General features: G+C 35.3%; 6 protein-coding genes across 6 annotated transcripts; 3 read left to right on the forward strand and 3 right to left on the reverse strand.

Moving 5' to 3' along the window:
* Positions 1–20810: 20810 nt before the first annotated feature.
* On the reverse strand, positions 20811–22354 carry LOC110859152 (putative uncharacterized protein YKR104W). Its single transcript, XM_022108022.2, has 5 exons — positions 22088–22354; positions 21625–22013; positions 21391–21548; positions 21196–21325; positions 20811–21128 (listed from the first exon to the last, which is right to left on the reverse strand). The coding sequence occupies exons 1-5, from the start codon at positions 22209–22211 to the stop codon at positions 21006–21008; spliced, it is 924 nt and encodes a 307-aa protein (XP_021963714.2). The 5' UTR covers positions 22212–22354; the 3' UTR covers positions 20811–21005.
* A 35-nt stretch (positions 22355–22389) lies between these two features.
* LOC110859068 (multidrug resistance-associated protein 4-like) lies at positions 22390–26531 on the reverse strand. The gene is made up of 15 exons (XM_022107930.2): positions 26362–26531; positions 26045–26293; positions 25801–25972; positions 25648–25694; positions 25361–25581; positions 25148–25304; positions 24818–25049; positions 24648–24757; positions 24491–24581; positions 23947–24420; positions 23491–23825; positions 23271–23422; positions 22725–23207; positions 22525–22628; positions 22390–22422 (listed from the first exon to the last, which is right to left on the reverse strand). The coding sequence occupies exons 1-15, from the start codon at positions 26529–26531 to the stop codon at positions 22390–22392; spliced, it is 3030 nt and encodes a 1009-aa protein (XP_021963622.2).
* Positions 26532–28063: 1532 nt separating this feature from the next.
* LOC110859098 (tryptophan--tRNA ligase, cytoplasmic-like) lies at positions 28064–30014 on the forward strand. The gene is given in 9 exon segments (XM_022107967.1): positions 28064–28233; positions 28308–28536; positions 28625–28724; positions 28810–28895; positions 28977–29068; positions 29145–29266; positions 29351–29524; positions 29620–29760; positions 29844–30014. Coding segments are annotated over 9 exon segments (1215 nt in total). The 5' UTR covers positions 28064–28121; the 3' UTR covers positions 30003–30014.
* Positions 30015–32974: 2960 nt separating this feature from the next.
* Positions 32975–34192, forward strand: LOC110859069 (uncharacterized protein F54H12.2-like). Its single transcript, XM_022107932.1, has one exon. It carries the CDS (start codon positions 32975–32977, stop codon positions 34190–34192), a length of 1218 nt encoding a protein of 405 aa, XP_021963624.1.
* Positions 34193–52487: 18295 nt separating this feature from the next.
* Positions 52488–54294, reverse strand: LOC110859070. The gene is made up of 2 exons (XM_035859272.1): positions 54048–54294; positions 52488–53960 (listed from the first exon to the last, which is right to left on the reverse strand). Exons 1-2 carry the CDS (start codon positions 54117–54119, stop codon positions 52680–52682), a joined length of 1353 nt encoding a protein of 450 aa, XP_035715165.1. The 5' UTR covers positions 54120–54294; the 3' UTR covers positions 52488–52679.
* A 1578-nt stretch (positions 54295–55872) lies between these two features.
* LOC118438647 lies at positions 55873–59589 on the forward strand. The gene is made up of 3 exons (XM_035859190.1): positions 55873–56160; positions 56232–56423; positions 56734–59589. Exons 1-3 carry the CDS (start codon positions 55951–55953, stop codon positions 59545–59547), a joined length of 3216 nt encoding a protein of 1071 aa, XP_035715083.1. The 5' UTR covers positions 55873–55950; the 3' UTR covers positions 59548–59589.
* The last annotated feature ends 12500 nt before the right edge of the window (positions 59590–72089 follow it).

Below are 72089 nucleotides of genomic sequence, written 5' to 3' on the forward strand. Positions count from 1 at the left end.
AACCACTACCAAAACCAAACTTTTTAAAACCATAAAAACAAAAATTCTAATCACCGCAAAATCCCAAAATTTTAAAATAGTATTTGTCAAAATATTTCAATATTTAACACTACTTCTATCCTTGTGGAAACCAAATTTATTTAGAAATCAAATACGTAAATCCCGAATAATGCCAAAAATTGTTACCCAGCCGGGAATCGAACCACGGCTCCCTTGAATTCATGTCAAGTGCTCTGACCTCTGAGCTACTAGGGCAATTAGTAACATTATAGGGACTTTTTACTGATATTTGTCTGTGGCCTTTTTTCTGTGAATTTCTACTTTCTTTTACAATAATATTTCAATATTCCATCATAAGAAGTTCTTATAATAGGCCAATCTTATAATAATTAGTAGCAGAATTTGTGCGGTTTCAATAGCGAGGCATTAACATATTTTCATTCCGGTAAAAAATGCTTGATTTGTAAGCCAATAACAAAATGTGATCTTTTGTTTGAAGCATTTAACATATTTTAAGATGAAGCGAAGTATATTTGATCTTCGGATAATATGTCAAAGTCATCCATTTTCGCATTTATGGCATGCCCTTTTTGCCCACTATATAAGAATATGCCATCATAAGGCAAATTTTGTAATAAATAGTCACAGAATTTATGCTATACTCGAAATGCGTCAATTATTTTCATGCGGATTGAAAATGCTTGATTTGTAAGCCATTTACAAAATGGGAGCTTTACATTTTATTCATTTTTGTTTAAAGCATTTAAAATATTTAAGGCTACGCAGGCACGGATTTGCGGATCTTTGCCCCCCTTAAAAGCTACCCATGAAATGCTACCCATTATATGCTACCCGAAATGATCTGCTACCCATGAAATGCTACCCATTATATGCTACCCGTGATGATCTGCTACCCATGAAATGCTACCCATTATATGCTACCCGTGATGATCTGCTACCCATGAAATGCTACCCATTATATGCTACCCGAGATGATCTGCCCCCCATTATATCCTACCCGACCCATTTTCACTTTCTTCTTGCAAATTAAACCAAAATGGATACCCCGTTTTGCGTCGTAGTGCAACATAAGAGTTACTGTTTATTTACGCAAAATTAGTCAAATAATAAATTCTCAAAAAATGAATCAATACATAAAATCTCGTAAAATCAGCCGAACAATAAATTCTCAAAAAACTAATCAATATATAAAATCTCTTAAAATCAGTGGAGCAACGAATTTATTATTTGACTGATTTTACGAGATTTTACATAGTCTCAACTTAAAAAGTGATAGTAGAGCAGACGACTATATTAGGTTAGTTTTTAGGAATAGGTCCGAAATTAATTGACAAACTGTATCATTCCCGAATCAGAAATTTATAAGATGACATTTTGAACAGGTTCTAATTGAGCTGAAATTTGGTACAGAGGTTGTTAATGGGTCCTAATGGAAGAATATGAATTGAAATTCAACACATTTTCACCTGAACAGACACTATGGGGTGACCCATACCATTTATGTATTGATTCATTTTTTGAGAATTTATTATTTGACTAATTTTGCGTAAATAAACAGTAACTCTTATGTTGCACTACGACGCAAAACGGGGTATCCATTTTGGTTTAATTTGCAAGAAGACAGTGAAAATGGGTCGGGTAGGATATAATGGGGGGCAGATCATCTCGGGTAGCATATAATGGGTAGCATTTCATGGGTAGCTTTTAATGGGGGGCAAAGATCCGCACACCCAGGCACGAACGAAAACTGCAAGTAATCAAAATGGGCATTTTCGCATTTATGCCATGTTTTGTTTGTCCATTATTTAAAAATATGCCACGCCACGTTAAGGACAATTTTATTATAAATACTCACAGATTGTTACAGAATTTATGTCATACTTGTCTCAAAATGAGACATTTGCATATTTTCATGCGAGATAAAAACTGTAAGATTTGTAATCCATTTACAAAATGTGGCGTTTGATTAAATTATTTTAAGTGGGTTAAGATTTGTGTCAGCCTCTTGGTATACGTCAGTGTGTGCAAAAAGGCAGCCTTTTTGCTTTTTCTACATGCCTTTTTGCCGTTTTGCCTTTTTCAATGCCCTTTTGCCTTTTTGCGTGCCTTTTTGCCTTTTTGATGCCTTTTTGCCTGTTTGATGCCATTTTGCTCGATTTTTGAAGATTGAACACGATTTCTTGTCGTTTATAACGTATTAAAGAAATTGCAGAATCTGCAATATGTTTTAAAATTGTATTGGATGGTTCTGACTTTCATCGATATTACAAATTAGTTGAATACTTTTCACTAGATATCTTCAGCGCTGTTTCTACATCGCCATCAGCTTAATTAATCACATTTTGACTCTAAATGTTATATTTGCGAAAAGTATAAAAAACGTAATTAATAACATTTACTTTAATTTTATCGTGGGGTTTTCGTCTCATTTCGCCCCAAATTAGCAAAAGGGCAAAAAGGCAAAAGGGCACAGATTTTTGAGGGGCAAAAAGGCAAAGAGGCAGGCAGTACCTTTTTGCTCTGCACACACTGGTATACGTCCAATGTATCAAGTTAATTAACTTTAGGGTGTAATTTATTTATGACACGCCCTGTTTACCCAGTAGATAATTGTGCCCTTATTTCCAGGGAAGTTGGACATTTATGTTTAGAAAATATGGTCTTGATTAAAGTGATATTAAATATTTTTTAGATAACTGGGTGAAAAAGGAACTGTTTAATTTATGCAAGTGAATGTAATACATTATTGCACGAATTAATTAACTTGCTATAAGAGTCCTAATTGATCCGCGATTACATTAGCCGAGTAAGCAGAATTCTTATTTTACTTAACATTACTTAAGTATTTGGGCCCAAAAATCATTCAGTTTCTCCAATTCTAGAATAACGTCAAAATGAAATAGACGGAAAATATTAGTATAAATTCGGTTTATTCTGCTAATGTAATCGTGTATTTTCGTGTAGCAAAGGGATCAGTATGACATTTGTCCAGTATTTAAAAATATGCTATCCTATAAGGTCAATGTTATAATAAGTAGTCCAAGAATTTATGACATGCTCATCTCAAACAAAAATGAAGCATTTACACATTTTCATGTTCTTAGAAATATATGATTTGTAATTCATTTACATAATGGATAGAGTTTTGTAAAAGGATTTTTGTTTAAAGTGTTAAAAGTATTTTAAGATCGCAACAAGTGGCATTGGGATTTTGGGATTTTAGCATTTATGACATGTTCTGTTTATCCAGTATTTAAAAACAATATGCCACGCCAGCCTAATAAATGTCCAATTTTAGGCTAAATAGTTTAAGAATTTATGTCATCCTGGAAATGAAGCATTTACATATTTTCATGCCAGGAGAAAATCATAAAAAAACGTAATACGCATGCCATATCTGCCCAGGGAATTTGGGCAGATATGGCATGCCCTCTTTATCCAGTATTTAAAAATATGCTACGCCACCATAATAAATGGCCAATCTTACATATTTTCTTGCCGATAAAAGTATATGATTTGTACGCCATTTACAAAATGTGGTATTTGTTTAAAGAGTTTAAAACATTTTAAGATTATTATACCAAGCTGTATTTTTATGAAATCGGTATACAGATATTTTTCGCATTAATTTTGCGATTCCCCACCACAATAAATGACTAATGATAGAATAAATACTTACAGAATTTATGTACACCATACTCAAAATGAGGCAGCTACAAATTTTGTAAAATTAGTCAAAAATGCATGATTAGTAACTCATTTACAAAATGTGATCCTTTTTAAAATAGCTATAATATTTTTAATGTAGACCCTGCTTGAAAATGGTACTTGTTCGCAGGAAGTTTAAACATTAATGACATGATCTATTTGTCCGTCCGGTATTAAAAAATATTCCACAAGGCCAATTTTGTCATAAATAGTCACAGAATTTGTGTCATGCACACAAAATGAGACATTAACGTACATATTTTCATGTCGGTAAAAATGTAGAATTCGCAAACTACTGACAAAATGTGTAATCTTTATTGAAAGCATTTAAAATATTTTAAAATGAGTTCGGGCCCCGTCTTGCTGTTGTAATTCTGCAGGAAATTTATACATTTTTGTCCAGTATTTAAAAATATTCCACAGCACGATAAGCCCAATGTTATCATAAATACTCACTGAATTTATGTCATATTCAAAATAAATGAGGCATTTACATATTTTTATGCAGGTAGAAGTGCACGAGTTGTAAGCCTTTAACAAAATGTGGGATTTGTATTTAATTCATTGCAGATATTTAAAGATGGCAGTTTGAGTAGTTGCATTTATTTATTTCGTGCTAAGGAAATTTTGAAATTTATGACTCAGCCGGTATCATCAGACAAATTTTTTAATAAATACAAACACAAAATTTATGCCATACTCGAAATAACGCGTTTATTTTCGTACCGGTAAGAAATGCATGATTTGTAACCGAGTTACAAAATGCGGGCTGTGTGGTTAATGAAAAGGTTTTCACTTGTCTATTTGTGCCCGGGGAATTAAGGCATTTATGCTATGCCCTATATATCCAGGGTTTAAAAATTTTTATTATGCATTTATTATGCTACACAAGCATAATAAATGGCCAATCTTGCGTATTTTCATGCCAGCAGAAATGCAAGATTTGTAACCCATTTAGAAAATGTGGACTTTCTGCTAACTTTTGCTAACTTTTGAAGGCATATTTTTTGAACATATAGGTTTTAGCCAATTTTCTTCGCATGGTAAGGTTCATAATTGCTCGAATTTCCAGGGAATTTGGATATTTTTTATGACACGCCTTTTTTGTCTTCCTGTATTCAAAGATATGCCACGCCATGATAATTATTGATCACGTTGAAAGTGTATTATTTATAAGCCATTTACAAAATGTTATCTTTGTTTACAAGAGTGATTAAAGTAATTTAAGATTAATCCGGAATAAGCTATGCGAAGATTAGTCCATGTTATATGCGTATGTAATACTTTACAATGTTGAAATGTATTATTTTCATATTTATTGCATGTATGCCTTTTTTGTCCGGTATAAAGCCAATTTTGTAATAAATAGTCTCCGAATTTATGCCATATTCAAAATGAGGCATTTACTTATTTTCATAAACACACAAAATGATTTGTAAGCCATTTACAAAATGTGGTATATGTGTTTAAGTACGTAAAATATTTTAAGATTTATCCATGGCTTTTAATACGTTACAGTGTAAAAGTATGCGATTTTCGCATTATCCTTTTGTCCTATATTAACAAATATTCCATCCTCAGGCCAATTTTGTAATAAAGAATCTCCGAATTTATGTCTTAGTCAAAACGAGGCATTTATGTACAAATTTTCAGGCCGGGACAAAAGGTATGATTTGTAAGCCATTTACAAAATGTAGCCTTTGACTAAATTATTAGCTCGCCCTGCGTAGCATGAGAGCTATTGAATTCCTCTTGTCCGTCTGTCCGTCTGTCTGTGTGTTAACGAGTTTTTTGCATCAATTGATGCTATTTAAAAATCCCCTTGACCATTATTGCACAAGTTAGGCGCACCATTGGTATTGAACAAACCGAATCGAATTTTTTAATAAATTAATAGCACCGTTGATATCTAACAATCGGTAACACAAAATGATGCGAAATAATTGGGAGAAGGGATGCAAAACGCACCAATAGTGCAAAATATCCGGGAGAAATGGTCATACAATTTTGGCAAAGTTTTCAAAATTATGTATCCCAGTTGGTCGCTAATGCTGCAGTAATGGTGCAACGGCTAGCCGTTTCTGTTGCACCATGGGTGCAAGAATATATACGAGTTATGATCTATTTTGCCGGCTTATTCCGCACGTTCGGTGCAAAGTTCTGTCTAATCATCATGACAGGGTGAGCTACTTCTAACGTTACTACGGTTTATTTAGAGTATTTTAAGATACAAGATCAAGATCTTCTTTGATATGTGACACGTAAAATAAAATTCCCGTCACCACAAAATTCCAAAATTTCTAAATATTTCAAAATAATTTCAATCTTGCGTAACAAAAGGACGAATTTTGGCGTTCTTCTCTTTCCAAGTTGTTGTAATCCCCCCGCTTCCCATCAATTCTACCACCACCAATACATCCCGATTATTCGGGGCGGGACGCCCCAACCCTAAATTATACTACTTTGTTCAAATATTACGTCATCATTTTAGTGGGTGGGTCTTCCTATCTTTCCCATGTTAAAATACCCTATCCCTTAATGTTTACGTTTGGTGGGTGGGTAATAAATCGAGAATTTTTGATGACGTAATGTATGGATAAGCCCTTGCTCTCATTTCAGAGAGTTATGGCATCACCTTTTCATCGAGTTACTCAATTTATTTACATAATGATAAAATTAATTCAAGACGATCTGAAATCTACTCGTAAAATGCAGTTTTTATTATTTTTTATTTAGTTTGACCACAACACAACCAATTTTCTTAAGTTAAATAAACTTCTCATCACCGAAAAATTCCAAAATGTCAAAATTGTATAAAAATAGTGATAATATATTGCCTTTATTAACACGTAAAAAATGTAAGATTTGAATGCCATTTACACACTATGGAATTTGTTTTTAATGAAAAAAGTAATTTAGATGATTAGGGGTTCAGAGGTTCATGTGTAAAATGTATTTTTTATTATTTTGAAACACAACCATCGCAAAGGTTTATTCACAAGTAAAATAAAATTCCTTTCACTATAAAATCCCAAAATTTCAAAATATTTCAAAATAATTTCAATCTTCCATAACAGAAGGACGAATCTTGACGCTCTTATCTTTACCCATAGTGGGACTTTACCCCCGCTTCCCCTCAGTTCCACTCCACCAACACTACCACCCCGATTATTCGGGGCTGGACCCCACAATCCCAAATGAACCCGGGGATGTGTCGGCACATCCACCGAAAACGGAGATGAGCTCGTCTGAACCACGCGGCGATGATTGTTTCCGTCATAATTGAACTTTTTATTCGTCGTCGTCGTCGTGTGGTAATCCACGTCGAAATTTGCATCCTTCTTCGCGGCCGCCGGTTTATCCCGCTCTTCGCCTCTCGCAATGTCCAAAACCGTGGAAACGACACGTGGCGCTCAAAATCACGTGGTGCTTATTGTTTCGTTGAATGGACCCTTTGAAGAAAAATATTGGCTGCAAAGTTCAAATTTTATCTTCACGAGGTGAAAACCATGGCGCTCGTCGGTACTTTACCTCAAATATTTTTAAAGATGCGGAACAATAAGCGCCATGTGCTTCTTAGTTTTTGGCTCTATTATTTTAAATATAACTCTCTACAAAATCCTTGTGTAGCTATTTATTTAACTAAAACAAATAAAATTCTCGACATAACTGAGCTAGCTAAACTTTTTTTGGAAGCTGCGCACCTATGGTTTTAAGATGCCAGACACCCCCCAAGTAAGATCGATAAGGTTGTAAATACTAGAGATACCAGTATTTACAATGAGTACAATTATATAATGAGTTGTTTTACAATCAGTTATTTTACAATGAGTTGTAAATGAGTTGAAGATGAGTTGGCCATAAATGCACTATAAATACCGGTAATAAAAGTTTTGGTTCGGTTAGAACCGAGAACCGTTGAGACCACTATTGAGAATGAAATGAATACGGCACGGTATCATTAATTGTGCCAAGACATTTATGGCATACCTTTTTTGTCTAGTATTTAAAAACATGCAACGCCAAGATGAGGCCATTTTTATCATAAATACTCACAGAATTTATGCCATACTCGTCTCAAAATGAGACATTTGCATATTTTCATTCGCGATGCGATAAAAAATGTAGGAGTTGAAACTCATTTACAAAATGTGGTATCTGATTAAATTAAATTATTTTGAGCGTTTTAAGTTTTTGGGCGTGTGTGCAAAAAGGCAGCTTTTTGCATTGACAAAATGTGATATTTCTTTGAAACATTTAAAATATTTTAAGATGTGCCAAGTATTCTTAATCTGTTAAATTCAACCATTTTTGCATGTATACCATGCCCTGTTTGTCCAGTGTTTAAAAATATGCCACGCCATCATAGTAAATGACCGATATTATTATGATCGAGACATGTTTGTACATATTTTCATGCCGGGAAAGCACATAAGAGTTGGAAGCCATTTACAAAATTTGGACTTTCTTCAAACTTTTTAAAGCATAAGGTTGCTGCCACTTTCCCTCTCATGGTAATTGAAACGGTACGGTTGCATAAATAATTGCTCGAATTTGCTCCAAGCAATTTAGACATTTTTGACATGTCCTTTTTATATCCTGTATTTAAAAATATGCCACGCCACGATAATGTACTAATCATTCATCACGGTGATAAATGTAAGATTTGAATGCCATTTACAAAATATAGAATTTGTTTTTAATGATGAAAATAATTTTAGATGATTGGAACCTCATCAGTTGATGAGGTTCCAATCATCTAACTGCATTTTGAAACCAGTACTAACCCCAATTTTTAAGATACAATGAAATAGTGTTTTTTTCGCACTTGAACGATTTTTAAGTTTAACATTCACAGAATTGATGCTGTACTAAAAAAATGAGACAATTATCACATACTTTCATGCCGGTGAAAAATTACATGATTTGTAGTAAGCCACTTAAAGAACGTGGCCTTTGTTTAACATACTCATTTAAAATGAGTGTGTTATACTTCAAATTATATGAAGGTTATTAAGGCTCCTGTTATACATGGTAATGAAATGAAAACGATAGGGTTGCATTTGGGTACTTTGCCTCCAGTCCAAGTGTTTTCATATCGGTAGAATACGTATGGTTTGTAAGCCATTTACAAAATGTGATCTTTATTTAGAGTGATTAAAATATTTATAGATTAATCCATGGGGTTCTAGTCTTACAGTGTCGAAGTCAACCATTTTGGCATGCCCTTTTTGTCCAATATTTTCAAAATATGCCAGCCTAAGTCCAATTTTGTAATAAATAGCAACATAATTTATGTCACACTAATAATAAGGCATTTATTATCATGTAGCTAAAAGAAATGTAAGGGGTGTGAACCATTTATAAAATGCGGCCCTTGTACAAAATGCTTAAAATATTTTAACATTATTGTATGATAATGAATACGGTTTCGTTTCGTTTACTTGTGCCCAGGAAATTTATGGCATGACATTTTTGCCCAGTATTTACAGGGTCAAATTAATGTAATTAACTTTGTAGCAAAGGGTGCAAGGATTTTACCATTTATGACATGCCGGGACGTTAAAAATGTCACGCCACGAATATAATCGGCGCGTTGCGATGCATGAGAAAGCTTCCCCACATTTTTGTTCATATCTACATTATCTACATGCAGTTCGATTTATACACGTTACTTTGACTACATATTACAAGGGAAGGTCCCCGACTGCTTATCGTGTCCAGGGTACCCACTATGTTTTTTAGAATCTACTAGGACCCCAGATGAAGGATTCATTCATATTTCCGTGTTAAACTCATATTTGGCGCCATGGCGTGGCGCCAAACTTAAAAATTTGCATTTTCGACCAATTTCAAACCCTCATAACTTTTGCAGTTTATGTCGGATTTTCAAAATTGTATGCTTAAAATGATCACAAAAGTCGAAATTTTTGAGAAAAAACTAAAAATAAAAAATTTCTAATTTTTAAGATATTTTTAGCATTTTTTCGACCAACCCCCATTTCTAAGAAAATTACGAAATTTTGCGAAAAGTTAAAAGCGATAAGTTTGGAAAACATTTCACGGAATACGATAGTTGAACTCCTTGTCTTGATTTTTGCCAAACAATTTTAAAATCCGTCTAGGATTTCAAAAGTTATGGCGGTTTCAAAAATAAAAACATTCAAATTTGGCGCCACGGCACGACGCTAAATATAAGTTTTACATGGAAATATGAATGAATCCTTCGTCTGGGGTTCTAGTAGAAAACATAGTGGGTGCCCTGGACACGATAAGCAGTCGAGGACCTTCCCTTGTTAGAATTTTTATTATGGCTTTCAAATCATACATTTTTTGAAATTAAAAATATATATATATAAATGCTTCTGTTTTATTGTGGCACTATTCCGACCCCCCGTCGTCGGATGTCATTTGCGGGATTTGTAGGCCATATACAAAATATGGGACTTGTGTTTAATTCATTTAAGTAGTTTAAGATACATCGGGCCTCCCGTACATAATAATAATGAAATCGGTAGGGTGACATTTACGTCCCCAGTCCCCAGGGAATTTATTAGATATTTTTGGCATGCCTTGTTTGCCCGGTATTAAAAAAAACGCCATCATCATAAGGCAAATTTTACAATAAACGGTCACAGGATTTAGGGCAAATTCAAAATAACGCATTTATTTTCAAGCCGGTAAAAAATGTTAGATTTGTAAACCATTTGCAAAATATGGATTTTGTCCAGAGTAGTGAACGAATCAGAGGTCAACGCCGCCGATTATACGCCGCCAGACGCCGAACCGTTTTGACGCGCCGCCGCCGCCGCCACCGCGAAAATCTGGTCGGCGCGCCGGCGGCAATATTCGGCCGCCGATTTACATTTAAATCTGACGAACTTTTTAATTTAGTGTATTGTTAAATATTTTTTTAACTTTTCTAAAATTTGAACAGTTTTTTAAATATTATTTTTGTTTAGTTTTGAAAATTGATATTTTAAAAATTTTCGTATTGCAATTTACCAGATCACATTTACGATACCATCAAATTCAAGTTGACTACTTGATGTTCCAGGCAAGAAATAGGGACAAAGGCTTAACACCTAGTTTAAACCCCTAAAATAGGGATGCGTAATAAAATTATGTAAGAAATGTTACAACCAACTGCGTGAAATGAAAATGCCGTTATCTTTTACACAGTTATAATGACAACCTAAAATGGTCAAAATTTGACCGTCAAATATAACATGTTCAATTTTTCTCTAAAACTTGCCTAAAGTGCATGAAGGAACAGTTAATGAAAAGATACATTCTCCAAGAAATATTGCAAATTTTAGATTATTAGCAATGTTAATTTAGCGTGTTTCAGATCCTTCCTATTTAGCATATATACGTTTAGTAATTTATGTAGGCGCCGCCGAACTCCGCCGAAGATATTTGATCACCGCGCCGCCGCCGCCGACCAATATAAATTTTCACGCCGCCGCCGCCGCGTAAACCGTCGGCGTTGACCTCTGGAACGAATGTAAGTTTTAGCCATCTTCTTTAACATGGAAATTAAAACGGTACGGATGCATAATTGGTCGAATTGCTAAGTGTTTCTTATGTTCTCCTTTTTTCTTTTTTTAATGATAAAAGTAATTAAAGATCATTTAAAAATCAAAAATTAATTTGTAAAGGGCAGATTTTATTTGTCATTAACCACTTCACCCCTGAGAGACGAATATTTTCATACCTTTCACCCCTAGTAACGGCGAATTTTTTCTTCCCTTGACCCCGAAATTTTCACCTACTGTATGACGTTAATTACTGAAAAATGGTGTTCCCACCGGAATTATTCTGGACACTTTTTTATGAAAGTTGATGCGAATAACCATTTGGGAACGGATTTTGAGTTGTAATTTGCCTTTGGGCATTTTTGCGAACCACTAATGTTTATAGCCGAAAATAGCCAACACGCCGAATTTAAAAATGATTGTAATTGCATGGAAAGTTGCACAAACATTGATTAATAAGTGCATAATAGTACATATATTCACAAAAATCGATTATCGCGCCTCAAAGGCCGCAGATGCCGATTTGGGCGGGGAAATTAAACAGCAAATATTGCTTTCAATTCGTGACATCGGCTATAAATAATTTTGTGATTAGCCTAAAATGTGTAAAAATTGCTTTTTGTTCATCTAACATGCATAGAATTTACGCATACTTAGGGCGGGAAAACAAACGTTTTCTTACCGTGACTTTAAATTGATAGCAGTTGTAATGAATAATTATAGCATCAACTGTTCGAAAGCATACTTTAGCGCATTTTGAATATAACTCAATTTTAACGGGAAAATTATATGCTACTTTCCAGGCAATCTCTTAATTTTCCCGCCCAACGAGATTTCATCGGCTCCAGTGGTTAGTTTTCCCGCCAAAAATGTCGTTGGGGCGTTCTAAATCCGAGAAAAACAATTTCACTAATTTTATCTGAAAGCGCTGTTGAAATATGGGACGAAAATTCCATGCAACAGCAGTTTTCAAAACTGGGCGTGTTAGCTAGAAATAGCCAGCTAGCTATAAATTGTTTTTACCTCCCTTTATAACATTGGTTCTGAAGAGGCAATTCATCTTCCCGCCCAAATGGCGGATTGTTGACTCAAAACTATACTTGGAAGAGCAATGACCTAATTTTTTTCGAATACGACACATAGTCGTAGGCCGGTGGGAACGGAAAATACGCCACATGGTCGTTTCCGTTGTCAAGGGTCAATACGACACATCGTCGTATTTCGGAGCCAAGGGAACTTACGCCACATAGTCGTATTCGGCGTAAAGGTCAAATACGTCACATAGTCGTTATAGGGGCGAAGTGGTTAATATTGTAAACCCACCATACCACCACCACCAAAATTTTTTAAACAAGTAAAATAAAATTCCCATTACTAAAAAATTCTAAAATTTTCAAAATAGTATATTAAACTAATTTCAATCTTCCATAAAAGAAGGACGAATCTTGACGTTCTTATCCTTTCCACTAGTCCGACTTTTTGCAAGCCCCCGCTTCCCTTCAGTACCAATAACACCCCGATTATTCGGGGCTGGACCGCCCAATCCCAAATTGACCCGGGGATGCGTAGGCACACCCACGCTGAACGGAGAAGAACTCGTCTGCACCACGCGGCGATGACCATTTCCGTCATAACTGAATTTTTTACTTGACGTCGACGACGTCGGTGCGTTGTCCACTTCGAAATTGGCATCATTCTCTTTCTTCGCGGCCGCGGCGGAGGCCGACTTGTCGCGTGCTCTGCCTCTCGCAATGTCCAAAACGGTGGAAACGACCTCTTCCGCTATGCCGAAGGGGGCAACGGCTCGCACCACGGTGGTCACGATCTAGGTATAAATTTATCACAAATTCAGTATTTTGATGCTGTGTTCTTCCCTGGGTTTGAATTTTTGGAGCTGTTGCACCCACAAAAAGATCAAAATCTACATGGAGAAGGCAATATTCGTACGAAAATACGGGTTTTATGAAGAAATTACTTTTCATCGGGGTCAAAATACTGTATTTTGAAAAATCATGAAAACAATCCATTTTGACAACGGTAAAAGTTAATTTCTTGATAAAATCTAAATATTTTCGTATGACTGCTGCAAACACGATGTAATAAAGTAGATTCTCATCCGTTCTTCCCGGATTTCGGGGGCCGTTACACCCACACAAAGACGAAAATCTACGTGGAGAATGCAACTGTCAGACGAAAATACAGGTTTTGTAAAGAAATTGGCTTCTTTAAATCTACAATTTTAAAATCCTCCTATTTTTTACATCGATAAAATGTTTGGATCGATGTCAAAATCCCTCAGTTTAGAAAAAATGTAAATTACAAAATAAGTAAATTAGTTTCAAGTTTCGAACTTTTTGATAACGAGAAAACGTTGATTTCTTAAAAAAGACATGAGTTCAGATCTCTATCTTTTTGTAGACGTGGACATTTTGGTTCTCAATAAATTGAACATATTTAACAAAGCGTTTCGCAAACCTCGCAATTTTACAGTGCGGATTTAGCAAAAGAAAACCTACAGTGTGCAGTGTTTATACAGCCCGAGTCAGGGACAGAGTCCACTTCTAAATGTTTGTCAAGTACCAGTACCAGTACCGGTACCAACTACTAATAGTAGTTGGTACCGGTCTTTATGGGAAAGTTTTTGACGATTGCGAATTATTGGCAATCAATTCGCAACAATTCGCTGCAAAATTTCAGCTTCTTTAGCCAATTCCAAAAACCTCATTGAGTCCTCCTGGCAAAAAAATCTTAAAATTTACTTCACATTTATTAAGCTGATCTAACCCTGCAGGATCACGCCAGCTTTTAGTCGTCTACGCCCGTTTTCAAAACCAGTGGGGGTGACCCTACTGGGTACTTAAAAATAGTAATTCGGTCGTTATAACATTGCACTTTAGTACACAATTATGACCAATTTCCCGAATATCAGCTACCAACTTTTAAAATAGCGACTTTTAGAAACGGTCACCTTCAAGGCTACTCTGGTTCCACTTTGTTCGCTTTTAACTTCATATACTTCCACACGAAAGCATTAAGTATCACCGTACCGAATTTCATCTTTTTCAGACAATTTATGAAAATCGGTATGGGCCACCCCCTATGTAGGGTCGCTCCACATAAAATTTAGTGGGTTCTTTTCGGAGTTCATATTTTTATGGAAGATTTGGGGTGCATTTTTAATAATTTGTTGATTTTCAAGTAATAGATAAATAAAGGTAAGGTTTTGTTCAACAATAATTCTGATTTGAAATTTCTAATTTGAAATTTCTGGAATGTTAAAACTAATTTTTGTATTAGCTTCAAATTCGCTGTTTAAGTTAATGTTTCAAATAAAATTTAACAAACAAAATTTTGATCTTTCTCAATTATTTTCCGCATAATAATCGCAAATTATTTATTTCTCCGAGTCATTTCATCCTCAATACATTCTAATTTGAAATGGTTAGTATCTTAAATCTAGTTCACATTCATTTTTCGAGTTAGATTTTTTAGCAAGATTTTGAGCCCATTTTTTAAAAAATTAGTAATCTTCAAGTAACAATTAAAACTAACAATAAGATTTTGTTCGACAATAATTATAATTTGAATTTTTTCACATTTTAGAAACCATTTTTTTATTGCTTACGATCGAAATTGAATGTTTATTTGATGGATGATTGGGTTTATTCAGAGTTTGTATTTTTATGTAAGATCTGTACTCCAATTTTTAAAAATAAATGATTTCCAAATACTATTTGAAACATTAGATTTTGTCAATTTGTCGTATTATGGTTCAATTTTGATGTAACGAAAAAGTTAGGATTTTTTTTCTCGATTATCATAATTTGAAAATTTTCCAATTTCAATAACCAATTTATAATTTCTCGAAATCTAAATTGACCGTTTATTTAATGGAGTGTACTCACAGTTCGTATTTTTATGTAAAACTTAGAGTCAAATTTTAAAAAAAATTAATTTACAAGTAACGAATAAAGCTGAGATTTTGTTCGAGTTAGATTTTTTAGCAAGATTTTGAGCCCATTTTTTAAAAAATTAGTAATCTTCAAGTAACAATTAAAACTAACAATAAGATTTTGTTCGACAATAATTCTAATTTGAATTTTCTCACATTTTAGAAACCAATTTTTTATTTCTTGAAATCAATCTTAACTTTTTATTTATCGGATTGCTGAATCTATTCAGAGTTCATATTTTTATGTAAAATGTGCAGTCCAATTTTTAAAAAAATAATGATTGACAAATAACTACTTAAAAATAATAGATTTGGTTAACTTGTTAATTTTAATGTAGCGAACAAAATTTGAATTTTGTTCTCAATTGTTGTAATTTTAAATTTTTCGAATTTATATAACCAATTTTATAATTTCTCGAAATCAAAATTAATTGCTTATTTAATGGAGTATATTCAGAGTTTGTATTTTTACGTAAAGTTCGGAGTAAAATTTTTTTTAAGTTTTTAATTTTCAAATAACAAATAATTCTAGTTTGAATTTTTTCACATTTTAAAAACCAATTTTTGTTATTTGTCGAAATCAAAATTGACTTTCTATTCAGTGGATTATTGAGTCCATTCAAAGTAAATGTCTTTATGTGAGATTTGGAGATTAAATTTTTTTTTATTTGCAAAATTCGATTTTGTCAACTTGTTTTTTCAAATTTAAATTTTGATGTAACGAATAAAATTTGGTTTTCGTTATCAATTATTGTAATTCTAAATTTTTACATTTAATAAACCAATTTTTTTATTTCTTAGATGCAAAGTTAACCGTTTATTTGGTAGAGTCTGTTAAAAGTTCGTATTTTTATGTAAGATTTTGAGGTCAATTTTGAAAAAGGTTAATTTTGAAATAACAATTAAAACTTAGATCTGTTTGGTTTGTGTTGGATCTCGTATGAATTTCTACCCGAAAAACCCGATAATCCGAATAAGGGCCTGCTTGGCGATGATGATGAGATAAAACTTTGAGTAAATGAGTTCCTAGGAACCCACTACTTTGTATTTCACTCAAAACGGTCACTTTTATTTCCTCTGACCAGTACTAGTGTTCCCTCGTTGAAAGTTTTTCCGATTGAATGACCGAAGTGGGAAATCAATTCGGATGCAGCATGTTCAGGTATGAATGTAGTGGAGAAAGTCCGTTCAAATTTTGAACGATCATTACGATTGCTCATTATTTTTATCATCTACATGTGCTAGGTAGGGTTGCCGATTTTATTACAAATTTACCGAGGTGATGATAATATCCAAATTCGAGTATCAGATATTGAACTTAAGAGTCCAGTGGATGTGCATAAATCATGAATATTTTCCCCTCCTCGCTTTCTCATCTTTGGTAAAATGTGTCCTCAAGTGCTTAGCGTGGTCATAAAAGTAAGTGGATGTCCCTTCGAAATGGACAGAATTATGGGGATAACCCTTTTCTTTCTCCAACATGCATTTTACTAGATAACTCCTTAACTCCTGAAAATGAAATGGTGGCCGTCTTCTAGATTCCACTTTCTCTGCCTCTCTTTTCTCGCCTTCATCAAATAAAGCCAGGCCACACAATTATCTAATCTGAGAAAACTAATGCAGCAAAACTGTATTACTCTGGTGGACAGCTTAATTACCATCACAGCTCTCTGGGTCGTTAACTTTTAATGTGCTATTCAGATTTTCTCTCTAGTACCACACACAGATGAAAATAAATGTTCAAATTAACATGGCAAAATAAGTAAATATGAAATTAAACTGCGAACGCAGACATACATATATTGATTCATTTGATTCCCATGTCTCCATATATCATGAATGTTCACAAACTCTATTCAAACAAGTCTGTCCATTCAGAAGAATTTCAACAAAATTCGGTCTAAGCTAGAAAAAAAGTTTGAAATACAATTCAACACATTTCCCTAAAGGCCTTGTCGGTAGGGAAAGAAAGAGATCCCCAAGGGAGAGAATGGAGAGGGATCGAAGGAAAATAAATTTATTTTTGAAGTTCCGACATCTTACTGACCACACCGCACTTTGAATATTTTAATTCTTCCCGACTCCACATTTCTTTAGTCCCTCTCAATCCTTGACCGCAAGCAAACTAACATCGAATGAATTGAGAATTTCGATCCTATTCACATTTCAATGATATCAATGTATATTTAATTCGAAAAGTTTGGAGACAGATTCAAAAATTTATATTATGCCTTTGACAAGTCGAAATCGTAGGTACTTCAAAATGTCACTACAGAAAAAAAGGATTCCCTCTAAAATTAGTAGTAAGTCTCGACTTTCACCAACTCGTTCTTTCTGTCGAGATAAAAAAATATCTAGACAAAAGAGTCAAAATATCAATAAAAATAATTGGGTTCCCTTTTTCTTGTCCCTTTCAAAATGAGGATAATTGAGCAAATGTGTCCACAGGAAGGGGGGACATCTCCATGTTCAACAAGATCTTAATGGGACGACACATTTGTCCACAGGCTACCCTATTGTGTGGCATTCGTCGGTCAGTCTAACAAAATTTGTCGGAGTGAGTCAACTAGTAACACGAGTTATCTCATCATTTCGACGTCTGTAGCGGTTGTGTCACTTTGTCAAACATGACCAAACTCTGCAGTCCAGATGATATGTCCAACAAAACCAACGAGAGATGATGTCCATATATATCTAAGAACTTTCTCCAATTCAACCGTTTTCAATGTACCTAAAAATACTTTTAGGATCCTGTACCATTCCTTAGAAATTACTTACAACCCACGAAAAATACCCTTCCCCTATATCTGTCTCATGTGCATTAGAAGACGAACAAAGAGTATTTTTTGGGTGGGTCGTTTTCCCTCGAAAGAAAGGGTTGTTTCTCCCCAAGCCACTACTATTCCTTGTTCTTGTTCGTCCTGTCCTAATGGAATCATGACGCTGAGAAAGACTCCAGCACTTCTCTAGAGAGAATAAGAGAAGAGTTGGGGAGATAAAATGATAAAAATGACAAAAATGTGGAATCTTGTAGAGAGAGAATTCGGTAAGAATTCCACTCCCTTCTAGTTCCTGAACACGGCTGGTATTTTACTCTGGGAAGAAATATAAAGAATTTGTTACCAAAAAACGTAAAGAATTTGTTAAAGGAAGGTGAGAAATATACGTACTTTTTTTATTCCTAGTATAAAAATATATTAGGTAGTGTTACGCATCGAAAATTAAAAAGTTAATGTATACAATATAACCCTAGATTTTAGATATGGCTTTCGCTTCGACTCGTCACAAAATTCTATCACAGTTTTCATACTAAGGAGGAGAACCCTTCACCTTGATAATGACCGATCGCGATGCCCTTTGGATATGTGATAGTACCCGGTGAGAGAACAAAAAGTGAAAAGCGGTTTCATGCCATGGCCACACCCACCGGAGATATTTGACCTCAAAGTTACCCCCCTATTACTAATACATATGCAGTATAGGATTTTGTCATATGAGAAAAATTTTTGGCTCCCCTGAAATATATTTAATTAAAATCTTTTTCACGAAACAGCGTTCAAATCATACATATTTAAGAGAATTATGAGCATTCAAAAAATAAAATGTATGATTTGAACGCTATTTCGTGAAAAAGATTTTAATTAAATATATTTCAGGGGAGCCAAAAATTTTTCTCATATGACAAAATCCTATACTGCATATGTATTAGTAATAGGGGGGTAACTTTGAGGTCAAATATCTCCGGTGGGTGTGGCCATGGCATGAAACCGCTTTTCACTTTTTGTTCTCTCACCGGGTACTATCACATATCCAAAGGGCATCGCGATCGGTCATTATCAAGGTGAAGGGTTCTCCTCCTAAATATGATCAAAATACTTGAAGAGCAAATTACAAAAAAATAGAAGTTACAAAACATGATGCATAAATCATTCCAATAACGGAATAAATACCTAATAAAAGACTGACATTTATTGAGACACCGTTATTGTTGGATCTTCGCATCGCCCTGAATAACCGGAAATTTTGCAGTCAATTATGCATCTCAACCAAAAGAAGTGTCTCCATTATACAGGAAGAATGTAAAAAAAGAGTTAAAAATACTAGTTTTTTTTTCTTTTCACAGAAATATCTCCTCAAATTGGAAGGCATTCAACTGTATGACGGAATGAAGCCACTTTTCCTCCTCTTGTTCAGCGGATTGAATAAAAAAAGGAGGAAGTTTTTTTTGTGTATCGTGTTAAAAGAGATGCCGGCTGAATACGGATCCCGTCCAGAAATTGAATTCTGATTGTCTCCACGTTTTCACGCGACACATTGGAATTTGAAGCTTGAGGGGAGGATTGCCTTCCACAATGTTTTCCTCATTTTGGGCAATTTGTTCGAAATCTAACAAGTGTTAATGGATGTTTTTTTCTCTTAAGTTACATTTCACATTAAAACATTTTTCTTATGCATGGCACGCCACCTATTTACTAACTGTTTCTGACTCTTTTTTATGGAAATGAAGGAAATTATGTTTGTTGAACATTAGTAATACATAATAATAAAATTGTGTTGAATTTAGGATTTTCCGGACGTTTGACAAATAAAATAGTTAGGATTTATTACCAATTTTTGAATTTTCTAATAATTTAACTAACCAAATGTAATGTCAAGATCGGTCTCGTTGTACGCGCTTTGTTTTCACCTACATATAGATGACATTTTAATCCATCACCTAAACCATGTCGTGATTTAACTGAAGAAATTTTACATTTTATTCCATTCATTTCTGTGGTGTTAATGGACAACTTTTAAAATTCCAGTCCACTGATTTTCACACCGAGAGAAGAAAGAACTTGTCTCACTGGAGGCGATTTCCGTCCTTCCTTCACAAAAGTTGCTCCCCTTTCACACTTTCCTCCTTTCTTTCACCACCACCATTCATCAATTAATTTCATTTCCAACTCGAGGTGACACAAGTTCGTCTAGGAAAGGAACGTGAGAAAATGAAAGTTTTTAGACATGGCCACACATTTTAATTAATTAGCAAATTCAACAGAGTGAGAGGAGAAAATTATTTCGAGAATGCTCTCCCTTGATTGCTTTTAGTTCAATTAATTTTAAATTCCCTGTTCCAAGATGAATTTTGTGGGAATGATTATCTCTGAATTTCTTATTATTTCGTGGTGATTGTGGATGGGGAGATAAAATAGAAATTATCTCCGGTATGGCGTGATTTTCGTTAAATTCTACACATTAAGAGAAAAAGTGCAAGCTGTCAGAATTACTTTCTCCGCTAATTATGTAACAAGAAATAACAATTCGCGTGATAGAGCAAAAGGTGAAGTGAGGGTTCACCTTGAGTAAGAATAGACACATAATTTGGAGAAAGAATGAGATTTGACGTAATTTGACATTGACACATCATCTCGATCTTGCATGTTCTCCCTCGGATTTTTCTCATTTTTCGTACACGGAAGGAAAAAAAATGTGTTTGATGTTCACATTGATAAGGATAGAATTAGAAGCAGAGAAAACGATCTTTAGCATTTTCGTGGTAATTATGTTTATATTAAACAAACGGTAGTCACACATTTTATTATGGGTTCTACAAGGGTGACAATATTGCTAAAATTATTTTTTTTGCAGGTAAAGTTTATAACTTTAAAATCTAATTAAAACAATCGTTAATTTATAAGTAATAAGGCAAGAACTGTGTTAAAAAACTAAACAATCTATGACTGAAAGTTAGGCTCTTAAATTTACATCTACCAAAACTATTACAAAATATGTCAACTTTAAATTTAATTCTCTGATGCTCTAATCCTATCCAATAATTCGTCCCGTTTTTGAGTCTTGTTCTTTTCAATCATAGCTAAGAATTCGCTATTTGGATTTTTGATCAAGTTCTGTGGTGTGTCATACTCCTGTACAAGTTAAATTATTCTTTTATTAATAGCCAATTTCATTTATGTAAAAATTTCTTAATTTTACCACAACTTTCCCCTCCCGTAGAACAAGAATCTTGTCAGAATCCACAACAGTTTCCAAGCGATGCGCAATTGTAAGGACGGTACGTCTCTGCAAACGCTCTTTCAATATCTTCTGGATATTTTCCTCAGTGCTGTGGAAATTTCCGATATTTTTTTTAAAGTACTGTGCCGATACACATTTTAGCTATGAAAATACCTGCTATCAATATTTGCTGTTGCTTCGTCTAAAGCAAATATTGGGGTCTTCAATAAACGAAGAAGTGCCCTCACTAAGGATAATTGTTGACGTTCCCCAGCGGCAAGATTTGATCCTCCCCCGTCTATTTTAAAATCCAAGCTTTGCTTCAGTCCAATCTAAAATTATGCGAAGTAACATGTTGCAAGATAGCATTATGCAAAAAAAAACTGCATAAATAATTGATTTTCTAACGTCTCTTAAAAAAGTGTTCATCTGTATATCATCGTATTCATTATTCGGGTCCAGATTGAATCGAAGCGTTCCTTGAAAAATTACTGGGTGTTGTGGTACCATTGTAATGCTGCGTCTTACTGTGTGCAACGGTTGTTCTAAAATATCTTTTCCGTCAACCAATATGCCACCCGGGGTTGTCGTGTTTGGATCAGTTAGTCGAAACAATGCAGCAAAAATAGAACTTTTTCCGGCTGCGGTTCTTCCCACGACTCCAACCTTTAGACCGGAGGTAACCTCGAAGTTAATGAACTGCAAGACATCAGAGCTTTCTTGTGTGTAACGGAGGCTAAAGTTTCGGAAGGAAATAGGACACCAGCTTCCTATCCAGGTTGGCGAATCGGATGGACCTGAAATTTGCAACAAAATTGCAAATTTTTAATGCAAAATTTTACAACTTTATAATTCCTGAATTATTTAATACCTTTGTCTTCCTCTTCGGTTGGTGTATTTTTAGCAAAATTTACGACTCTCTCCGTCGCAACCATGCTGTTTTCCACATCTGCGGAAACCATCATTCCATAATTTAGCCAAATTGTGAATGACATAGCAGAGCAAACAGCCAGTCCGACATTTCCACCACCAAACTCGATTCCAAGATCTACATTTATATTTCAAAATTCTAATATAAATATTTTAACATTGGGAAACATATTTTTACAATTTCCTCACAATTTTGAGCCACTGGAAAACCAAACGCGACCGCACCCAGAAGAAAGATCGACACTAACTCGACCCACAGACTGAAACAAGTTTTGGCTGCCGTAAACAAAAATATTGAGGAGGTATGGACATCCTAAAGAAATGCGAATTTATAAGAAAATCTTAATTCTGATTTAATCAAATTTTACAAAATCTTACCTGGGTTTCATCGAACCGTTTCGACATTCTGTTTTCTGCGCCGACCGCCCTGATCGTAGGGAGACCATCATAACACGCCAATTTGGAGCAGACTTCGCCACGAACTAAATTATAAATTATTTTATTTAAATTCGTCAGAGTTCTTAGGTAATTTCACAACATTTACAAAAAAAGTGCTACAAAATCGCAAAATAAGATACCTTCTCCATCAATCCTCTTCAAATCTCTCGACGTCGTAACGTAATATTTCCGAATACTGCTCAACATAACAATAAAAATCAAAATGGCCGGAATAGTCCAAACGTTTGCAAGAACCAGCAAAATAATGACGGTTCCAATTTGAAGAAAAATTGTTAACATGTTAAAAAATGACATTGGAATGGCTTCATCAACAATGTCCATGTCTTTTGAAAAATAGTTGAGAATTTCTCCCCCAGGAGTTTTAGAAAAAAACGAAGGTCTCGCCCGAACAAGAACATTCGCCATTTTCCGGTGCATATTATTGCAGATTTTTATGCAATAATTGAAAAATCCTAACGCTTTGAAAAGATTTGTGACGAATACGGCGCCCGTTAGGATTGAGTAGATGGTCATGTACGTGTCTTGGGAGTAAATTGGGAGTTGGAGTTCCAACCAGAGAATGGGAACAGTCATGGTTGCCCCATGAATGATTTGAGGGTCGTCTATACAAAAGATTAAATTGTTTTTAGTAGATTTTGCATCAATTTATCGAGACAAATCCATACCTTGCAAAAATGGCGAAATTGTCGTACCATCGTCATCTCCTTGTTTCGAAAAATCTGTAACATTTTCAGAACCATTGTCATTTGATGCAATTTCAGTGTGGTTTCCATTTCTGGTAAATGAACGAACGGAACTCTCCGATTGCGACATAGTCCTATTTACAAATTTCAGGAAATTTATGGTGTAAATATAATGATTTTTGTATTTTTTTGTGCATTTTACCATAAAACGACCCAATATTCAATCACGGTGATAAATACTTGTGATATGATAAACATTAAAACATGCCAAGAAAATTGGAATGAACGATTTGCTGCTGTGAAGTATTTTAGATAAGTTTTCAGTCCAATGTTTCCACTCGCACGAGATTTTTGATCGCTATTTTCAAAATTTTCAGATTTTACAATTTTGCTGGTAACAGTATTTTCTGTAGTGTTGCTTTCTTGAGCCTCAGAAGTCAAACTGTCAACGTCTTCTCCTCCAGCGTTTGCCTTGACCAAAATTTCGTCTCCTTTACCCTCCAGTTCTTGATAAGTTCCATAACTTGTAATTTTTCCCTGGAAGAAATACAATAAATAAACTACGAAAACATTTTTTGCAACATTTCTAAAAATTCACTTTAAGAAAATTTTACAAACGCTTTTTTCAAAAATTACTCAATTTCAGAAATTCAAGTACCTCATGCATGACCACAATATAATCCGCCTCTTTCAAATATTGCAACTTGTTTGTGACCAAAATTCGTAACGTTTTTGCCAATTCTTTATCCTCCTTTAGACCACGTAACAAGTCTCGAGCCACATTTCCGTCCAGAGCAGAAAGTGGGTCGTCCAACAAGAGAATGTCGCCTTGTTGGTATAACGTCCTCGCATAATCGACACGAGTCCTTTGCCCACCTGATAAGCCACTTCCACCGTCACCGACGATTGTTTCGTCGCCATGTTCAAGAGCTTGAAAGTCTTGGTTCAACATTGCTAAAGATACGGCCCAATTATACGTCGTGCGATCTTGGTCTTCATGAAGGAGAATATTGTTTTTTACAGTGTCATGAAAAATCCAAGGTTTTTGGGCAGAGTAGCTTAATTTTCCATGAATCTTGCACCTCCCAGAGATTAGGGATAATTCGCCAAGAAGTAGTTGCAGAAATGACGACTGTGTACAAAATTGCGGAATAATTATTTTTTTTTGCAAATAGTACTTTTGATTTTTCCACGATACAAACCTTTCCGGAAGCTGTTTCTCCAACCACCATCACCAATTTTGGATCAGAAATGGTTAAACTGATCGATTTGATACCTTTCCCTGATTCCCATCTGAATGGATGAAAACACATGAAAATCCATGAAAATTGTTTTATTTTCTATAAAAAATCTACTTACTCTGCAACCGCGTCTTCTAAATTAATTGATGGGAACTTAGGAACTTTCTCTGACAGGTCGGACCTTTTGTACCCTTCGGAATCATGTTTCTCTTGCAGTAGTAGAAATTCCTATCCAAAAAAATCATGGTGAAATTGAAACCTTTGGATTTTTTCTGTATTTTATTTTACCTGAATATTTTTTATGCAGGCTAAAAATTCTCCTACATTTTTACACGCCCCTGGCAGAAGATAAACCATGTAATGTGTCGCCGTATTGTAGACGGCTGTGGCAAAAAATACTTTCTCCGGAGTGAGCGGACCTCCCCAAAGAGCGAGGGAGATAAATGTCAAAAATGGAATTAACCGCGACGACGTGAGAAAGACGGCCATTTGGAAAGCGTGAAGATTAGAACCTTTAGATCTTTAAGTTTGGCGACTTCAGCTCTAAATGTATTTAAAGAGGGAAGATTTTTTTAGGATACGGAAATTTTGATATTATTCATACTTTCACATATTTACTTTCTTTTTTTATTGACTTGTTCTCGAAATACGTTCTCCCAAGTGTACGTCTTGATAGTAAGTATTCCAGCAATTATTTCATTTATGAGAGATGTCCGGGCTCCACTGGCTTCGTTGATTTTACCTCGATATTCTCCAGATTTTGCAGCATACCAATCTTTAAAAAATATTTATATAAAATATATTTTTTTGTAATGGATTTGACCAACTTACATTGAAATGGCATGTACAGAAAAATTGATATAATCCCAGGAATGCACGGCCATCCAAATTCTTGCCACAAAAAGTAAAACAGCAGCACGAATTGAATCGGTGCAATAAAAATGTACGGAAATTGGGCCAGCTTGTCTTCAACGTTGGCATTCTTGCTGATTAAATTGGTCACAAATGCGTCATCAATTTTGATTGGTTCGTTTGGTTTCTCATTGTTTCCCCTAAAAGTAGAAACAAGATTTTTGGTTTATTTTAAAAATGAGAAAAAAGATACTACTTGAAATTACTTTGAAGGTTTTGCAGGAATTTGGCACGACTGACTCAATTTTAGCATCTGGACAAAAGTTTGGAAACAATTTTTGTTAAAATTGTCTATCAAATTATTTATTACTAAAAATTCATACTTTTCTCTGAATCAGACAAGTCAACGCGATCCTAACCCAATTTGATACCCTCTGTAAACAAAACTGACTCGGATTGCTGGTCATTGTTATTGATAGCGTGGTAATTGTAATAAACGCGGCGTAAATGTATTGCCAACTTCTCCCATTGTTTTCCTCTTGGGGTGAAAATGACTTAACAAACCAGAGCAGGGTGAGAGGTTGGATGACTCTGAAAAAATTGGCATATTTGTGAATAATTATAAAATAGCAATTTCTAGACTAATTTTATTCATATAAATACTTGAATAAGCAATCCGTAACAAAGATTGGAATCCAGGTGAGAAAATAAGAAGTTCCATACGCCTTGAAAATCGCACGGAGCAAAGATGCATTTTCTCTAGATTGTCTGGAGGATGGGCGTTGGATCTGGACGCGTGACTCATCTCGATGTCCATTTTTTGTAGATTTTTCTGCAGAATTTTGTGCAAGTGGTTCTGTCTCTGGAATAGTGAACACTACAACTGTCGAGCCTTCTTCTTTTTCCCAATACCTGAAATTTGTTAGTTCCTCGATTTTAACAGGTTTAATTAAATATTACAATATTTTTATTATGCTTACTCTTCCAGTTTATCTGCATTTTTTTGTGATTTATCCTTATCAGGGGCTGGATAAATGTCGTCACGGTTTAAACCACCAGCTTTTTTCGCTTTTTGAAAGAGTGACCAGATCCATGCAAATATTAGCAAGGATATCGGACCCGCTTGGTCGAATGGGTTGGGTCTTGCCATTTTTTTATGTATGTAAATGCGTGATTATTATTTTGCTGAATTATTTAGAATTAAAGCGCTCTCTGGATGAACGATTACGACTAACTGACTCAAATCTTGTTCAGATAAGTCACTGATGGGAAGTGAGAGCACTTCGGAACGTATTTAATTTGGAACCTTAACTACATTTGTATAAGAAGGTGGTAAAGAGTTCTTATGAATTGTGGGGATGAACTATACGTAAGAATCATGAGATTTTGTAGTAAAAATATTTGTGCATGATCTTTGTCGTGTGTCACTGCAGTATGGATGGATAGATAGAATCCATGCTAAAACAACAGCGAATGTGCAAAAATTAAGTAAATGGCAATATCTGACCAGATTGAATTATATCGCGATTTTTTTTAAGTTTATTGCTCATCATGAGTATGTACAATTATACAATTCTGCAAACGTTTCAGCGAGAATCATGGAACAAATAAAAGCTCAAGGTTTACAACCTGCATTTCATGACTAACTAAGTTTAAGCAAATACATGAACATTCATGAAAATCCATACCCATTAGAAAGAGAAGACTATTGCTTTTGCCAATGCCAAACCGAACGGATGTGTGATATTTTAAGCAAATACAACATTTTCAAGTGTTTATTTGCTTATCTTCTTGCATAACGCGCAAAAAGAGTGAGTCTTGTTGAGTCAGAAGTCTGGTCTTAAAACGTTATTTTCAGATGCATCTCATGAAATGCAAGAAAACTCATGAGATGAGAATTACTCAAGTGCATGCTTGGATTTGAAGATTTGTGCATCTCTTCCTTCCCTATATCTTTCTAAGAATGCAGAAACGTAGAACAAATATGAGATTTCGCAAAATCCCATGAATTTGTTTTTATTTAGAGAATTGCTTCATGTGCCTGGAATTTGTCAATATGTGAGATAAGTTAGACACAAAATCATACATAGGTATTAGAATTATTACAATCATCCAGACAGGATGTAAGGCGTCAATGCATTAATATTAATTAATCAATTTCACTCTTGCTTTCCCTTAAAACTTATCAACCTGACTAAATAGCAGAGATGAAGTTAATACGCCCAAATTATATACCTAAAATTTACGACACATTCATAGATTAGTAATAGGTATCATAAATACAAAAAATTTCAGATTACAAAATTTATTGGCGACTCCTCTTGTGACTTTGAGTCATCTGGGAATTTGCAGTATTTCATGACAAAGCATGAATGCAGCTTACAATAAATATACCTTTACAATTCGCACGTAATAATGTCAATCATCATAATGTCGTTAATTGTTCAAATATTATAGTTTCCTTCATAACTATTTCTATACCATTTAGTTACTTAATAGTCATTTTACTTTGCACATTATTTTAATACGAATCCATCATGTTTTAACGTACATACATCGCTCGATCCATGAAAACTACTCGCATCCCCATGTTGAGAGAATTTCATGTACAAATCGTACTGTAATAAAATAAGGAGATTCTCCCAATCTTGAGCTCATTGTACGATTTGTCGTTCTCCTGATACAACCACATTTTATTTATTTCCGTACATTTCAAATTTGTTATTTCTTTTTTAAAAAAATGTCTCAAGAAGACAACAACGTTGAAGTGGCTGGCGGTGATGACGACATCGTTGATCCATGGAACGTTCAGAGCAAATCTGAGACTGGGATCGATTATGATAAACTTATCAGTAAGTTTTTATTTTGTCTCATTTTCCCCTCAATTCCGGTCAATTTTTATAACACTTTTTTGTATTATTTGCAGACAAGTTTGGATGTCAACGAATTTCCGACGAGCTTATAGCACGCATTGAACGTGTTATCGGAAAAAAGGCACACGCTCTCTTGAAACGTGGCGTGTTCTTTAGTCATCGCGACCTTGAGTTCATTTTGGACAGGAAGGAAAAAGGTCAGCCCTTCTACTTGTACACGGGAAGGGGACCTTCGTCAGAATCGATGCATTTGGGACATCTCATCCCATTCATTTTTACAAAGTATGCATATCATTTTTTTAAATTTATATAATTTTATGACAATGTATTTTTGAATTTCAAATATTCCTCAAAATTTTGAAATTCTCAGGTGATTACAGGACGCATTTGACGTCCCACTCGTTATTCAGTTGACTGACGATGAAAAATTTATTTGGAGAAACGACCTTACGATTGAGAAATCAATGGAGGTAAGAAAGTTTATTAAATAAACTTTCAGGGGGTGTGGTTTCCTATATTTTTCTTAAACTGATTTATTTTATTATTAATATTTAGTTGGCCAAGGAAAATGCTAAAGATATCATCGCTTGCGGATTCGACATCAACAAAACTTTCATCTTTTCAAATTTTCGATACATCGGGTAAAAACACAACTTACCAATAGAACATATTTTCTTCTAATATTATTTTTGTTTCTAATTTTACTTTTCTCCCTTAAACAGTCAATCTCCAGAATTTTACCAAAATATTCAACTAGTCGCGAAAAACGTGACCTTCAACCAAGCCAAGGGATGTTTTGGGTTTAAGGAGGGTGGTAAGAAATTTTAAGTGACTTTTTCAAAAAAATGGTTACCTCCATAAATATTTAAAATTGCAATTTTTGGGGATAGATTCAATTGGAAAAATTCACTTCCCGTCCATCGAAGCAGCACCCAGCTTCTCGGGAAGTTTTCCCTTCATTTTCAACGGGAAGAAAGATATCCCATGCCTAATTCCGTGTGCGATTGATCAAGTAAATTTTACAATTTTTTTAGAATTAAATTTTTAAATGTTTTTTTTCAGTATTTTAAATCAAAATTTATACTTTTTTTAATAGGATCCATTTTTTCGCATGACACGTGACGTTGCGCCACGCGTCGGTCTGCATAAACCTGCCCTGATTCATTCAGTCTTTTTCCCTGCGTTGCAAGGAGCTCAGAGCAAAATGTCGGCGTCAGATGAAACTTCCGCCATTTTCTTGACAGATACGCAAGAACAGATTAAGGATAAGGTGGGGAAAAAAATATGGATAAGTTTTGTGAAAAAAAGCGATAATATGATTTACATATGTACAAGAGGGAGAAAGTAATAATTTTTATCCCGCAGATAAATAAGTACGCTTTCTCCGGGGGTCGGGCTACAGCGATGGAACAGAGAGAATTTGGTGCAAATTGTGAGATCGATGTTTCCTACCAATATCTCAAGTTTTTCTATCATGATGAAGAAAAGTTGGAGGTTATGCGTCAAGTAAGTTAATATTTCAAGAAAATATTTAAGGAAGTTATCTTTTTCTGTCAATTTGAAATAATATTATTTTAACATAATTTTAGGATTACACGAGTGGTAAAATGTTGACCGGGGAGCTTAAAGCGGTTCTCATCAAGGAATTGCAAGAAATGGTGGCAGACATTCAGAAACGTCGAGCAGTGGTGGATGACGCTCTTGTAGAGCAATTCATGACGCCAAGACCTTTACAATATAGTTTTTGAACGAGTTTGTTAAAATGAATTCAATAAAAGTTGCTTCTTATCAAAGCGTTTATTTTGTGTAGTATTTTTTCTGTTTAAAAATGAAGAAATAAACCTTATAAAAAATTGCATAGTTCGTCAAGGTTTATGATTCATGTACTAGTACTTTATTGGGGGGATTTCATTTTGCCATTTCATTAGTATTTTTATCTGTCTCTTGCCAGGGTTCCGAAACCAAAAACACATTTTTTTTGCTTGATTGCTGTATTTCAAATAATGGGTGTGGTTTTGCTTTTTTGAATCTTATAGCATGACATTTAAAATGTACGCCGCAAGATGGCGATAGGAAAAATGCAAAAGATTTATAAAAAATTATTTTCGTGTTTTTTTTGGCGAACACTGTTCTTCACTGGATTTTGTGAATCTTTATAGAAAACTCTATTGGTTTCACATGACAGGATGCGTGATCTCATCTCATCTACAAATAAATAAATTGCGTCGTTCTCTCTCATTTTGTTTTCACTTTTCGCTAGTCATAGTAGTAGAAGTGGCTAGGTTTTTTCGCCAAAGATTTCTCGCCCGCTTTATTTCTTATGGGGAAATCCTTGGCTAGGTTTTCTCGCCAAGGATTTCTCGCCCGCTTTATTTCTTATGGGAGAAGCCACGGAGTTCTCACCCACTTCATTTCTTATGGGAGAAGCCACGGATTTCTCGCCCACTCTATTTCTTATGGGAAAAAAGACGGGTCCTCATCACACACTTCTTATGAGGAAAAAGAGGGCTCCTCGCCACATACTTTTCCTTACGGGAAAAAATATGGGTTCTCGCCACCATACATTGCCTTATGAGGGAAAAAGACGGTTAGGGCTTCTCGCCACAAGGCCTTTATAGCATGGGTATGTATTGCAAGGATATGCTGACTGCTTATAGTAACCAAAGTCTCAGATGTATTTTCATGTGTCGAAAAATAATGACGGGACTTCTCAAATTGCCCCAAATATCTCAGTTTACCCCCGTGCCATAGATTATCCTGGTGTCTCTGATTACCCCAAATTACTAAAATTACCCAAAATCTCAAATTACCCCAACAATGTATTTCTTATGGAAAAAAATCTTTCAGATGGGGGTACATGGGTTGAGAAGAAATGATGGCGGAACGTTTGAGACTAAATTATCAAAAATGTCTCAATTTACCCTATTTGTCTCATTTTATTCAAGTATCTCAATTTACCCCAATTGTCTCAAATTCCCCACTTATCTTAAAAACCATCAACGAATCATTTTACCTCTATATAGACAAGTAATACTCATTCAATTCTTAGTTACTCGCAGAGTCTTCAAGTTTAAAAATGCCTTTCTACTGTATACCCAAACATTTAGTTTGGTTGAGCCTTTTTATCTTGGCATTTGATATAACGTTACTCGTAATAATCTGCTCATATTCTATAATTGAAAGTGGAAAATCAAACCAAACCTTATCTCAAGACGGTTACGAAACCGAATTGTCAGAGTACGAAATCCAAAATAAAACTGATTGCAGGGTTTGCTTGTTACATGTTCGACGATTAATAAAAACCCCGAAAATTGACTATAAAATGGCTTACAAAAATTTTGTGAACGTCACACGAGTTTAGTCCTCAGAATTGAAGAAACGTCATCATGTCGTCCTTTTATGTTCACATTGAGAGCAACTCCTCATTTTCTCACTTTCAAGATAATACGATATCAAGCTTTAGAAATTGGTTATGCTCACCAATAATTTTGGAGCCCAACTCGTACGAAGTAGCCTTGGTAGAATGTGCTTATCCATCTACACCAATTCGTTTTGGAAAGGGCGATGAATTGTACGAAGTGTTAATAAAAAGTAATGACATTAATAGCCCCGTAAATGAAAACAAAACAATTTATAATAATATTGTGTCACTTGACTTGTTTAAAAATAATACGTATTCCGAGTATAAAACTCAGGATGAATGGATAACAGTTTGCAACAATACTAATATCGAAACATTTGACGATTTACTTGAAGCAATGTCTACAAAGGACTTTTTGTTTAAACATTACAACGGATATACTCTTTTATCCACTCGGACAGTTGAAGAAGATGTAGTCTACGATTTTCAATTTAATACGCAAATGGCCAACATACTTGGATTCCCTCATCAAATTCATTGTAACTCAAGCTTACAAGCAGATTATAAATTCAACTTTAAATCAAATAACTCGAGATATTATATTTATTGTGACATTGTCGAAAACCAGCATGTGGACGATACCACAGCACCAATCCTAAGATCGCTTGTAAATCCTTATACTGATATTGATAAAATTGTTTCAAAAACGTTCAACAATTTACAATATGTCTCAGTGGCAAAACCATCCATGGACTATATTCACATGTATATAAGGAACGAGTTTGGTGAACCTCCTCCATTCTCATTTGGAAGTTTTAGTGCTACACTTCATTTTAGAAGAAAACGTTTCTAAAATGTATTCAGAAAACGATTATGATGATTACTACCAAGCCTACGAACCTCAGATTGGAGGATCATTGGCTTATAAGGCAAGTTATTATCGACAAAAGGGAGCTGGTCTTGGTGGAGTTTTTGGCGCCATAGCCAGTCGTTTACTACCTTTTGTAAAATCACTGTTACCACACGTTGTGCCTCCCATAAAGTCAGCAGTTAAAAATATCGCAATGGATGTTATAAATAATAAGCAATCTTTCAAAGATTCTTTGCGTTCGAATGCAATGAGTGCCTTAAAAGAGGCTGGAACGAATTTACTCAACCAGTCTGGTGGTAGGATTAGACGAAGAAGGAGAGTTCGAAAACGTCAAGCAAGAACTCGTAAACCAACAAAACGTAAAATCAAACGAAAGCCAAAACGTAAACCTCTCAAACGTTTAAAATCAAAGTCGAAAACGAAGAAGAAGAAGAAGAAATCGTCAAGACGAAAGCTTATTTCCAAACCATCCTTGTTTGATTGAGAAAATGGCTAAACCAAAGCAAATTGTTAACTTTATTCGGTCAGAGACTGATCTATTCTCTGAACCCGGCTACGACTTGACTCTTGCCAGCTCACACCGAGTTGATTATCATCCAATAACAAACATTTCAGATCGATCCACTCCTCTGACATTTATTATTCAAGGAAATGATTCACAATACATTGACTTTTCTGAAACACAACTCTATATTCGCTGCAAGATTGTAGATAGCAAGGGAGCTGATAGGGATGCTGCTCAAACTGATACTGCGCCAGTTAACAATTTTCTACATTCAATGTTTAGTCAAGTTGCTATTTATTTTAATGATACGCAAATCACTTCCCCAACTTCATTATACCCATACAAGGCTTACTTGGAGACTCTGCTATCTTTTGGCAAAGAGTATACCAAGACTCAAGCAATGGCTGCTCTGTATCACAAAGAAGCAGATCCAACCACAGGAGATGAAGGGTGGAAAACTCGAGAGAAACTGGCAAATAATAGCAAAGTGTTTGAACTGTGTGGAAAACTGAAGACGGATATATTTAACCAAAACCGATTTTGCATCCCAGGAATTGATATAAAAATTGTACTATATCGAGCACCAGACAGTTTTTGTCTGCTAAGCAAGACCTCCGGATCAGCACAAGATGCAGCACAACTTCACATTATGGAAGCTAAATTAGTTGTCCAAAAGCATACTCTACTTCCATCAATTACAATGGGACATTTAAGATTAATGGAAAAGGGTCAACCTGCATGCTATCCAATGCGAAGAGGAGACATGAAATCATTTTCCCTATCTGCCGGAACACTACAGTATACAAACGAGAGTCTAATTACGGGTCTTTTGCCAGATCGTCTTGTAGTCGGCATCGTCTCGAGTAAAGCTGTACACGGACATTACAATGAAAACCCATTTAACTTTCTTCAAGCAGATATATCAAGCATCACTGTAACCGTGAACTCTGAGCAAGTAACATCTCAAACGTTTGAACTTGATTTCGATAATAAGAAAAGTATTGAAGCGTACTTTAGCGTATTTTCGGGACTGGGTCTATCAAATGTTGACACTGGAATAGAACTAACGTTCGATATTTTTAAAACTGGAAAAACTCTCTATGTTTTTGACTTGAGACACCAACATGATGGGTTCGCCATACCAAGACATGGAAGTGTGAAAATCGAGATAAAGTTACGAAATGCAACTACGTCTGCCTAACAGTTCTTTGTCATTGTGATTATCAATCAGTTTTGTACGTTGACAAGAATCGACATATTTACTTTAAGGACTACTCCATGTAAAAATGAACACGGATCAGATTTACCGAATTCTAGCCGGACTGTTTTGTAAAAATAAAATTACCTTTGATGTTTGTGCCTGTGATGAGTTGGATGAACTTGTTTTAGAACATTATCCTATTGCTATTGTAATCAATAACCGTTCCACTTCTCATCCAGGCGAACACTGGACATGCATGTTTATTGAAAACAGGAACCTACCAATAAATTTTTTCTGCAGTTATGGAGTAGGAGTTGATGCTTATGCAAGTAATTTTCGTGAATTTATCGAACAACATGGAACTGGTGCAATACAAAATTGTGTCCAATTACAATCTCCAAACAGTAACGTATGCGGGCACTACTCAATTTGGTTTTTATGGAATCGAGTAAATGGTTTTAGTGTAAGAAATGTGTACAGTAATTTTTCAAAGGATTATTCTAAAAATGATAGATTAGTCAAAGAATTTATAAATAACAAGATTCATTTATTAAATCAAAAATGTTGTAACAAGAAAATTCATCAAAATTCAATAAATTTTGTACGAAATTAAAATGGGTTCCACTTTTGCATTTTCCTCGTCAATTTGTTAATCCTGTGTTCGTGCACCTTCTTTTGAATCCATGCACTCTGCTTCTTTGTCTTCTTCTTCTTCAGCTGCTTTCTTTTCAGACCACTCCCCTTCTGCTTGACAATAAATTGGTTGACGGTGGTTGGAAAGAGATCGGCTGGAGGGGACTTGGACTTTATAAACTGCAGCAAATTCAACATTGATGGATCCGATTTGAGAGTGGATTTTGCCGAGAATCCATGACATAATCCAACGAGAAGCGCGTTCATCTTCTTCAACGTATATGTCACATCATTTACAATAACCTTATCAGCAGTTATTTTTACACCATTTGCTTGAAGAAACTCGAGAATTTTCCGTCCCCGTCCAATTGTGTTATTTAAAAGCACATCTAGAGTAGCACCTGAAACTTCACGTGTTGGTTTTGAAATCACTGTTGAGGGCTGTTCAGTAGCAGTTTCGTTCTCTGCATTCTTCACAAGTAGTGGCTTTTTGTATCAGGAACAAGGAGTCAAAGCTGGAATTTCGAAGGGAACACACTTCACTTTCTCCTCTCCTCCACTTGTCATCCTGACTCTTGTTATCAATAAGTTGTCGATTTAAATTTTGCAAAAGCAAGATCTTTACTTCGTCAGGTATTGTAGAGTTTCCAAAAATGTTGGTTTTCTCAGCTTTCAGTTTCTCTTCAAGATCCAAGTCAACATCTTGTTGAGAATTCAACGCCAAGATTTTCTTGTACCAACTTTCTGGTACCACTTTCATTTTTCTAGCCATTTTCCAACAAGCCCACCAACTAATGTGGTTAAAATCGGAACTAGCACAGGAAGAAAGCCCCCTTTTTGACACAAGTACTTCTTTTTACTTTTGATTGGTGACTTTAAACAAAGTTTTTGTATGGCAGTCTTGTGTCGCAATAATTTATTTTTCTGAGCCTTTGTCACAGGAATATTTCTGTTGTTTAGATTGAGGCAAAGTTCACAATTGGAACGAATTTGTTCTCCTGTTGCTTTATTTATAAGCAGTTTTCTGTCCTTGGGTTTGCTCCTACATAGACGATGCAAGTAAGAAGCATGGAGCTTAACACGATTTTTCGGAGCCATAATCAGTCAGAGTCCTTATCATGACTATGCCCTATATCTGCAAACGTTGGTTTTATATGGTAGTCAGTTATGATAATGGGTTCAGCAAGTGCAGCAAGGATTAAGTCCTCCTACCTAAACGTCAAGAACCCAGGCTCCTTGAGCGGACTAGGAGGTTTCATAAAGTCTGGAAAACGAAAAGAATCTCGTCGAGAAATCGAAAACGTTTTGAAAACTATTCCTGCTTATACGTTACACCGGTATCGTAGAAAGATTTTTCCGAGATGTGTGGTATACGTAAAGCACATAAACGATCAGTGGGGAATGGACCTGATGGATGTTTCTAATAATATTCAAAGACCAATTACAACACGCATTTTTTGCTTATGGCAATAGATATTTTTTCCAAGCGAGGATATATTGAACCGCTCAAAAATAAGAGTGGTCTAGTTGTAATGAAAGGTATTGAAAAGATTTTTAAAAGAAGCAAAGGACTGCCTCTTCGCATACAAGTTGATCTTGGGCGTGAGTTTTATAACGTTCAGTGTAAAGAATTCCTTGAAGATCTTGGGATAAAATTGTTTTCAGTTCAGTCAGAACTCAAATCTTGCGTGGTTGAGAGGCTCAATCGCACAATTTTGGAAAAAATTCATAGATTTATGACAAACTATGAAACAACTAAATTTGTTGATCGACTATCAGATCTTGAAAACAACTACAACTCTTCATATCACAGAAGTATAAAGTGTGCACCAAAGGAAGTTAACAAGAAGAACGAGCAAATTGTGTTTGCGCGCTTATACAACAAATTAATTGGAGCAACGGATACTCGTCAAGAAAAATTCAAAGTGAATGACGTTGTCTTAATCTCAAAAGTGAAGAAAATATTCGAAAAAGGTGCTTCAGCTAATTTCAATAAAGAAAAGTTTATAGTTAACGAAATAAAAACGACATTCCCCCGTACATATATTCTTCGTGATCTTAAAGGAGACATTTTGGAAGGAGGATTCTACCGAGAAGAAATGCAAAAAATATGATGGAGTGCATAAGAGGACTAGTATCACAGATCTCTGGCATATTTGCTAGGTTCAAGTCCAATTGTTGTATTTGTGCCAAATCCTTGTGCTGTTCTTCTCAAGTTGATAATCCGAGCAACGAGAATAACTCTATAGAAGTTTTTGATATTGAGTTTGCATTATCAAGTGTTGGACGAAAGTGTGACTCGTGTAAGAAAACTACAAAACGTTATCATAACTATTTAGAGAGCCCAAATTGGATGCTTTTATGCATTCAATGCGGGATTGTATATCTAGAAACGTTTCCAGAAAAATACAAAAAGGAAGAACAGCACACTATATTATAATCAGTAATCGTTTGACGAAGCAGGACAATGGACTACCTACTTAGCCCAAGGTTATACAACAGAGGAATTCCTTTTCAGTCGAGGTTGGAGGAAGAGTCCCAAACAGAGCAAGAACGTTTCATGAAACTTAAAGCTTGGTTTAAGAAAACAAGTACAAACACAACAATAAATCTTTCCAAGGAGACGAACCGCATTGAGTTTGACATTCATGAAGTGCTTCGACTATGTGAACAATTGCTAACGTTTTACATGAAAAATGGAGGAAACGTTTTGTCTGCACTCACACTACGTTCTGAAATAACACGACTAATACAGGAGCACAACGAAAGAGAAGTTGAAGACTTGAAAAGGTTCTCCATCGCACTACCGACCTTTTACGAAACGGACGATAAAAGATCCATAACCCCTCCAATGTTGTATTCACAGCCAATCGATGCTGTTGACCACTATTACAATAGCATTGGTGGAAAAACGTCTCCTCCACTATAAGAAGCGAGTGAATTTTTCAGTCGTCAGTACAGTCTTTACTCTACTTTCACAAAGTAATCATAAAGTTTGTAAACCCAACCAAGTTTTCGAAAATCATTATGGCTACAAAACAATCCAACATTTCGGGAATTGTCCCACCCCCAAATTCCCCTGCTTCCACAAACCAAGAAGAGAAGGGCAACCCCACTTTTCCGACGTCTGCTGCAACCCCAAGTGCCAACCCCACCCAATCTTCTGCAACCCGAGCTGACAAGCGAGAATTGGAAACCTCTACTCTTGCAACCGACGACAAGAAAATAAAGATTGAAGATGATCGGATCATCCAAGTGTATTCTAACGAGTTACTTGAAAAGATCCAAATTGTAATTGAAAGAAAGAAAAAGTGCATCTACTTGGATCTGCCAACCTGTTTCTACGTGATTAAACGACTCGTTGGAGCAATGCACAAGGATCCTGCTATACGAGTCCAACTGAGTACGCTTTGCATGCAGATGTACCAAGAGTTCCCTTTCTTTGCGAGCCGAATGCTCTACGAAGAGGCCGAAGAACATGGATTCAAAGAAAGCAAGCTTGCGTATAGAAGTGAGAATCCAGCCATTTGGGTAAGCCCCTTCAATGACGACTACTATGTGTTTATCAAGCAAGAAGGAGTGTCCGTTAATTTCAAACTTGACGATTCATGGGATGTTATCCACAAAATTGTCAAGACTGCATTCCCTCTCGTGGTTGGCGATGAGGGTCGATACATTGCATTTTTCCAATGCTTTGAACGATTTTTAAGCGAAATCCTGTACGCTTGTGAAGATCTCCACATGGCAAACACCTACGAAAGATTGAAAGGAGAAATGATGAAGCTTGGATTCAACGAAGTTCGAGAGGGAGCTACACCCAAGTTTTATGTTATGAATAACTGGGTTAGTGTTTCAATTCCCGACTTTAACCAAGCCAAAGATGAAGATGAAGAAGATGAAGAAAGAAAAGTGCTGGGTTGTGAAATCCAAACTGATATCCTGCTCAACCCATGGCTGTTGAATTTATACGAACATCCGTTGCAGAATTATGGCATTATCTCACCAGCCGAAATGTGTGCCAAGAAGAGGATGTTGCGTGAAATTCGAAAACGTACAAAACCAACCAAGCCCAAGTTTGACATAATGATGATGGCTGAGTACTATGAGACGTCTGGATGGACACCAGTTGCGGAAGATGACTGGGCAGACATAGCCGAGAAAGAGGGGGTCTACGTTTTTGGGATTGACGAAACGGGGCAGATTTGGCAAAAGTTTCGTACTGAAGCAAATCAAGACGTAAAGATTTGGGAAGGAGTTTTGGAGGAGCTATGCAAACCCAAGGATGGCGAGGAAGAACCAAATGACAAGACCATTACAGATGGGAAGGACGCAAAGCCATGCATGCATCCCCATCACCAATTTCGTGGTAACTGGCCAGCAAAATACTTTGAGTTGCGAAAATGGAAACGGGTAGCAAAGTATGGTGATTTTCCACCCAATACCAATGGAAAGCGGAAGAACGCCTGGCTGGTGGATTCAGAGGGGCAGACATGGATGAAGGACTATGTAGATTTAAGTGAAGTTACGGTTCCAGTTTTTTTCGTTCCAGAAAAATGTAACTGCGGGCAATTGACAAAAATGTAATTATTTGATTTTTTTCAAGAGTAAATAAATTGGTATACACACCATTGTTTTGTAATCAGTTTGAATCTTGTATTTGCATGATACAGCTATCCAAGGAGCATGGAAGCATCAAAGACGAAAACGTTTGTTGAACGAAACTCATACATTTTCATATTCATTTCTTGCTTTCTTTTGGTACTCAGTTACATTATATATAGTGGTTCATTTGCTACAATACGTATAGTGTTGGATCATCATTTTGTGGTTACCAGACCTTTTCCTTTCAAGTTCATGGGACTTGACGAAAAAGCAAGTTTACATACAGTAAACTTGCTTTAAACTTGTAAAAATTTAGAAAACCCAAACCGTCAAAACTACCTCGCAAGAAATCCTTACACTCTAACTCGGACGGTACAATAGTTGTGAACCCCATGCTTTACGCCAATCATTTTCAATTTTATGAAACGTGTGGAGGTTATCTATCGCTTTATCCAAAGGACGGTCAATATTTGGTTTCGGCTAATGGAATAGCCGAGTGCGCACCACGGAGTCTTTATGTCTTGATGAACGACACTGGACGTGTGGAATTTCATCAACTTCAACTCTTTGACATTTCACTACGCATGCTTGAAGCTGGCCTCTCAAGACCTTTTCGGTACGAAGATTTGGAAGAATATAGAAGAAGTTCTAAAGCTATGCTTGAAGGCAAACCCCGACCTTCTCAGTATAACAGGGATAATTGGGTTCGTCCGTTTGTCCGTTCGTCCGTTCGTCCGTAAAGACTCCATGTCCATTAAAACCTCAAGAAGACCTTATTAAAACGTATTTTGAAGGATGCAACAAGAATATACCCAAGAGTGAAAAGAAAACTTTGCAGCCGAGCTATAAAGTGCAAGATACTAGCCTGTAAACCTTCAGTTGCGATGGAGTCGTCGAACGATTAAAAAGTTTTTCCTGTTCAAGAGTCCTTTGGACTTTTGCAAACTTTTCTGAAACATGGAGCGTACAAACTCCATGGCAACTCGTATTCTCCTCTTCATTTTTTGAGTGACCGTGTTGTTTTGGAGAATGCGACTGGAAGTATTGAAGTTGAAATTGAATCAGTGCTACATTTGGCACTAAATTTAGTACTGGTTGCTCGTGACTCGCCTGCCTCATCGCGGGACACTGCATTTTTTTCAAGTGAGTGTCAGAGTTTGCTGGAGGATATGAATAATAAGCAACACAAGAGGGGGACATATCTGACCAATCCCGAACTTCCACTCCAGTACAAACCGAAAACATACCCATTTAGGCAGTGGACGGGTATTGCCCCATTTGACAAAAATAAGGAGCCAACTCTATCCAAGATGGAAAGCCGAATAAAGCACAGGTTTCTTACCCAACGATTTATTGCCCAGGATGATGAGCAAGGTTATCGACAACACAAGGGCTGCCCTTCAGGACCACCCCCACTCGATGTTTATGGTATACAGTGTGGAATTTGTGAGCATTCTGCTGGTGATCACGCTTCGTGGGACGCGCCGGGCTTAACCTTATGCTAAGTATGCCAATATGGCAAATCTATGTAAACATATACAACGTATGGCTTATTGCCATATATATGCCAATATGGCAAATCTATGTAAACATATACAACGTATGGCTTATTGCCATATATATGCCAATATGGCAAATCTATGTAAACATATACAACTTTGGCTTATTGCCATATATATGCCAATATGGCAAATCTATGTAAACATATACAACTTTGGCTTATTGCCATATATATTCCTATGTAAACATATACAACTTTAGCTTATTGCCATATCTATACCTAGGTCCCTGAGCTCGCGCTCTTTTTGGTTTTTATATCAATAAAATGTAAATATTGTAATCATTTGTAGTTTTGACTTCATTATGGCATCACCACCAGAGAGCATATCTGATGCAGAGTTTTTTGACACTCTTATTCATTTACCTAAACGAAAATGCATACAAAAAAGAAGTCGTTCATACGTTTTAAGTACTGAATCAACCAAAGGAAACACGCTCATCACCATTAGCCAGACGATTGAGGGACTTGAGCAGAAAATTCAAATCAACTCGGCATCTCTAGCTTGTTTTCTAAAGGATTTGGTGGACATTTCAGTAATTGCATATCGAAAGAACTTGATAGATCATGCTACTTCGAGTTATAAGCAAACTTAATTTATTCATTCTTTGTGTATATTATACAATCTTCCTCAAATAAACTTGACCTAAACCTGTAACGCTCGTCTTGTGTCTGACTTAAATCTATTACAAGATAACCATACGGTTTTTTCATAACATCGTCAAATGCAAATTGAAGGACAGGATTATTTTTACCACCATTCATTTGCCGACCAAGCTGTGCAACAAAAGTGGTGTCTCGAGGATTCTTCAAAGCAACAATATATTTTGAGTTTAAAGTAATACTTCTAGTTTTACCTTTCTCGAAAAAATTTTGAGTTAAAAATATAATTGAAATATTATTATGATGGCTATATATTGTAAACGCCTTGACCATTTCTTCAGATTTTGCTACATCGGTCATTAGATCATCTAGTATCAGCAATAAGGGTTCGCCATCTCCTCCAAACTCTGTGGGCAGACCCTTCTGGAATACAATGGATGGGGCGTCCTTTTTTATTTGCTCAAACAGAGCTGGCTGGTACTCTTGGTAGCAATAATGAACTGATGCAATGGGCGGATGCATTATTTCCATGCGACGTTTTATGATCTTGGCTGTCAGCGTGCTCTTCCCGCTCTGGGTACCGCCTGCCATAGTTAATGTAAATGGTGTTTTTAAGCGAATATCAACGTCGTTACAAGCTTCCATGGTTGCTGTACTGTTAATGAGATTTATTTACAAAAATTCAATCAATTTATCCTCTACACAAAATGTTGTGATTACAAAAACCTTGTGAATTTAAAAGAGCTTGCTCGGCAATATATTTGGGCGCATCAACTTGACCGTGAGCATATGTCAACATTGGATTTACAATAAATCTTTTAGTATCAAATCCATTTAACGCATTTTTCTTGCAAAATATGGTATTAATGGTATGTTTACTACTAACTATGCTCCTGAAGGAAATTTGTTCCTGATGACATCGATTTATAATATCATCAATTAAATCATAGGAAATCTGATGAGCGATGGCAGAACTTTTACATCCTTTTGCTGCAATCTTGATTTTCTTGATCATGTTTCCTTCAGCATCCCATGTTATCGCTTCTGCAGCATACATTTTTGGCTTTGCAACGGCAAACTTCCACAGAACCGCTGAGCCAAATTCATCCTTCATTTTCTTTAAACGTTTGTGGTTGGTTGGATCCTTCATGAACTCTAGTATCCCTCCATGCTCGCTCAGGTCAAACATGTCACTATTGGCCTGCATGTCCTTGTAAATATCTTCCGTCTCCACAAAATAAACAAGAGAGTCTGAAATAACAGGAAAACGTTTTTTTAAAACTTTGACTGCAGGAAAACGTTTTTTAAAATTTGTCTGCAAAGCAGGAAAACGTTCAGCACCTGTGTCTCCATACAAGACTTTCGCAGCATCCCCATACTTTGGCAGCATATAGTCATAGTGAAAATCATACATCATAGTTTTACTGATATCCAAGATAGCCACGCCCACTGCAATCGGTTTGTCCAAGTAGACTGCCATACGCTTCTTGACTGCAATTTGAACGTCTTTGTTGATCTCAATAATTCTTTGATATGTTGGTTTGCGGAGAACGCGTTTCATTTGAGCTTCTGTGCTGATGACACTCATGGATTGTCGTTTTCTCTTGTTTTCTATGCACTGCAAATAAGAACCAAAAAAAAAGTTATTTTTAGAAAAAAGTCGAAAAGTTGGCGCCCAAAAGACAAAAAAATTTTTTTGGGGGTGTGGTTAATTTTGAGGGGGTGTAACCACCTTCCCGAAGGCCGCATTATTAAGAAGCTTGTAGAAGTTCTTCTCGTACTCCGTGACCGCTTCAATACGTTTTCTAGTGTTGAAGTCGACAAAATTTTTCATCCACGGAGCCTGGGTAAACTGCATGCCTCGATGAATCTATTTATATATCAATGTTAGTTTTATATTAAAAGCACTATAAAGAAAGGTACAAACCTTTGTAATCTTGAGCCCCAATTGTAGAAAACGTTTAATGTTTCTATAGTGACAGACATAATTCAGCTTCGGGTTCAAGTCCGCCACTAGTTTTGAAGTCGTAAAGGCTGAGTTTGGAATTTCCAATTGCTCTACTTGATGTTGTTGGAATTCGGATAGTTCTTCTGAGGTAATTATACGATGTGTTGGAGCAGGGGGGTAGTCATTTAGCTTGTTATGGGTCTCTGGGGGTGCGATTATATCAATTTCGAAAAAGTAACCAGTGGTAGCGTCATCGGCAACAGAGTTGAAAAACTTGTGAGGATCGAGGGATACAGAATCGAGCTGGGGTTGAGTCATCCACTTGTAGTCCTTTAATGGTAGGAATTCACACATTGCAGATCCTAAGGAGTGATCACATTTTTAAAAGAAGCAAATAATTTTTTGGCGGAAACAAAAAGTTCTTACCATACAAATTGTTGATATCTAAAAAAGATATATACGACGTTGGTTTATTTTTATCATGCAATTCTTGCATGTAAGGGTTGTTTGCCTGCGCAATCCTCATTCCCCCGGCTCCACAGACCTCCCCGCGAACTCCAGTTTCGAACCATTGGTACTCGTCTAAGCCCAAGTACTCCAGTTCAACGTTCCCGAGTTTGCAGACTCCATCGAAGGCCGCCATGGGGAGGCTTAGGTAGTGCGCCACGTCCAACCCGTAGGAATCCCACAAAATATCTCTAGTCCTCTCGAGACAATCGGCGAGAATGCTGACGTCCAGTAAACAGTATAGATCATGCCATTCCCCCAAGTTTTTGATTTTATAACTGTCCCAAACCTTTTGGGCGTTTTGGTAGTCTTTTGGGGAACAGGGCTCCTCGGTGAGGTCATTGAAGAAATGTTCAATTCCTGGTAATTTCTCCTCTTTGAAGTTCTCCAAGGATTGCATATAAGTGTAGGGATAGATTCCTTTCCCCATTAACAGTTCAACATTCCCATCGCGGAAGAGGGCGGTTCGTCCGTTGGAACTGGAAAACATTTTCTTGGTCGTCTTGAAATGTTCTGTGTTGTTGCCATGGGCAAGGGATTTTGACAACTTGTCAATTGAGGCTGGCATCACGGCAGCGCTATCCACAAACCTCACCTTACATTTTCCCCTCTGTACCGAGAAGGAGAGAAACCTAACAAAAAAATACTTGTCAACAAAATCAAAAATTTGATTTAAAAATATTTACAAACCTCTCACTGGCACATGGGATAACTTCTACATCCATGTCCGCGGTGAAATTTGATACCAGGAAGTGAGCATCGTAATTTCTGCATTACAAATTGATCTTAACTTTTATATTTTAAAATTAATAAGTATATGTTTACCTAAGTCCGTGAAAGTAAACAGGAGGTACTCGTCTAATACGGGCATCAATATTGCAACTACAAAAATAAAAAGTATGATGAGTAACATAAACGGATTAATCATTCTATTTTGATCTACCTGTCATGGGCCAACCCAAGAAATTGACGAGAAAAGTGATCGTGGTGAAAAACGGTTTTATCCTTTGGGTTTACTTGTAATTTCTTTTTGCAAAAGTAGCATGGGTCGAGATTGTCAGGGTCATTCTCAATTAGATGAGTCAGACGTTTCTTTAGTTGAGGATTAATTTTCATATTATATTTTGCTTCCTTCTGTATGCTTTCAATTTCTTCTTGTCGTATTTCCTGATCCTCAAAAATGTCTTCAAAAAATCTCGCCACAACGTTTTCATCGTCGCGCTTTGCCCGATGTACCTTGTAAGAGACTATTGTATTATTCCAATCCAGGCAAATCCACGCATAACCTGATGGAGTGTGTTCGGCTAGATGAAGTTGACGTTCACTTTCAGGGAGACGGGCGTTTTTGCTTCTTAACAGTGACTCAAAATCGCCAAAATATCTTTGAAAAGATGAAAGATATTTAGAAAAGATAGCAGAGTGTAGAAAAATTATCAAGTACCTGAAAGGAGCTTTTACCATCCGGCCATATTTGTTGAAGGAATACGTCTTGTCTTCTGGCATAGTCACTTGCTGCATTCCTAGCGCCAAGCAGTTGGGACGGTGTTCGTTCAATCGGTCTTCGCTGGTGAAGCAGTTCACGCAATTTTTACAACAATATGACTTGTTTGTAGTGAGCGAGATTAGAGCGTTGAAATTGCGTATCAAGGCATAGTGCCCTGTCCATCCCTGTTCAGTTTCCTCCAAAATCAAAAGAATGTCGATTTCCTGAAGATTTGAAAGTTCAGTATCGGCATGGGTGTGTTTTAAGATTCTTTCTTTAACACGGAACTGGGGAATCTTGTTTGAAGAGTAAAGTGGATAGATGGAATTGCGGATTTCTTTTTTGATTTGTAGTTTATCCTTAGAGGTGCGAGTCGGCTTGCTTAACAGGTCAGAGTAAAGTTGCTTAGCAGCATCTTCTTCTTCATAGACAAACACGTGCAGATCGACATCGGGATTGTTCTTAGAGAACGTTGAAAATTGAGACATATCAATAGGTGTTGATAAACCATCCCAGTTGAACCCATGTTTGTTCAGTTCATTAATATAAGTAGACTGTTTCTCTTGGAGACGGTTCACATGTTCCTTATATTGAGCCTTCAAGCTGGGCAGAATTTTTGATGCCAAAATACTCAGTGAAAAACAATTTTGGTCTGGTCGACCAGTCATTGGATCCGTATTGTCAATCGATAACACTGTAGCGGGGCTAACATATTTCAATAAATTGTTCCGTGTCTTGAATCCTGTTCCTCCAATTGGTTGGAATCTTCCGACGCTAATCTCAAAGCCAGACACAAAATCCAAGATCCAGCCAGACTTTTTGTTGATATAAGCTGCTACTGAGTTACACATTTTCCAGGCGAGTGAGTTGACGATCGTTCTGATTGAATCAGAACGGTAAACTGAGTGGGTAACTCCGCGAAATACAGGGTCAGGATTAGTACGGTCAGAAACTATCATTTGCATGGTGACTGGATCCACTGACGTCTTATAAAAGTGACACTTTAGTTCTGACGAGATCTTCAGACATTTCTTTTCATCTAGTTCTTGGTTCAGAATGAACTCAAGCTCGGAAAAGATGGTTTCAAAGAATTGAAACGCATCTTTAAACTCATTGTTCTTCACATCCAGTTCGTACACATTGATCAAGCCTGTGTACAAGCTTCTTGTTAGGGGCAAGTACCTCTTAATTAATCCACCACCAACTTGAATAGGAATTCCCTTGTAGGGGTGTTCTTTCTGCATGTGATGATCCAACTCATAATTGGTGCAGAATTTTTTTGAACACTGGGGACAACACTTGTTGATGTACATGGTCATGTCAGGTTCTTCACGCCAACGTTTTGGAGAGGGAGTAGGCTCATCACTTGGACGTTTGTTGCTGGAAAAGGTAAGAAAAACCCACTAAGCTAAAGGTAAACCAGTAATCTGAGGCACGGGAGGCAATCTGAGACATTTGGGGACAATTTTAGAAATTTGGGGTAATCGGAGACACGGGGTAATCTGAGATATTTGGGGTAATATGAGATATTTGGGGAGTCTGAGATATTTGGGGTAATCTGAGATATTTGGGGTAATCTGAGACACCGGGGGCAATGTGAGATATTTGGGGTAATCTGAGACCCTGGGTAATCTGAGACACCGGGGGCAATGTGAGATATTTGGGGTAATCTGAGACCCTGGGTAATCTGAGACAATATTTGGGGTAATCTGAGACACCGGGCAATGTGAGATATTTGAGGTAATCTGAGACATAACCGCGATGTTATGCAACTGTTCGCGCCGCAGCGAGGCTGCTTACACTTTAAGATCATAAACCCTAGTCTGACCTTTACTTCCCCTCTTTTGCCCTTCATGTGGGCTAAACTACCCCTCTGCGTAATACTGCATTCATAATCTCAAAAACTTTACTTACTTGCTGGTTCCGGCAATTGGATCGTCTTTTTGAGAATAATCTACGTCCATAACTTCACCAACTTTGGAACATGAACTAATATCATGTCTTTCCTGGCAGTAATCGCATTTTTCATCACTTATTAATTCACCGACGAGTTGGCACACACTTGGGCAATGATTACCAGAGCAGATACCACACAAATTACTATGTATTTGCATACACAAGGCACAGATTTTATCGCAGATATGAGGCTGAATAACTTCTTTTTGGCAGTTGTCACATTGTTGAACATGTTTATTTTTTATATGGTATTTGATGATACGAAGTGAATTAGAATTTGCTTCGCTACATAATAAGCAATGATAACCAGTAGCCACTGGAACTATAAAATCAGAAATTCTCATTTTGCCACAGGTTTGCACGATGTTACTCTTTCTACTAACTTATTTTCCTCCTCTTTGCTACTTTTATTCTGAGGAAACGTTTCATTTAAGAATTACTGGACATTTTCATCTCATTTCCTGCAAGCGAACGTTTATTTTTAACCGCATTTCTCATATTTATAAAAATACTGGTCATTTTTCCATTTTCTTGGAAGAACGTTTTCTTGTTTTAGGTGCATTCTCTAATCTTGATGAAAATACTGGTCATTTTCAACCAGATCCTTTTCTTGTCATTCGTGGGAAACGTTTGATGAAAATAACTATGCTCAAACCTTTTTTTCATCTCATTTCTTGGAAGAAATACAATTGACAAAAGTTTGACTCTGCTGTCTGTGTCACTCTCTTGTTAAATTATTGAGTAAACCTTCAAATAAATCAATCCTTTTCTGCTTCCTCGAAAAGAGTGCAAGTCTTTTTTTATTGCTTCTTAGCATGATACTCATAAATAGATCCTTTCTTGTAAAAGAGTGCATTTTCTTTTCCCTTTTGTTTCCTGTCTTCCTTTCTCCTTCCAACTGATTATTTCTTTCAGTTGCGATTTTGCTTCTTACTTATCAAGTCACATCTCGTCTTCAAATCACACTTGTTACTCAAACTACAGTTTCAGTTGTTAAAAGTTCGCGAAAACTTTTAAACATGTTCATCTCATCACCCTCGTTTGGCAACACCCACGCCATGGACTACGCCTTATTTTTTAAGGCTGCAAAATTCTTTTGCGCTCTCGAGCGCATGAGTATTGAAGTGGATGATGTCATGCAATTGGCGAAGAAACTGCGAAAATCGGAAGCATTGAGTCCCAGGCTCCAAAGCGTCTACAACGCCATGACATCTGCACGGATGCAGATGACGAGTCTGTCTAACACCGTGACGAGGATGATCAATCCTTGTACCAAACCGACTGTAAGCCTCTTAAATTACTAATCATTAATCAGTATTGTTCTAAGAGTTTTAGTTATGTAATACATAACATACGTATTATTATTATTTTATTATCAGTTCTTTGAGGCGGTCATGAACGCGGGCATCTTGGAGGGCGCCGACGGGTTCTCCATCGGGCGAAACATTCGGCGTGGGTTGGACTTCCACTACCAGCGTCGTTTTCCATCGATTAGCCTAGTGCTGAAGGAAACCCCCCCAAGGTACCGGACCAGTGCATCATGGTATAGGAACTACAGGGACAATGATGGGCTGGACCTTCACTGGGTCCAGTTAGACTTTTTCGCCGCGACGCGAAAACTCCCACCGCATTTTTGTCTTTTTGCAACATGGGGCTCCAAAGCGGTAATCATTAATGATAATTCTTGCATGCGTGTAGACCCTTCCTTGCTAATTCAAGTTCGCAATAATGATGCGATACGCATCATTGTGGTCCTAATCCGTTTTCGGGAGGAATTCCTCCATTGGCACTTCGTCCAAGAAGTAGATTTTGTAGACTCTGACCACGATGAATATGCATTATTAATCTTAAATCGCGACAACGGAATGGGAACGTATCATAACCCGCTTGACAATAATAGGACTGCTTCTCTTTCTTTTGTTCGCCATATAGCGGACGCATTTTCAGCCTGCTTAAGGCAAACTTTCTTTATACACCCTGCTGGTACATTATCGGGGCACTTGTTCCCCTACTTCGAAAGCGGAGGAAATTCGGGGAAAGCGCTGGCCTTGTGGGTATCGGCAATAGAATCTTGCCAACGACTTGGCTCTGATCTCGAGACAGCGCTGGGAGAGTTTATGAAACGCAAACATGTAGCAGGCCAGCTTATTTTCGATATAGAAGAAAATAAATACCTTTTTCGTGATAGTACTCTTGAAGGAGTGCTTGACTTTGTGCGTTCTCGCACGCGAGTTGCAAACAATGATAACATCGTTGAAATCTTTCGTCCTCGGCTTGCTTCTCGTCCCCATCCACCTTTGGTGGCACTCTCGCCACAATCTCCACCAATTCTACCACCCCCACTGCCATCTCCGTCTTCGCCGCCGCCAACACGCCCACTCTCGCCTCAAACTCCACCACTCTCGCCAATTCCACCGGCTCTGCAACCTCCACCTCCCTCTCCGTCGTCGCCGCCACCAACTCGGCCTGTCTCACCACAATCTCCACCGCTCTCGCCAATTCTACCAATTCTGCCACCCCCACCGTCATCCCCGCCAGCCCCACGATCACGAAAGAGGAAAACTTCTACCCCTATTCGGCGGTCCGAGCGAGCTAAGCAACAAAAAACATGCAAATGTTGCTGATTTGCATCAATAAAAATGAACCGGCTCATTACAACTTTTCATAATTTCTTCTTAAAAATTTGAATTTTTTGAAGTTGAACTGAATTTGGATTTGATTTGTTTGTTTTTTAAATAAAAATTTGTATTTTATTTCCACCATAATTACTTTGCATATGCATATTTTTTGCATCCATGTTCATTATTTCCACCATTGAACACCATCATTTGCTCTTCCTCCATAATAGGAGTTGCACTACTAGTCATTAAAAGGTTGCACTCCACCTTTTTTTCATCCAACTTGTCCATTTAAGACATTGCACACACTTTACGGTTGCCTTTTCCCTTCTCCATGATGATATTGGGAGACTTGGGAAAAGAGAAGCAAGTCTGTGTAGTTTGGTTGGTCGGTAGAAATTTTACTCGACCCAACTATTACTGCTGTAGCAAGAGTCATTCCCTCTCGCTCACTCATGTTCGGCCCCATAAACCCTTGTCAGGTGCAACCCTTTCGCCTCCAGGGCACATACTCTTGTAACTTGTTAGTTACGTGTCTGGTTTGAGCCTCGTAATTGCAACCTTCCGTCCTTCTCACCGTAATACATACCTTGCAAAGTCTAACCGTCTTTTTCCCTCATAAGGCAATGTATGGCGGCGAGGACCCGTATTTTTTCCCGTAAGGAAAAGTATGTGGCGAGGAGCCCTCTTTTTCCTCATAAGAAGTGTGTGTGATGAGGACCCGTCTTTTTTTCCCATAAGAAATAGAGTGGACGAGAAATCCGTCTTTTTTTTCCATAAGAAATAGAGTGGGCGAGAAATCCGTGGCTTCTCCCATAAGAAATAAAGTGGGTGAGAAATCCTTGGCGAGAAGCCCTAGCCAAGGATTTCCCCATAAGAAATAAAGCGGGCGAGAAATCCTTGGCGAGAAAACCTAGCCAAGGATTTCCCCATAAGAAATAAAGCGGGCGAGAAATCTTTGGCGAAAAAACCTAGCCACTTCTACTACTGTCATTCTTCTCTTGCCTACCCTACAGATCGCAATACAAAATACAATATTCCTATATTCCCAACCACATCAATACTAAATAGTAGATCACAATAGCTACTTTACTTTCCCATTGGTTTCCAATGTTTCACAATTCCAACCAATTTTCAGAAACTTTCACTATTTCTCAAATTTTTACCTTTGTTTCAAAAATGATTTGGTTTACTTCTACCTGGCAAGTTTAAGTGGTCTAGAAAAAGATTTGAAAATATATTGAGCAAAAACCAGAGTATTTTTTAAAAAGAAAAGAAATACAAATTTTGCAAAATAAATCGCATCTTAAAAGAAAACGAAGCCATGAAGTTCTTTTCTTTCGGGAAACAGCAGCGAGAAACCCTGGACTCTAGTCTTCGAGCCCAGAAAGAACGGATAAAGGTATTCTGATAAAAATATTTGTGGTGTGGTTATCTATTTTTTTAGAATTTCCATACTAATCGAATTCTTCATTTTTTATTTTCAGGTTTTGGTCAAACAACTTGAGAACCTTCACTGGACCAGGCAAGACATCCGCGTCGGGTCTTTGGACCATCTTGCAATTCTTGTCTGCATTTGGTCCGAAATTCAGAACGAGATTTCCCAAAATGTCGAAATCGCTAGGGAATTTATTCGAAGAGGAGGACTGCAACGGATTTTCTGGTATGTTGAGGAGAAAAAGATTGCAACCAAGTCAGACGAACTTGTCAAAGTTTTTGAAGGTATTGCACGCTATTTTACGTAATTTTCACGAAATTTACATTTGAACTTGTCAAAGTTTTTGAAGGTATTGCACGCTATTTTACGTAATTTTCACGAAATTTACATTTGAACAAAATAAAAGATAATTGATTTCCCTCTGTTTTTCATAGAGATTTTGACCGTGCTTGAAAACGCAATGGTGGACGATGAGGGAAATCGACTGTTTAAGGAGAAATACTACGGATGCCGAGAAATCGTTGAGAAGCGACTTCACAATTAATTCGCTAAATGTATTCATGAATCATGACTATAATTTAATCATTCTTTATTTAAACATCTATCTGGCCTATGTAGTTAATTATGCAAAAATATACAAAAATTAATATTTTCAAAATTGCAAATAACTTCGCTTGATCAACAATGAACGGTAATTTAAAAAATCAATTGGGTCATGTTAAAATTTATAATATAAGTAATTTAAATTAAATAAACACTTTATATATCAGAATTACATCTGCACCTGTTTGGAATAGTATGCATAAAATACTCGTATCATCCTAATTATGTAATATTGATAAAGAAATTATGCAATTATTATGACTCCGATTTATTATGACGTGACAAAATGGGACAAAATCATACATATAAGGAACGCTTGACATTGTATGGTCACTTGCATGTTTTTTTCTAGTTTATTGAAAATTAAAATTATTTCTCCCAAATTAATGTAACTGTAAATATAAAAGGGTGTACATACATCTAAATTATTTATACACATACATTTATGTACCCATGTATGTATTAGTAAATAAAATACTCTTCACCAAACTTGTTGAAGAGAAGAATCATAGGCGATAATTTACATAATTATGTATTTTTAAAAGTTTTCATCCACCATTGCTGTACATTCAGCGAATTCATTTTCGTACTCAAATTCCTTATTCACCACTGAAATTACATTATTGTTTCCAATAATTTCAATCATCTCACAACCTCTGGGGACATCTTTAAAATACTCTTCTATCAAACTTTTACCAAATTCCCTATTCGTACAATTCCAATAAAATGGTTTCAATCGAATCACATCCCAAGTTGTTTTAAGCACGGAACACACCAGGTCAAAATTGCGGCAATGTTCTCCTCCAGATTGACAGGAGATGATAGTTAACACCTCCACTTCTAGAATTTGATCATATTTGTCCACAAAATCTCTTGAAATTAGACATTCGTCCAAAGTTAGAATTGAAAGTACTAGTTTTTTGGGTTGTTGTTTTTCTGGAAATTTAATTTGAAATCCTTTTAGAACGAGAATATTTAAGGAATTGGATAAGTAACTAAAATTCAGAGTTTGTAAAGTCTTGGGACATCCATTTAAAAAAAGTCGTACAAGCAATTTGAAACTGCTAAATAATTTTCCTTCTTCAAAATATACTGATTTCTGATTCATTTTATAAAGTTCGACATCTCTACATGTTGCTCCCTGTCTTTCCAAGTCTTTACAAGGCGTCATGGTACGAATTATTTCAAAATTTTGGACAGAAAGTAAATCGTCAAATAGATCAAAGGCAGACTCACAATATGTGACAAATTTGCCCTCAATTATGTCAATCTGGCATAAATTTGCTCCCCTTAACTTTAAAGAAATTGTCATTTTGTTAGATATAATTTGAGAGAAAATATTACTCTCAAAAAATAGTAAATTTCGTAAAATATCTGTACTAATTTCCGTAATATTTGTTAGTGAATCGGAATTGCATAATTTGTTGAGATGATGCAGCTTGAAATTTGTGAGATGCTTAAGATTGACTGGTCTGTAAGGAAGATCCTTCCCCAAATCCTTCTCCGTCCCACTTTCCCTTTGCGATATTGAAAGATCCAAATATTTTAGATTTACACAATTCTCGAGACATTTCATTAACTCGGATATTTGTACGGAGACGTTATTAAGCGTGAGTAAAGTTAAAATTTCACATTTACTGATAGTAAAACAATTCAAATCGAGCTCAGGCCCTTCGTAAACGAAATGTTCCGGTTTAGTGTCGAAGGGAACGATGCCATTTGTTATGTCAGGAATTTCCTGTAGTTTTGAAATTATTTCAGCACAAGCAGGTCTTCTCTCGGGATTTTGTGAAATCATGGAACTGATTAGGTCAGAGTCCTGAAAAAAGAGTTTTTCAGGTAAAGTTTTTGTACATTTTGCTTATTATAATATACCCTGATGTAATTAGATTTTTTAGTGTCATACTTTACTTGCCAGCTTCCACTTTTGTTTCCAGGTTTCTAAATCATTAACTTCCTTAACACCTTCATGCATCATGGAGGAAAATTCTTGCTCCAGTTCAGAGTCGAATTTACAGCGAACCAGAATTTTAAAGAGGATGACCCCAAAGGAAAAAATGTCAGCTTTTGCAGAATACTTGATTCCACCATGTTTGTTCTGTAGTTAAAAACCTTTTCTATATAAAAACAAATTCTTCATACGGACAAACGTACCAATTCCGGACTTCTATACGATTTTGTCCCCACCCGACTCGTCATCTTTGTTCTGAGTTCGGTAGCCAGGCCGAAATCTGATATCTTCACGACGAGAACCTTGACACCTTCCGTTTTCAGCAAAATGTTAGCAGGCTTTAAATCTCTGTGGATGATTTTCTGTTCGTGTAAAAAGTTCAGGCCAGATGCAATTTGGTATGCAATTTTATATCCGTCAGCCTCACAACGCCACGCACTTTTCAACCACTTGGAAACCGATCCTTGGTCACACCACTCCGTTCTGATAATATAAACCCCTTCCGATCCTATGTAATTATGCAATGTGGTCATTAAGTAAGTATATGCATAATACGCATTAATTTGGAAAGTCACCTTTGACAGGTGTTTTTTTCTTTGGATATCCACGAAATCCACATGGCACATGTTCTTGCCACCCTTCTAAAATTTTAAGTATGTTTGGATGGTCAAGTTTGGCCAAAATTGTTATTTCGCGCTTCGCATATTTTGTGTAGTTGAATTGATTTTTTGTATAATTTACGGAGAAATCAGTTTTGCTAAAAAAAAGTAATTTGGGACACAATTATTCTGACGGAAAAATAAATACAATATTTAAATAAGCATAACCTACTTGCAAGCTTCAATTATTTTAATGACTGTTGGATTAGAATTTTGTTTAACTCGTTCCTTAACTTTGCACACAGTTCCGAACGCACCTTCATTATCTGGATCCCATTGAAGGATTTCGAATTCTTGGAGTAATTTAGAATAAAATTGCGATGCATTTTCCATTGTGAAATTTTTTAACTCTGGATAAACCAAATCACATGAATTCCAGAATGAGATCATGCAAATCTGTGAAATGTTTTTACTGAATATGTGTTTATATCTCACTGTATTTAAGTAATATGCATGCTTATCTTGAACATGTGTATTATATTGCAAACTAAGTAGTTTTACACATAATTCTGAATACATATGCATGTTAACAAATAATTTATCCATGTTAGCAAACAACGGAGGACAAATCTGTAACTTGACATGACTTCACACTGATGAATCACTTGAGAGTGAATTATCCAAACTTGAAACTATATTATTTATTTTATTTGCAATAGCAAAATGAGTAACACTGGATTTACGTCAAAATTTGAGACAGATTTTGAAATTTTAGAATCGAATTTTTCCTTCGATACTGGATCATTCGGCTCTATGTTTAAAGTGCGTCCCAAAATGGTTGAATTCAATAATACAAAAATTAATCCATTAATGGAGCTGTTAGCAAGAGAGAATCCACAACATGATTACGTATCAGAAATTACGACCGTCATAAAAGTGATTCCTTGCAGGTATTTATAAACATGGTTAAAATTCAATTTTTTCAAAATATTAAAATCACCCTATATTTTTACAGCCTTGAAAATATTGACAGAGCGAAACGTGAAGGAGAAATTTTGTCAAAATTAGATGATAGCAGTATCATAAAAATCTTGGATTTTTGGGTTGAGACACCACCCCTTGGTTTCTCGTATGAAAATCTGTCCCCAAAGTCTACATCATGTCTCCTTTTCCTTCAAATGGAGTATGCAGACAGGAAATCTCTCCGCTATTGGTTAAACACTCCTTACTGGAGGAGAAAGAAAGACGGATGCGTAATTATGCACGATATTGCCAAAGGATTAGAATACTTACACGAAAAAAAGATAATTCACAGAGATTTGAAACCTGAAAATGTAGTCCTTCTTACTAAAGGGAGTTATACTGTTGTAAAAATTTGCGATTTCGGTCTGGCTGTCATACAAAGTGATGGGGACTATGGGTCGTTAACGAGTCATGTGGGGACTTCAGGATATGCAAGTCCTGAAATGGTAAACCTTTTGATAATGAGATAGGAAATTAATTTGTTCATTGATTGTATTTAAATATTTTATAAATGCAGGATGGTGGAAAATATACGGATTCTGTCGACATTTATGCGTTGGGTGTAATTATAACGGAAATTTACGCAGCCTGTAATTCCACCTTGGAAGATGCTACAGGAATATTTTTGTCGTATCTCATGGAATCAGAAAATTATCCGTTGCATCCGGTTCAATTCCAGCTACAGTTTCCGCACCTATTAACCCCTCAAGTGAGACAAGGAATTTTAGTTAATTACTGTCCCATAGTTGAGGATGCGATCTTAAAGGGGAAACGGGACAAGTTTCGTCGCAGATTTTGGATTTTTTGTGGTTTTGGGGAAAGTGGAGACTCTTATTAATAAAATCGTATACAGTATCGTTTCAAGTTCCTCAACAATCACTTAAAAATTAAAAATCTGCGGCGATGCCTTTCTTAATTCCCTTGTAAGATCGTACCCTCAACTTTAAACTTATATTGTAGTAAATGAAATAGTAAATAAATATAACTAAGATTTAACATTATATAACATTATTTTTTAGGAGGCCATACTGCCCACCCTAATGACATCTCCTGACCCTGAACTTAGACCATCCGCTAAAACTGTGCTATCACATTTATTCTCCATGTATGCTGGACCTTCTCTAATAGAGTTGCATAAACCCCAGCCTTATTACGACTACACGCCAGAAAAGCTCCAAATTAACGGCACTCCTCAACAATTCCTAACATCCACAGAAATAATACCAATCGCCATCCATAAGAAACTAATTCCCCTCCTCGTTACAAAAGTTGTGCTTCGTCATGTCAAAATGGACCCATCCTCCATTATGGAAATGGTGAAACCGTTTAAAAATTTGGAATATTTTTTCGTTCATGGCGAAAATATGAATCCCGACCAAGTCTCGTTTTTTAAGTCTGCCGTCAAAATAGCTGATCATCATAACAAGGGGCCCGATTGGTATTTGGCTCCAGATCTTAATCCTCACCCGAACCTGAAACACTTTACCTTTCACCAGCTAAATTATAGCGACAGTTTGTTAAATTATGCCGTCTTGAAACGTCTCATGCTAACAAATGTCATGTTTTTCATTCCCTGGCCATACAATATGAATCACCTCGTGAGAAATAGGATGCACATCGATATAAAATTTGGGACAGATTTAATCGTTAATATTAATCCGGAAAAGGATCATTTTTATATAAATGGGGAAGCAAGTTCTAATTTGATCTCGCTCTTAGTAAATATACCGTTTAAAACGGTGGAAATTAATAATCTAAATCCTAAATTTACGCTTGCTGATTTAATGGAGCAACAAAATTTGATTAGGAATGGTAACTACATTTTACCGCCGGTGGAAGTTAGTTTAGATGGACTTTCAAAAATTCATTTAAGAAAGCTAGTTTTGACAAATACCACGGTTAATTTACTAGGAAATGGACTATTTTTTGAAAGCTTTGAGAATCTGGAAGAATTAGAATTTGAAGGGGAGCAGTTTTGTATCACAGCAAACAGTAGACGACCTTTTGAATTTATTCACATACCAAAGAAATTGAAGAGCTTGAAGTTGGCGTTTGTCAATATTTTACCCCCAAGTGAACTTTGGGTGAGTCAAATACCGTCGGTAATCACATTGGAATACTTACAATTTACCCAATGTTACTTTCCGCCACAATTTGAAGAAATGCTTCTGGACTATTTTAACGTGGAGAGTCTATCAATTTCAAATAATGATTTAAAACAAAGACCAAATTTTAATTGGTTATGGAGTCTGAGAAAAATGAGAAATCTCAAGAAATTAATGTTATATGAATTTGAATGGATTGATGGTGCTGATGGAATCCAAGATTTCGTACAAGATACAATCTTACCTGTATTTAAATCGTATAAAATTCCGACGGATTGTGCAAATTTAGAATTTTCCCGTTCTTTCGATATACTCCAGAAACACCCAAATTTTTCCTTTTCCGTATCACAAATTTCTCTGGATGAAATTCACAAAGAATTGAGAAAGAAAGATCCAGTTGCAAAGGAAGACACCCTAATTACTGATGGCCTCTGTTTCGTACCCTCCTTCTCAGTCCCAGGATATCAACAGGTAGACGATAAATTAGATTTAGCCAGTCCTTCGCAATATTATTTTGATGGAGATTCGGAAAACATGTGGAAATTACCTAAAGACCAGATTCAGTTTCCTCCCCCGAAAAAACTTAAGGATAAAAAAGTTAAGGAAATTGTCATTAAAAATGCAACCATTGGAAATATTGCACTTCAACTTATGGGTTGCAATTTGTTGGAATCTCTCTTCCTGGAGAATGTAGTATGGACGGCACAAACAAAGATAAAGACGGACCTTGTCTCACTTAAAGTTTTCAAGTATTTTGAAAGATATCTAGTTGTAGGAAATATGGATCGTCTTTCGTGTGATAAGCTAAACGACATTTTGTTCTTTTCTAAGGATGGGTATACAAATTTTTGGAAGCGTGACATCAACATCGTAATTTCTTTAAGTGACCAATTGAACGTAATTCTGAACCATGACCTGGGTGAGGTCACGGTACAAAGTGTGAAACAGGCTGATGACCTCTTGGTCAAATTGGGCATTCAGACAGAAAGTGTCTCATCCTTAATTTTAAATAATTGCAACCTTCCTCACAATTTGATTCCGTCACATTTGACGTCACTAAATATTCGGCACGTTGACGACGTGCTGTTCGAACATTTGGTTACTCCACCGAATAGATTTCCAAATTTGAAAAATCTTTACTATGAAGCTCACCGGAATAATGTGCAAGATTTAGACATGTCACAAATTCCACAAAATTTAGAAAATTTACTGATCGGTGGAATGTCTGTGACTACTTTGGCAAGCGTTACTTGTAAAAATCTATCATTTTCAAATTGTACTTTCTGTCCCGAATTTTTTCAAAGTTATCCTCAGTTTTTAAAAGTGGAGAAACTTATCTTTTTCGGAGGTCCGACCAGAACTCCGAATGCGGAAGAGGTTTCTTCCCTAATAGAGGATAAGAATTTAATTTGGGTCGCTTTCATACTTTTTGATCCAAGCGATGAGCACACAATTGTCTATGACCGTGAAAACAAACAGAAATTGAAAACGTTTATTGAGAGTGAAGAAGAAAGAGAAAAATTTACAAGAATTATTAATTGGTTAAAATCAAGAGCTGAGTTTTGGAATAGGGAGAATGAGAATCGTTTAAGCTTCGGATCGAAACAATTTTTATTGCAGAGGAATACCGTTCAGGATGAGTGGAAATGTGTGATGGATAAACGAGACGAGTATTTTTTATATCCTGAGGTAAAAAAATTGTCAGGACGGGACAAATTGGTATTATAATAAGAATTTGCAATGCATAGAGAAAATAAAATTACTTTAATTCATTACTATACAATCAGAAATATCATCTAATTATATTTATTACAAATTGTATGAATTATGAAAATATAAATCTGGCATAACGATTCGACTATCTAGAGAAACGTAAATTATAAATAACTAGCCTACAAGCCCGTCTTGAAGACGGGCAGAACCAAATTACATTTCAAATGGTAAACTTTTAATTTATGCTAGGCAATTTTTTAAACCTTACTATGCAATTTTTAGAAAGTCTATATGCAATGTTTAGAACGTTGCTATTGAATTTTTTAAACGTTGCTATGCAATTTTTTAAACGTTGCTATGCAATTTTTTAAACGTTGCTAATCAATTTTTTAAACGTTGCTATGCAATTTTTTAAACGTTGCCATGCAATTTTTTAAACGTTGCTATGCAATTTTTTAAACGTTGGCATGCAATTTTTTAAACGTTGCCATGCAAGTTTTTAAACGTTGCTATGCAATTTTTTAAACGTTGCTATGCAATTTTTTAAACGTTGCCATGCAATTTTTTAAACGTTGCTAATCAATTTTTTAAACGTTACTATGCAATTTTTTAACCGTTGCTATGCAATTTTTTAAACGTTGCCATGCAATTTTTGAACGTTACTATGCAATTTTTTAAACGTTGCAATGCAATTTTTTACACGTTGCTATGCAATTTTTAAACGTTGCTATGAAATTTTTTACACGTTGCTATGCAATTTTTTAAACGTTGCTATGCAATTTTTTAAACGTTGCTATGCAATTTTTTAAACATTGCTATGATATTTTTGTAACGTTGCTATGTAAGTTTTTAAACGGTGCTATGGAATTTTTTAAACGTTGCTATGAAATTTTGTAAACGTTGCTGTGTAATGTTTTACACGTTGCTTATCGACTTCTCTTAATGTGTATCAAAATCATAATCGTACTCAAAATCATAATCGTACTCAAAATCATAATCGTAGTCAAAATCATAATCGTACTCAAAATCATAATTGTACTCAAAATCATTATTATACTCAAAATCATAATTGTACTCAAAATCATACTCAAAATCATAATTGTACTCAAAATCATACTCAAAATCATAATCGTGCTCGAAATCATAATCGTACTTAAAACTCAAAATCATAATTGTACTCAAAATCATACTCAAAATCATAATTGTACTCAAAATCATAATTGTACTCAAAATCATAATTGTACTCAAAATCATTATTATACTCAAAATCATAATTGTACTCAAAATCATACTCAAAATCATAATCGTGCTCAAAATCATACTTAAAATCATAATCGTACTGCGTTCTGATTGGCCGAGCCAGAAATTCAGCAGCCAATCAGAATGCTGGAATGTCACGGAAAATTTAACGGGACGGACTTTTTAAAATTATATAATAGATTTTAAATATCGTTGTATTGATTAATTCTAAAAAAAATATTTATACAAAAAAATTATATTATTAATTTTGAGACACCAATCAACTTGTTTATGATTTGAGATTATTCATGTAATGCAAAATCCATTAAGACATCACATAATTTTCAATCTTTGTGAGTTTGCTGGCCATTGTACTCTGTGTGATAAAAATTCACTGCTAAAAGTAACTCCACAAGAAATCAAAAGTTCAGGCAACTCGTCAACTTGAATCATTTCCATTTATACTTTCAATCTCTCCATTTTTTTGGGTGAAATAATGGCAATTGAGGATTTAATCCAGGTGCAAATTTCAACGTTTCGGCATGACGAGCTATAAAATTGTGGAAAGGATTATCTTTGATTTTGCAGAAAAATGGGAGATTATTTTCATGTAGAATCCGCAATAATTGGAGGTGTGATGTAATTACTGATTGCAATTACTGTTTATTTGTCGGATATGAGCAAATAGGTATGTATTTATTACGACGTTATTTTCCACTTTGTAAATAAAACTGTGATTTATTACCTTGTCCAATTTCAAGGGTTCAAGGGTGTTTTAAGGGAAAAATGATTTCAATGAATTGGTAAGTTAAGCCAATTAATGTTGACTAGATCACTTATCATGACACTTTAAACCCGCTTATTTTTCTGAACAGATTTCCGCCCAGATAATTCGACCAATTAGTCGGTGCTATAAATACTTTAAAATACGTTATTCCAGCCCCCAAAAGCGTGTACTGGTTTGCAATTTAGTTGCATCAATGTCAAGGATGATGCATGATTATTATTATTATTATTTATTATATCAAACTTGCTTCTTTTCGAAGCTTGTTACGCTTGACGGTACACATATTAAATATATGATGCCAGTTTTGATTGATAACCTACGTAGGATTATCTGTGTAATGTAATGTGATTAATGACATTACGACGTTTCAAGACATTCAAAATCATCGAAATGAAAAAGTATTTCTTAAATTGGAAAAAATTAAATGTAATTGTTTAAGGTCATTTTTATGTTATTATTATTATTATTGACTTATTTATTGTTTAAAAAACTAGCCAAAGATTTAGTGATGTTCGGTTGTTGTGTGAAATTTTTGAAAAAGTATGACGTTACGCACTTTTTCAAAAAATTATAAATATATTTTTAATTCCCATTGCTTAACATTTTGTAAATAGTTCAGCTATTAGTTGAAAAATAGATGGTAAGTAATTAATATGTCGGTATTTTTTAAATTGGGAATAGAAATAAGTTGGTAAATTCAGATTTCAAAATTCAGATTTCAAAATTCAGATTTTCGTTTTTTTACAAATATGAAGTACACATTTCATCCTTTTTAAAAATTCTAAATATCAATAATTACTGACTTTTAATGGGGGTTGGTCCGCTAAAGTGGTGGCGTTATTTTGTTCCTTCTCTTTCTCACATAGCACAAAAATTGACGAATATGCCGTTAAAATGGAGATGGAAACGAATTTTGTGAATATTTTAAGAAATGTGAACTTCACATTCTTTCCCATTTCTTAATTAAGTGCCAGCCATGCCAATGCCTCAAATTTTTTGTACATGATAAATACGCCGTGTCTTTAAAAGTGAACATAAATAGTACTTTTGTTCAATTAATTTCCCATTGTTTCAAAATAATTGCATTATTGCAGAAATTGATTGCATCACTCAATGCATAACAATTAGCGTGCAGTGCATGTAATATTATTTAATATTGAAAGTGATCTAATTAATTATTAGTTTGAGTAATTATTTATTAAAAATAAATTTTTGCGACTTTGAACTTAAATAAATAAATAAAGAACTGTATGGTTAAAATTATGCTGGGCAATTTTGTGGGAACTGCTGGGCAGAAGACGTTCCACGTTACAAAAGTAATACAATTCTTGCAAATTCTCACAAATTCTGCCAATAGGGATTCCAATCCCGGACGATTTTTTAAATCCCGGGAATCGGGAATCCCGGTTTTAGCCGTACAAAATCCCGGGAAATCCCGGGATTTTTTCCCAGAATTCAAAAATTACCTCATAACTTGAAATAAGTTAAATTTGGGTATACGAAAAAGTACAGCATATAAGCATATTTATAATACTTATGCACATGCATACTTGTGTTTTTTAGAGATCTGTGCATCCATAAGTATTATTATAACATATGGAATTTTCTGGCCTTCTCGAAATAAATATGATGGCAGTACAAATTAGCGATTATATAGTGGTGTGTCTGCTTGTAAATGTAAAAGTTCGGTGCAATGTGATAGTCTAATTTTCCGCCCTTTGTCTTGGGGAGGTGATAAGAAAAATTTTGAAAATTTCATTCCAGAAAACTTAAATAACTAATCAACGATTTGCTAGGATTTTAACCTGACCTGAAATGCATACATAAATTTACGTTTATTATTTGTGTACTATTATAAAAAACTACAATTGGACAATTCACAAATTTCAAGTTCAAATATATGTATGTATGAGCAACCTCGTTCATTCAGCCTTCGACTAAAATTCGAAATTATATATTTCTAACATGTTAGCTTTTTTGAGCATAACTGATTTCAGATTCTATAATTATACCGAGGGTTAGGTTTATTTCTTCCTTCAAATTTAAATCGGACATCCAAATTAGAAAATTTTTAGTTTCATTTTGTATTGCAAATTTACTTGCGAACTATAAGATTAAGATATATGTACGACATATGAAGAAATTTGGATTCCCATGATGCTTTAATCTTGGAGTTGAGAATGAATTTTGACAGGTTATGCTCATCGAAACTTTTTCTTAGCACTAATATAACGAAAAATTATGTAAAACCGCTACTAAAAGCAAAATATAAGGAATTTTCAATCCTGAATGAAAAATTGAAAAATCCCGAAATCCCGGGATTTCAATTCTTAAAATCCCGGGATTTCGGGATCCCGTTTCCCGGGAATTCCCGGGAATTAAATCCCGAAAAATCCCGGGACTGGAACCCCTATCTGCCAAATCTTGACTTCCTATATAACTAGGGGATTCAACACCGGTTTTTCAAAACCTGAAAAACCGGAGAAAAACCGGTTTTCGGTTTTACCGAAAACCGGTTTTGGCAATTCTAAAAACCGGATTTTCGTCAAAATTTTAAATTTTTAAACTCTATTATTTTTCGAATTTTGACGCTATTTAAACAAAATCGATAACATTCATGCTTAAAATTAAGGCATGCAATTAATTGTTTGATAATTTTTAACAGAATTTTGCTAGTTGTTTGGATTAACACAATTTAAAAAGTTGCGAAAACAAGCAACAAAATTAAAAGAATTTGAGCGTGGGCGTTGATTACGCAGATTAGCACAAAGTATTTTGTGCTCATAAAAGAAGTAATAGCTTTACACTTTTCTTGAAATTGAATTCACAATTTTAAGATTTACGAGCGTTAAGATTTCTTAAAATTTCGATTTTGTATACATCACTAGTCAAAATCTGTACGGGACTCTGTTTGAATCCTGAATTTCTTGCATTTCACTCACTCCCTTTGAGCGGAGATAGTTGGGGGCAGTTAGTGGTAATGAATGGCGGATATAGAGGTAATATTTTGTGCAATAATGTTCCCACGTTGAAACCTCAGTTGCGATTCGTATCCAACTGCGATTTTCAAATAATAGCCGAAATATTTACACAATATTGGGAAAATCAAAATACGGAAATATGTAATCAATACTTATTAAATAAAAAACGTCAAAAGATTAGAGGAATATGTACGAATGAAACAAACCAAAAAATACGAATTTTCGCAATATGTACGCGTCTCACGTCGGCAAATAAATTGAGACAGGGACTTTTTTGGCAAAAACTCTTCGACTAGTTTAACCAAGAAAGCGGTTGATGAACCTGATCAATTATAATAAATTATTATATTTCCAAATTTTTTATTTGGCGTTTCACTCTCTCAAAAAAATTGAGACATTGGATTTTTACTAAATATTAGGAAGGGTAAATTCTGTGCTGACAATGGAGACGCAAACCATGTTCAACCCAGATTATATCTTGATAATGATAGGTTGAAAGAGCAACTTTTTAGAAACAACGTTTTGTGCAACACGTACAAAAAATTCGGCAAGTTTTATGCGCCGAAATTTCGCGAAAATTCCGGTTTTCCTGCGGAATCTGTGCCTTTTGTTGTGCAATTGAGCGTTTTTGCGTTAAACTTATCCAATTCCAACTTTGATGCGTTTCAGTTTCGTAAAGTTAGCAAATTTAAGTTTCTTCTTTTCAACCATAATTTGTTATGTTATGAGAAAGTTGAATCTTCTTGAATAAAATAATTTAATGCAAACAAAAAAAAACTTGAGACAATGAGAAACTAAAAATTGCTTTTCGGTCAGAAGATATGAATCAAACAATCAAAACGGCATTAAGGTGGTATTGTATGCGGGTTTTGAGTTTGAATAATTGTGTCTCAAGTTTCTCTTATTCCATGTATTCAAATACCGAACTTGAAAACTGTTCATCTCACAATATGAAGATTTTAATGCACCTAAAAATTGATAATTTTTAGATTTACAAAGTTAGGATGGTGTGATTTTGATTTGTTTCTTATATGAGAAAATATTGAGTTTTTACTTTTTATTTTTGATTTATTTAATATTCATTTTCTAAATGATAAAACGTTTATTTCATGACAAGCTATAAACATTTTCGTGTGACGGATACCTTTTACGGGTATCTAGATTTTCGTCTGTTTGTGGATGTGGCAGCCCTGGAAATCCAAGCCCTGGGAAGCAGGGTATGCTACCCCTGGTTTTTGGGGTATTGGGGTATTGCGGGTTTTGGTGGGTTTTGGGTAGCAAATTTTAGCCATACCCATGGGTAGTCGGGGTAGTCGGGGTTTTCAAATTTTATAAAATATGATAACAGGGCATTACTAGCAATTCAACAAATTAATTACTTATTAAATATAATTAACAAGCAGTTTTTTTTGCGAAATTACTGAAAAACTGATTTTTTCATTAATTTCTGAATTTAATACGTGAGACACTGACTCAGTTTGCCCCCGAAACCCCGACTACCCCGACTACCCGCAAAATCCAGCGGGGTATGGGTTTTCAATAGCAAAACCTCGGGGTTTTCCTTACCCTGCTGGGAAGAACCGAGCTCAAAATATCACAATTTGACAAAGTCTTTTGCCCACCTCGGAAATTTATATAATTTAATCATATCCTATAGCAATAGGTTGGCAAATTATCTAATAAAGAATTTCTGTGCAATTGTTTATTTTACAAATACATTTTGTGACGTTAAAAGTAAACAAGAAATGATAAACAAAATTAATATGTTTTAAATCAGCAAATAATGACAATCTTGGCAGAACTGCTGGCTGGAAGATTTTCCATTTTGTCTCGCAATGTGGGGTTGGAAATAATGAAAATTTTGGGAAAAATCCTACCCTCCGAAATGAAAAAATATTTAAAAAAATCAGAATTACCATTGTTGACTATTTTTTAAAGAGATTTCTAAGTAATGGTTCTTCGCGTAGAAATTCGAAATGAAATTCAAGGATTTTGTTTTACTTATTTTTCTAGGGAAATTCTTGAATTATATTTTTAGCCCGAGTCAGGGCTTATGGAACCGTCATGTCCGTCCGTCTGTCTGTCCGTCTGTCTGTCCGGCACGATAGAGCCAAAACGGCTGAACCGATTGACTTGAAATTTTTACCATATGCATATTGGACAAAGTTAGGAAACGAGTTCGAAGATGGGCCAAATCGGTCCAGTGGTTGACCGGTGGGGGTCATCGGAGTGGGTGGGGTATTATGCACCAAAATTTCAAAATTGTTGTAGAAAGCTGAAATTTGGTACAGAGGTTGCTAATGGCTCCTACTAGATAAAAATGACTTCAAGTTGGAAAACTTATCATCTTGAGGGACCCTATGGGGTGACCCATACCGATTTTTAAAAACCATCACATCAAACTGAAATTTGGTGGAGAGGTTGCTTATGGGTTTTAATTAAAGAATATGAAATGAAATTGGTAAAATTTTTATCTGGAACGACCCTATGGGCAGGGTTACAAGTGATATATATCACTGAGTGAGATTTAGTGAGATTTAATGATATATATCAATCATCTCACTTGGGGCTGAGTGAGAAATATGAGAAATAATGAGATAAACTTGTAGTTCATGACCACGTCCGCTAGGTGGCGCTAGTGCATGGCTCATAAATCTCACTAAATCTCATATTTCTCATGTCTCACTATTTCTCATTATATCTCAGTGAGATGAGATTTACGAGGGTGAGATGAGATTTCTGCAACCCTGCCTATGGGGTGATCCATACCGATTTTTAGAAATTGCTTTAAAAAGACGAAATCCGGCACAATGATACTTAATGGCTTCTAATTAAAGAATATGAAGTTAAAAGTGAGCAAAGTGCAACCAGAGTGACCCTATCGGGTGACCCATACTGATTTTTCAAAATCGTTATATCGAGCTGAAATTTGATATGGAGGCTGAAATGAAAAAGTGAAAACCACTGTCGGATAGCACATGCATACAGCTTAGAACTTCACGATGTTGAAGAAGCCCACTGGTCATGGTGGTCAAGGGGGAAAATTTGTAAATACTTCAAAAATTTGGTGCCAAATAATAGAAAATATCTAACAAACATTTAACCATCCACAACGCGGAAGTTGGTGATATTATGTCGGTCAATTCGGAAAAAAAATTAGAAGCGGGCTCTGACTTATTGAGTCAGGGGCTATGTCCCTGACTCGGGCTATATGGAGTCTGCACTGTAGGTTTTTTAACTTAAGCTCCCCCCCCAAAGATAAAAAATATGCAGAAATTTATTACACCACGGAAATTTTAGGAACAAATAAAGGTGTTTGATAAATCTAACAAAGCATTTGCGTAAAAATATTTATGTTACAAATAAACTTTGCGACGTTACAATAAGCATGAAGTCATTAAGAAATAAATGTTTTATAAATAATGACAATCTTGGCAGAACTACTGGCTGGAAGATTTTCCATTTTTTCTCGCAATGTGGCCCAATTTTGGACGCGTGGGTAATAAAATGACACCACGAAGGTGACCACTTGTCCATTTTCTGTCACCCCGGAGGCAAACGCCATTCCAAAATGGGTCGTCGATTTCGACATGGTTTGCTCGAAATCGTCTGGTAAAAAATGGAAAATTTTGCATGAAAAGTAAAAATAATAGAATTAAAAATTGTAAGTATTCCATGAGAATGACGTAGTTTTCTATTAAAATGTGAATATTCCATGAAAAAGTGATATAGTATTCTATGAAAAGTGGTAAGCTTATGAAAGAGTGAAAGGTTTCAAGTATAAAGTCAGTTTTCCATGAAAAATGAAAATATTCGATGAAATTATGAAAAGCCCAAGGTTTCCTTTCAAACACCCAAAATAATGCCGTTAGTTAACGGCAAGTGAATAAACGAACCTTTGACTACTTTTTAAAATAGTCAAATATTCCTAAACATAAAAACGCCGTTAAATAATTACATTTAATTTTCTGAAGTTGAGAAATATTTCTTAAGCTCTTTCGTACTACAGATTTTTTTAAAAATTTTCCAACTTCCAATGTTTGTTTGTTTTTTAACTTGGGAACATTAAATGTAATTATTTTACGTCGTTTATTTTTATGTTGAGAAATATTATTATCGAGAAATTGGTAAACGATTTGAACAATTGCTCTTTGGGTTTTGCACGTTTAAAAAGTACAATGCGTTTCTTCAAATGGGCCATTCAACGGACAGATTAACGTCACGTGATTCCTAATTTGTGTCTTGATTTCTTGACATGACTCGTTAGATAATCACGGTGATAGCTTGAAAAAGGTTACATTGTTAGTTTTTCAGAGAAATTTAAGAACCAGCTTCTTTCCCTACTTTGCCCAAGAAATTCGTAAATATTTATCAGTTTTTGAGGTAGAAATGTGTAAATATATCCCTCAGAAATTGTTACTAAATGTCAAAAACATGATTTTTTAACTTATTTATCGCTCAGAAATTCTGAAATAGTGTTGTAAATTTTTTCCATACAAATTCAAAAACACTACTTTTCCATATTTTCCAGAAATTCGTAAGTACCTGTTTTTCATGGTGAAATTCATGAATGCCTCCGTTGGAAATAAAAGAATGGATTTTTTGTATTTCTTCATAAATTCAAAAATATAATTTTTTTCAAAAAAAAATTAGGAATACTGCCGTTTTTACTCTTTAGTTTTCCCCCAGAAATATAAGAATTCAATTGTTCATGCTATTTTTCACTTACTTTTAAAATAACGGGTGCAATTTTTACAAAATATTGATACACAAGTACAAAAACGTAAGTACACTGAAAAAGATTTAGAAATTTTCAGAAAACTATAAAACCTACATAACCGCTTTATCTTGACACATTAGAAGCCATCTTTAACAAGCTTTCATAAATAATAAATTTTCCTAACAATAAGAAATGACGATAAGTAATTACATTTAATTTTGCAGAGTAAATAAATTTTTATTTCGAGAATGTTTTAAAATTTACATAAACTACAAAAACCAGGGATCACACCACCCACAGAGCAATATTCGTAACAAATTCGTTTTAAATTGCATAAAAAATTAGACGCTGCACTTTAAGCTGAATAAAAAAAGGATGAATCTTTAACTACTTTTTAGGATAGCAGATCTTCCTAAACATGAAAATGGCGTTAAATAATTACATTTAAATTGTGTACTAAAAAATAGACACATCTTATCAACTATTATCAAATAATAGCTGAAATGTTTACAACATATTGAGAAAGTAAGATTAAAATTATTAGTAAAGCTCGAAAAAACCGCTGTAGAATTAAAAAAACAATTATTTATAAATTTTGCGTTAGCAAATATTCCTAAAAATAAAATAAAAACGACATAAAAGAAGTTATTAAGTTTTAGCAAATGCTTTTTGATTTCGAGAATTATATTTCCAAATTTTACTCATTTATAAAAACTAGGGAACATATAGACTCTCAGAATAATATTTTTAACAAATTTGTTTCAATTGCATAAAAAATATTACACGCTGCACTTGCTCCACAGATGAACAAAAAAGAAGAAGAACCTTTCACTATTTTTTAAATAGCAATTATTCATAAACATAAAAATGGCGTTAAATGATTTTAAAAAATAGACATAATTATTATCACGTATTTTCAAATAATGGCTGAAATATTCACAAAATATTGAGAAGTTAAAACGAGTATTATATATGTAGAAATTGTTAGGAAAATTTGACACCTCAAATAATCAAAACATCTTTTAATACGCTTTGTGATAATTAATATTCTTCAAAATACAAAATGTCGTTAACTAATTAAAATTATTAAGTTTGAACAAATGCTTCTTAATTTCGAGAATTCTTTGTATATTTCGAAATTTTAGTGATCTGTAAAAACTAGGAAATGAAATATCTTTAGAGCAATATGTGCAACAAATTTGTTTCAAATTGCGCCTAAATTACATGCTGTACTTTGTGCAAGTGAAGGAATGAATCTTTGAATACTTCTTAACATACTCAAATTTTCCGAAGCATACAAATGGCGTTAAATTATGATATTTAGATTTCTGAACTTAGCAAATGTTTCTTATTTTCAAAGTTTTTTCATAATTGAACCCGTTTCCCTCTAAAATCGTGATAATATTGATGAAACTATGTTTTTGGAAAGAATTGTAGAAAGCGTTATATGTTTCAGAAATATTGACGTTTAGGAATTTTTCCATTTAATTTTTACAAGTTCAGTAATAATACATCTTGATTTAGAGAATTTTAATGTTCTGAAATTTTCCTGAGCTACGTAAACTAGGGAACAAAACATCACCAGATAAAAGTGATCTATGTAATTAATTCATTATTTGCGTGTAATTATTTATTTAAAATAAATTTTGCGGCGTTAAAAATGTAAAAATGTTGGAAATAATGACAATTTTGTAAAAAATTCTTCCACCAGAAATTGAAAAATATGTTTATACTCATGTTTCAAAAAAATTTAGGAACACCATCATTGACTAAATTTTTCGAAGATATTCTTAAATAGGAGTTTTTCATGTAGAAATTAAAAAATATTTCTCCCAGAAATTTAGGAATTTTTTCTTACTTATTTCACCAAAAAATTGATGACTGCTATTTTTAATTTTTCAGATTCAAAAATATGCAGAAATTTATTCTTTATGTTTTTACAAAGATAAAGAAATTAATTCATAAATGTATCAAATCTAGTAATTTACTTCTATCTAATTATTTATTTAGAATAAGTTTTGCGACGTTAAGAGTAAGCAAAGACAGGATAAATAAATAAATAAAATAAATAAATAAATAAATGTTTGAAATAAAAACAATTTTGTGAAAAATCCACAGAAATTAAGGAATATATTTTACTTGTTTTCCCATAAAATCCAGAAGTACAATTTTTTACTCATTTTTGTTCGGAAATTTCTTCGAAAACTTGGGACAAAACCAAAATTTATTTATTATGTGTAAATTTATTGTGTTATTTATTTATTTTTAAATAGATCATGACAAAAACAATTTATTAGATGTTAGCGTGTCAATAATTCCTTGCGTCATTTTAATGATTTTTGAGATAAAAAATATTCCTGAAAATAAAAAATGACGTTGAATAATTCCGGAACCGGAGAAAAGTATTCATTAGCTGGACGCACTCTGGAAATCAAGGTTTTACTCAAGTGCATATTTATTCCTGGAAAAATGACATTCTCCAAAAATCTGGAAGTGATTGTGTTGTTCGTAACAATCCTAGCTTGCAGCGGGGCAGCGTCTCCTGCACCCTTGAAGAATAATACCGCTGATGGGAAGGGGACCCTTGGAGTAATCATTCCGACCGCGATTCCATGCTGGTTTGATAGTAAGGCTTTCGTATATTTATTGATGAAGGCAGTATTTATCAGGGTTTGCTACCCCGGGTTTTTGGGGTATTGGGGTTTTGCTGGTTTTGGTGGGTTTTAGGGCAGCAAAAATGAGCAATATCCACGGGTAGTCAGGGTAGTTGTTGGGGTAGTCGGGGTTTTCAAATTTTATTAATCGATCGTTACAATTTACGACAATTATG

The sequence above is a fragment of the Folsomia candida genome, unplaced genomic scaffold (assembly GCF_002217175.1).
Source record: "Folsomia candida strain VU population unplaced genomic scaffold, ASM221717v1 Fcan01_Sc024, whole genome shotgun sequence".
NCBI classification, from domain to species: Eukaryota; Metazoa; Arthropoda; class Collembola; order Entomobryomorpha; family Isotomidae; genus Folsomia; species Folsomia candida.

Coding starts and splice junctions, on each gene's coding strand:
- LOC110859152 (XM_022108022.2), bottom strand. CDS start 22,211: ATGTCATTCACAATTTGGCTAAATTATGGAATGATGGTTTCCGCAGAT. Junction 21,549..21,624: donor TGAACACTTTTTTAAGAGAC/GTTAGAAAATCA, acceptor GCATAATTTTAG/ATTGGACTGAAGCAAAGCTT. Junction 21,129..21,195: donor TACGGGAGGGGAAAGTTGTG/GTAAAATTAAGA, acceptor TAACTTGTACAG/GAGTATGACACACCACAGAA.
- LOC110859068 (XM_022107930.2), bottom strand. CDS start 26,531: ATGGCAAGACCCAACCCATTCGACCAAGCGGGTCCGATATCCTTGCTA. Junction 25,973..26,044: donor GTTACGGATTGCTTATTCAA/GTATTTATATGA, acceptor CAATTTTTTCAG/AGTCATCCAACCTCTCACCC. Junction 23,208..23,270: donor AATTTCGCCATTTTTGCAAG/GTATGGATTTGT, acceptor TCTTTTGTATAG/ACGACCCTCAAATCATTCAT.
- LOC110859069 (XM_022107932.1), top strand. CDS start 32,975: ATGGCTAAACCAAAGCAAATTGTTAACTTTATTCGGTCAGAGACTGAT.
- LOC110859070 (XM_035859272.1), bottom strand. CDS start 54,119: ATGATGCATGAAGGTGTTAAGGAAGTTAATGATTTAGAAACCTGGAAA. Junction 53,961..54,047: donor AGTGGAAGCTGGCAAGTAAA/GTATGACACTAA, acceptor CTCTTTTTTCAG/GACTCTGACCTAATCAGTTC.
- LOC118438647 (XM_035859190.1), top strand. CDS start 55,951: ATGCACGATATTGCCAAAGGATTAGAATACTTACACGAAAAAAAGATA. Junction 56,161..56,231: donor GATATGCAAGTCCTGAAATG/GTAAACCTTTTG, acceptor TTATAAATGCAG/GATGGTGGAAAATATACGGA. Junction 56,424..56,733: donor CGCACCTATTAACCCCTCAA/GTGAGACAAGGA, acceptor ATTATTTTTTAG/GAGGCCATACTGCCCACCCT.